The sequence below is a fragment of a genome, unplaced genomic scaffold, assembly GCF_019419815.1.
Source record: "Pyrus x bretschneideri cultivar Hongxiangsu unplaced genomic scaffold, Pyrus_bretschneideri_v1 Contig6, whole genome shotgun sequence".
In the NCBI taxonomy this organism is placed as follows: Eukaryota; Viridiplantae; Streptophyta; class Magnoliopsida; order Rosales; family Rosaceae; genus Pyrus; species Pyrus x bretschneideri.
In genome coordinates this window covers 4,660,286-4,712,429 of record NW_025999798.1, presented here as the reverse complement: position 1 = coordinate 4,712,429, position 52,144 = coordinate 4,660,286, and the positions used below count along the sequence as shown (strand labels likewise).

At 35.8% G+C, this 52,144-nt stretch overlaps 5 protein-coding genes and 1 long non-coding RNA gene across 9 annotated transcripts; 2 read left to right on the top strand and 4 right to left on the bottom strand.

Moving 5' to 3' along the window:
* The first annotated feature begins 19,188 nt into the window (after positions 1 to 19,188).
* Positions 19,189 to 20,990, top strand: LOC125471649 (F-box protein At1g67340-like). Its single transcript, XM_048572333.1, has 3 exons — positions 19,189 to 19,487; positions 19,633 to 19,795; positions 19,933 to 20,990. Exons 1-3 carry the CDS (start codon positions 19,204 to 19,206, stop codon positions 20,698 to 20,700), a joined length of 1,215 nt encoding a protein of 404 aa, XP_048428290.1. The 5' UTR covers positions 19,189 to 19,203; the 3' UTR covers positions 20,701 to 20,990.
* A 5,450-nt stretch (positions 20,991 to 26,440) lies between these two features.
* On the top strand, positions 26,441 to 27,597 carry LOC125471434. Its single transcript, XR_007253620.1, has 2 exons — positions 26,441 to 26,633; positions 26,713 to 27,597. It is a non-coding gene; the product is annotated as an uncharacterized LOC125471434 (long non-coding RNA).
* Positions 27,468 to 29,189, bottom strand: LOC125471433 (REF/SRPP-like protein At1g67360). 2 transcript variants are annotated; one of them, XM_048571779.1, is made up of 3 exons: positions 29,030 to 29,189; positions 28,688 to 28,921; positions 27,468 to 28,160 (listed from the first exon to the last, which is right to left on the bottom strand). In XM_048571779.1, exons 1-3 carry the CDS (start codon positions 29,042 to 29,044, stop codon positions 27,705 to 27,707), a joined length of 705 nt encoding a protein of 234 aa, XP_048427736.1. In that variant the 5' UTR covers positions 29,045 to 29,189; the 3' UTR covers positions 27,468 to 27,704. The 2 variants fall into 2 exon arrangements, with proteins under 2 accessions (XP_048427736.1, XP_048427737.1); XM_048571780.1 differs by having other exon boundaries at positions 28,688 to 28,918; positions 29,030 to 29,142.
* A 1,098-nt stretch (positions 29,190 to 30,287) lies between these two features.
* LOC103929940 (meiosis-specific protein ASY1) lies at positions 30,288 to 36,824 on the bottom strand. The gene is made up of 22 exons (XM_048571775.1): positions 35,191 to 36,824; positions 35,023 to 35,079; positions 34,420 to 34,516; positions 34,257 to 34,325; positions 34,029 to 34,121; positions 33,750 to 33,879; positions 33,597 to 33,666; positions 33,441 to 33,482; positions 33,227 to 33,355; positions 33,015 to 33,134; positions 32,847 to 32,889; positions 32,678 to 32,740; positions 32,376 to 32,500; positions 32,248 to 32,260; positions 32,075 to 32,151; positions 31,893 to 31,991; positions 31,648 to 31,798; positions 31,474 to 31,550; positions 31,327 to 31,384; positions 31,061 to 31,227; positions 30,814 to 30,954; positions 30,288 to 30,686 (listed from the first exon to the last, which is right to left on the bottom strand). The coding sequence occupies exons 1-22, from the start codon at positions 35,191 to 35,193 to the stop codon at positions 30,633 to 30,635; spliced, it is 1,878 nt and encodes a 625-aa protein (XP_048427732.1). The 5' UTR covers positions 35,194 to 36,824; the 3' UTR covers positions 30,288 to 30,632.
* A 155-nt stretch (positions 36,825 to 36,979) lies between these two features.
* Positions 36,980 to 41,420, bottom strand: LOC125471431 (CTD small phosphatase-like protein 2). 3 transcript variants are annotated; one of them, XM_048571777.1, is made up of 8 exons: positions 41,127 to 41,420; positions 40,353 to 40,559; positions 39,940 to 40,073; positions 39,711 to 39,807; positions 39,371 to 39,550; positions 38,995 to 39,270; positions 38,040 to 38,377; positions 36,980 to 37,426 (listed from the first exon to the last, which is right to left on the bottom strand). In XM_048571777.1, the coding sequence occupies exons 2-8, from the start codon at positions 40,507 to 40,509 to the stop codon at positions 37,211 to 37,213; spliced, it is 1,398 nt and encodes a 465-aa protein (XP_048427734.1). In that variant the 5' UTR covers positions 40,510 to 40,559; positions 41,127 to 41,420; the 3' UTR covers positions 36,980 to 37,210. The 3 variants fall into 3 exon arrangements, with proteins under 3 accessions (XP_048427734.1, XP_048427733.1, XP_048427735.1); XM_048571776.1 differs by having other exon boundaries at positions 40,353 to 40,564; positions 41,127 to 41,419; XM_048571778.1 differs by lacking the exon at positions 39,371 to 39,550 and having other exon boundaries at positions 40,353 to 40,564; positions 41,127 to 41,417.
* A 7,485-nt stretch (positions 41,421 to 48,905) lies between these two features.
* On the bottom strand, positions 48,906 to 51,854 carry LOC125471313 (cytochrome P450 78A5-like). Its single transcript, XM_048571595.1, has 2 exons — positions 50,798 to 51,854; positions 48,906 to 49,802 (listed from the first exon to the last, which is right to left on the bottom strand). Exons 1-2 carry the CDS (start codon positions 51,779 to 51,781, stop codon positions 49,200 to 49,202), a joined length of 1,587 nt encoding a protein of 528 aa, XP_048427552.1. The 5' UTR covers positions 51,782 to 51,854; the 3' UTR covers positions 48,906 to 49,199.
* Between the last annotated feature and the right edge of the window lie 290 nt (positions 51,855 to 52,144).

Sequence of the window (52,144 nt, the reverse complement as noted above, 5' to 3'; positions counted from 1 at the left end):
TTATTGTTCTGAAAGTACTAAATCATGCCCATCTGAAAGGCTAACTATATTATTATGTCGGATTTTCTTCTCATTTTTATGATGTTGCTTCTCAATTTATGCCCACACCAGTCATGATATGTTCACATGGTATCGATCAGTGGTGGATTTAAGTTCAAGAATGTGATTAAATGGTGGGGGCAAATCTGATGCCAATAATGCACAGAGTTTGTAGTTGGAGAGCATTTCGCCAAATTGCAAGGGAATTGGGATTTATGGATGGCAAGATGGTAATTAACATCATTCTCAAAATCCGACTCTAAGGTTAAATTTCTCATCACTTTTCGAAAATAAAACGTATTTACTGCCGGTGTTGGAATCCCATTATTCCGGATTTGGATCCTATTCGGATTCAAATTGTGGGGATTCTAGAGATCTTCACATCTTAACCATTCATCGTGTATCGTGCGGTCAGAAATCATTTGACTTTTTTTTATTTAAAATTAAACACAAACAGTACCTGACGAAAACTGACTGCATGATGTACGATGAACGGCTAGGATGTGAGGATCCCTAGGATCCCCACAAAGTGGATGCGGAGATGATTCTCTTCCATACATCGGCTAGGATGAAAGGAAAAAATCAATTTAAATAGGATTACTCCACTCTAACTAATACCGAGGCCTTTTGTGATAAAATCTCACACCTGACGGATTGGGCAGGTGGTAAAGTGAGGACAATATCGGTGTTGTTGGAGTGGACCCTCGGCCCGTCGACCTTAAAAATTCAACAGCCAGTGTAGACACGTAATTAAACACAACTGGCTATATTTAAGTTTTTATTTCTAAACAGAACTAAAACATATGGCTTCTACGTACAAATCTACCATTTCGAAAGCTCGGTACTGAGCTTATGCATGATGATAACATGCATAGTGCTTCATCAACTTAATGAGAATAAAAAAATCATGATGGTTAATAGGCTTTCTTGTAGATATGTCTACTTTAAAAATTGTTAAGTAGGTGGGTTGAGCCTGAAATTTAAACATGAACTAGTTATGTCAAACACTTATTTTACTAATTATCTATCTATATGTTTATTTTAATCCTTTGACATTGTAATTATATAATGAATGGGTGCTTGGCATGCCTTAAATCCTATAAATAAAATTTATTACGAAAAAAATTGTTTATATATTAGAAATTAACCTAGATACTTACTAATAATTTGGGATCCGTTGCCACAAAAAAAATAAAATAAATAATAACAATAATTAAAACAATTCTACAGTGTCTTGTCCATATCCTAAGAAGAAAGTTGAGGTTCCACCATAAAACTAATCAACAATATGAGAAGTGATCAAACTTATAGGCCCATGCAAGATATATTCTCCCATCAATTTGAGATTCATTTTCAACATCCTACTACTTAAGGCAATATCGACCCAGGAGCTTCCAGACCAACCAAATTAATAAGATTGTCCCCAGAGAAGCTTCAAGAAATAAAACCTACAAAGTTAGCTAGAAACTGTCCTATAAGGCAATGGATAGTTCTATTCACATCCCTATTTTTACCTCCAACACTCCCTTGTTAATTTTGTTATTGGTCTTCTTCAATTTATTCGACACAACAGCCAAAAATTGAGAGGATGTGTGAGAAGTGACTTGTTGATTCAAATATTGCAATGGATCGATTTATCAAAAATAAATGTGTACGTAAAGGCAGAGGAGGAAATGAAGTAAACCAAAAGGACTTGGTTTTGGGTCAGGTCATAATCTAGTCGTAATCCATTGGTGATGTAAACTTAAGATAATTAGATGCCGACCAAAACCAAATACCAGGGTTTTGTATGCATTATTTGTAATGATGCAACCATTGCTTCTTGTACACCACCTAATCTCTGCCTCTTTATATCTCTCAATGAGTTGATGACAATATACTATCACATTGTCGGCTCTTTCGACGGCCTGTTACTTTCATAATGTTACATATGTATGTTCCGTCATCGATGATCGATCGATGGCGCCGGTAGTCAGGAGTCAACCTTATATTATAACAAGTTAATCAGAATCATTAGTTAATAATTGGTGTGAGTTATATTTGTAATCAAGTCAGATTAAAAGAAAAATGAAGCAAACAAACTTGTTAGATAAAACGGAGCTCTCAACCGTGACGTGCAGCCGGAACTCCGTAAAGGTGCATGCATATCTTACAACCCGAAAGATCACCTTAGCAGTGTTATCGTGCTTTTCTTCTTATTTTTATACGGAAACTGTGTGTTTTAGGTGCTTGCCATATGTTAGAGCTTTGAGCTTAACCATTTTTCTAATCAATCTTTAAACTTTGCTTTGGAGTTTGGATTAGAAAGTCTGCGTTTTTAATTGATTTTATATAATGACGTACGGTTTTATGCTAACACACAAACAATTTTCAGATAGAGACACGCATATATATATATATATATGTTATTTATTTGTAACATGTCACAATTTCGGAATGTTGATGTTATATGCTAATTCACTTCTAGAAACTGTTATATCAGAATGATATTAAAATGTAATATAACCTCGGCCAGGGGAAGGATTAGGCTGCATAGTTAGACGCGGATTCAACCCTAATATGTAGTCTAGTTTGTCTAATCCCTCATGACACGGATCAAGTTTTTTTCCCTTCGGTTTTAACCATTGATATATTATCAATTTTCCGAAAAAAAAAACATTTAAAAAAAAATTAATTAGAGAACTCTACATACCTAAATCCTTCAAGAACTCAACGTTAATATTGTTGAGCTCTGGTTATGAGTTTGTCATGTCGTCCAAGACTTCTCATGTAAGCTCTTCCCCAAACTTAATGAGAAAACATCACTTAAAACCAAATTACGACATTTCTCTTGACATTTCTAATTGAGAAATCCCCACAAGCGAGTTTCGGTCCCGAAATTTGATTGTGGTGGAACTTCTTCCCCTCAAACTTTTTACTCAGATCTGTCCTCAATCCCCAATTTGGAGAGAGGGGAGAGAGGGGGGGGGGGTAAGAAAAAAAAAAGGTTCAAGCATGAGAGAACAAATATTGGTGAATAATGACCTACTTTTCGGGTTGAAATGTATCAATTCCTGTGGATATGATGATATGCTAACTAACTTCTTTTCTTATTTTCTTTCTCCGAGTTATTATTACAGATTTCCTGATTTTTCAGACCAATGCAGAGATCTTAATTAGCAAGGGAATACATGGGACGTATAATCATTGATAGATGACCGTAGAAAAAATAATACAAAAATATCGTGGCTTACATTTGCAACGTCAAAATGTGTTTAACTTGATAAAATAAAATAAAAAATTAAAAGAACATATATCGTCCTAAACCCTACATATGCAGAAACTGTATTGCTTTAAACCCTAATTCAACGAAGGAGTCTTTGAGCTGGATGACAAGAGTGGAGGCCAACTTCACTTAATTATCTGGGGCATTTTTAGGGTTTAGGGTCACAAAGGGTGTCGCACAAATAGCCAGTAAAAGGCAACGTTACCACTTCATCACCATTGTTCTTCACGTCGTATACTTATTCAAACTTTGAAATTTGAGTCCATTAATGTTGTTCGTATCAACGTTACTTATGCAATTGCGCATCATATCATGGAAAAGAAAAAAATGAGAAAAGTGGGGGCATGTATTTAGAAATTCTTCACGATCATCATTATACTATATAGTGTCACATCCTGAACGGTTTTGTTTCATTCTCCTTTAGTGAATCAAAGATGTCATCCTTATATTTTTTCCATAAAATAACATCAAGAAGCAAGATTTCGTGTCCTCTGATTGCATATTTGAGTGTTATGATATATATATATATATATATATATATATTGAAAAGTAATAAGGTTTAGAAAGAGATGTGTTACAAAACAAAGAAAGTAAGACATTTTTCCTATAATGCTAGTAACTACATGTAGGCGATAAAAATGGAATACCGAACACACAGTTTCGAGGCTTATTTTTAGCTATGCCCTCTGGAATGGAACTCGAATTTAATCTTATATTGCTCATTCTAACTCAAAAGTCGTCATTTTATTTCCTAAAACTCAAAGTTCACTTCTCCTTGCTCCCTGAAACTCGATTTTGATCTCATTTTGCCCCTTAAAACTTGAAAGTGCATGGGTTAATACTTTTAAGGTAATGATAGGGAGACCAAAATTTTAAACTAAATTTTGTAAACTATATGACATGGTTGATATGATTTGATTATTATTTAAGTATTGATTAACATACTTATTTTCTATTTGTGGCACATCATTTAATTTGCAAATTTGATCTAAAAAAACCTAACATTACCTATACTTTTAACCATTTAAGTTACAATTTGACAAAAAAAAAAACCATTTAAGTTACAAAGGCTTCAAAATTATTGGCCTTGTGGAGAATTATTGTATAAACTTAGTTTAGTGGGCGTTGTATAATTCTCAGTTTAGTGGGCGTTGTTGGCCAAAGATATTGGACTTTGTCTAGCTTTGTCTCCTTGAGTTTGACCAAACAAGAGTCATCCACAAAGGTAACAAAAGAATATATATTATAGTCTTAGTTTTTTACATACTTTAATTGAACTAACTTAGTTTTTTAAGAATAACTAATCAAATATATAATGGAACAGAGAATGTTACATGGCTTAAAAATGACTCCAACGTATATACACATACATATATCATATGTATATTAGAGCATGCAGCACGTGCAGTAGCTCACGACTGAGATCTTGCGCAGCGAACGAGGCAGGAGGGAGGGAGGGAGGGAGAGGGTGGATGGAATCATGGAAGGAAGAGATTTTTCAATGTAATTGGAACACGAGGTGATACAACACGTGTTACTAATATATGTGCTAAAAGGTTAATAACTTAAAAAATACAATTTTCCACCATTTATATAAAAACACATGATGTATCATCCATATTCCCGTCAAAATGAAAATTTTCCCGTCAAAATGAAAATTTTCTCCATGGAAGTAAAGGAATTAAGGGACCCCAAACCCAAAGCAGCTGTGAAGAAGAAGTTGGAGAGAGAGAGAGAGAGAGAGAGAGAGAGAGAGAGAGAGAGATGCCAAATGCTTCAAGCAACATCCTTAGTTTCCTCTCTCACTCTAATCCCATTTATAGTTCGTTACGCTAAATTTTCACAAATCTCTAAATATCTAAGATATATATTTCACAATATTAATTGTCTTAGGAATTAGAGAATGATGGAATTTTACTCCACCTTGAGCTGCCATCTTGTTTTTTAATTCAGGAAAAATCATTTTTTTAAACTTATTATCGTAAACTATAATGCATGCATGGGGTTTTGATTGCGGTCACATGCATACAGCTACTTATAATTTTATAAAAACCCCACGTTTTAATCCCCCTTCTTTGTTTTCAAAAGCTTATGATGGAAAAGGATAAATTCTGATTTTTTTTTTTTTTTTTGTACTGAAACAAGTTTCTTAGTTGGAAATCAACTTAGACCTCAAGAGAATAAAAACGTGAACAATCAGATATTACAGTGGTTAGGAGGGTGGCATGTCATTTTGGTTTATTATGGACATAAGTTATAGTACTTCCCTTATGTGGCTGGGACAACATATTTTTTTTCCTCTAAAAAAAACATTGAAGTAAGAGAAAAATCACGAGTACATCCAGTCACTACTGTCCGAGTTTAGAGGTTGGGCCGTAGAAGAAGGGATAGTACAATCTCAAATCAGAGCTTTGTAGTACTAAAATTTATATTATTAGTTGCATCAGCAACAAAATTAGCTTTTCTAAAAACATGCTTCCAAGAAATAATGTGAAAACGTGAGTGCATGAAAACCTTTTTTGGAGTACCAACTGACTAATAACAGCTCACAGAAAAAATTACTTCAAATTATTGTTGTTTTTATATAAATTGTAATAAGCTAAAAGTACTTTAGGTTTGTATTAGTTGAACATTTGGCAAGTATATAACTTGGATATATACAAACATGAAACTCCTTCTCTACCCTACGATGAGAAACAGATAAGATCAAAAGATTTGTGTTCCACCCACTCCACACATTCTCAATCTTATCTGATCTGTAAGCAAACCAAACAGGGAGTACATCACCAAATTCTTGAAGTGAAAGGGTGAAAAGCTTTGTATCTAATTAATTCTTATTTTTCATGCGTGGAGTGATTCGATTGGCTGATAAAGAATCAAAGATAACTTATATGTATAGCTAGGGTGAGCCCAGTCGACCCCATGAGAGACAGTAATTACTACACTTAACAAATAAGAATGGCCATAAGATTTGTGGGAACATTATGACCACTGTGCACCCTCTTTTCCTTTTCTTTTGGTTCGGTATTTTTTTTTCTTCTCCTTTTTCTTTTTTGGTTTTGAAGTTCACTTACCATGCACGTAAAGGCAAAATTGTACTTGTCTCAGAACTAGGAAGCATAAAGCAACCCAGTACTCCTTGCTTGCACGGCGAAGCAGCGAGCCGATGGATTTTGCAAGATTCTTGAATATTAATCCTTTTCTAAAATTCGAATACAACCCCTGCTCTTTATCGGTGAGAGAAGGCTGCACGACTGGGGATGGAATCAGCATGGGGTCATGCGGAATCGCAACATGTGTAGAATATCTCATGTTTTTATGTGAAATGCTATACAGATAACATAGTCGGATACTTAATTTTTTGTCTTTAACTGCAAAGATCGATATCCATTCAAAGATATTTTTATCATTTCACAAACTTAAATTTTTTGTCTTTAACTGCAAAGATCGATATCCATCCAAAGATATTTTTATCATTTCACAAACCATTCACACCAAGTGAAATCAACGTAAAATCTTATGAAACTGACATCTTTTGTAAGAAATGTTATACAACAGAAATGGTCAAACAGCGGTATATATATTAAAGTTCACCTCCTCAACTCCGGACGATCAAAACCCATCCAAGGTACCCATTTCTCATAAAAAGTTGTCAATTAAAACAGAGAGAGAGAGAGGGAGCTTAGTCATAGTAGTGTGATGATATGTCACACGAAGGGAGTAGGATTCTCTCCTCTCTTTTTTCCATCATCTTTCATTTCTTTCTCTCACATTCTCTATTTCTCTATTTTGCTTTTATCCTTCTATAAAAAATTAATATAAAATATTAACATGGTTTAATAATGATCGTTCAAATAAGAAAGTAGGAAAGAAGAGAAAGAAAAAGGGAAAAAGAATCATACTCCCCAACACGAAGTGGCATGAGGAGGAGGCAACGTAAAAAGAGTTGCACCTCAGGATAGGCGTGAGTGAGGTGGCGTGTGAATGCATATATACATGTTAATTTTAGCTTCCAACTTGTGTCACTTGTCGGGAAGAAGAAGAAAGAAGAAGAAAGAAGAAGAGAAAGCAAGACCACCACTCTACTCTACCCAGATAGTCTAAAAGCACGGTCAAAGCCTGTCAGTTTTGACTTTTGGGAAAATATCCATTGACGTGTTAGAATCAAGTGTACGTTACATGATTACATCTACGGCTCGCATTACACGTGCATGGCAAATCCACCGTAACTTCCAGCTAGGGTTTCGGCCAACATGCAAATCCACTCGAGCCACAGAGGGCGTTGTAGTCTTTTGGAACGTAAGAGAGAGGCTTATCCATTGTGGGTAATCATAAGCTTCGGATACAAAACTAGGATGCATGAGAATGCCCGACATAAACCACGATTGAAGGATTTGACTTGACTACAATGCGACTCTTGTACACAATCTTATTCTTCAATCACAGTCATCCGTAAAGAAAATATCAGTCGGCAATTTTCAAGGTCACCCCACGAATAATCTACAAATGTGTCACATGATGTTTCTGAATTATTCACCTCATAATACGTATTGACTATACTAAAATTTAATTGATTACGTGTCAATCTTGTCGACGGTTCATATGTAAAATACATGAACATATATATAGTAACTGTTGAGAGATGGTTATCCACATCTCTCTGAGTGTTATTCATTAGGCTATTTAGCTGATGATAGACATGTTAAAAGTATATATTTCAAATCTAAAAAATAAAGAATCTTGTATATATGTACATAAAATTGAGTTAATATCTGCATACAAATTAGTTTTACAGTAAAATCTTAAACTTTTTTAAATAACAACATCATCGTTACTTTAACAATTTATCCACAACCAGTACACATGTTAAACAAGGCAATACTAGCTTGGTCCATACTCAACCGTGGCAAAACTCAACCGTCACGTGCCCATGCCTTGCATTTCAATATTTCACTTCCTTTCATTTCTACTCACTCAACACCATTTACGATTACGAGGGTCCCTAACTTGTGGCAAATGCGTTAAGCAACATCCTCTGCATTGCCTCCTTCAAATTCCCCAGTTTAGTCAGTGGGTGCATATGCTTTGCATTCTTTTCTCTTTTTATTTTACACATAAATTAATTAGATTTCTTTCTTTTTAAGACTTCTTATTTAATTAACCAAGTTTGTTGATTTTTTAATATTCCCGATGTACGGAATGAAGAATAAGATAAGATTGACATTTCTCAACGTCAAACCCCATCTTCTCTAAAATATCTCCATATAACCCAAAGTTCATGAAATGACCTGGCTTGTGAGTCTAGATATTCTTATCTTATATATGAAAAGATTTTTTTTTTTTTTTTTTAAGAAATGCAAAGGAATTCTCTTAAAAATAAGATTTTCTGCCACCTCAAATTTGTAGCACAATGTTTTATATATAATGTTGATATGAGAATTGACATTCAACTGTGAGATCACAAAGAATCCGTAAAGAGTCAATTTTGGAGAGTATAATTAGCATTTCTCTTTTAAGGATACGCAACCATGTAATTTAATTTATTCAAATTGTAATGTGTATATTTTTATTTTCATAACTTAGAAGTAGAACGTATCAACTGTATGTCGCACACACAATATACTAAGTAAAATGATTTATTACATGACAAGTGTTTCATATATACATAAAAATTTGTTCGTTATCATATGATATATATAGTTTCATTTTAGATTTTTAGTTTGTCAATTAGCTATATTCTTTTCTTACAACCAAATTTAGAATTTGTTTTTCTTCTTTTTCATACTTATACCTACACGGCAAGTTGTGCCACAACCACTTCAGTTCCCTCTGCGTGTACTAAAGTATGCCACATCAACTCATGTTTTTGGTGGTACCAAAAGTGAGTCACAATTGGCAAAAGAAAATATCACAAGAAACGGATAACTTGGAAATCCTTGCATTTGATTTGCACCTAAAAGTTCATGTCTTTAACTCCATGTATACTAAGGGTTGCCATGAAAACAAAAATGTGTTTTTCTAGCCATAAATTGTTCCGTAAGAGTGTGTTTATGCAGGCCACCAAGTGTCCTTATTGGAATTAGAAGGGCTTTTTGTGGTCCCATATAATATTAAACCCTTATTTATAAGAATGGTTTATGAACTTCATCTGTAGTCTAATTTTAGTCATAAACTCTCATATTAGTTTCTTTAATTTTTAAACTTAACAATGTATTGTACAATTGGTCACTTTTACTAATGCTGTCTATTTTTTTGTTAGATTTACCAGTATATTAGGAACCTTATCCCACATCATTACAAATGAATTTAAAAATGAGAAATAAGAAAATAAAATACGTAAGAATTTTTTTTAATAGTTCAATATGTGATTAGTTAGTTGTTTAAGTCCAGCTATAGTTTTATCAACTACCAATTTTAAATTCACGTTGCCTAATATTTACAAGTTGCTAATGTCCAATCATTTTCATTTTGTATGTTTGTAGTTCAAATTTCATTTTATTTTATGCAACGCTAACGTTTTTCGGCCTATTGGGTGGGGGTAACCGAAGGGGGGGACAACACGGGGCAAAGGGCAGAGCTTGGAGTGACTTTATTTTTTGCTCTTCGACAAGCCATCACTCGAAGCTCCCTCTTTGGCGACCTCGCCGACTTTGTTTAGATATTAATTCAAAAATTTTCATTTGTTTTTAAGCTTCTTCTATTGTTGTTTTTAGTTTTAAGTTGATTTTTGTTAGTTTTAAGTTGAAGTTCCTATTATATCTCTAGATTTAGCGAGAAAAATGAGGTTAGTGAAAATGATAAATTATGCCACACATTGTTAAGTTCAAAGATTAAAGAAACTAATATGAGAATTCAACTATTCAAGCACTAAAATTAAGGGAACTTTAACGAAAAGTTTCTAGTACTGTTCACTTAAACAAAAAACCACATTTTTACACTAAAAAGTCAATCATGGTACTATTCACTTTACCCTTTATTTTGTCATTTTCGACAACCCATCACTCGAAGCTCCCTCTTTGGCGACCTCGCCGACTTTGTTTAGATATTAATTCAAAAAATTTCATTTGTTTTTTAGCTTCTTCTATTGTTGTTTTTAGTTTTAAGTTGATTTTTGTTAGTTTTAAGTTGAAGTTCCTATTATATCTCTAGATTTAGTGAGAAAAACGAGGTTAGTGAAAATGACAAATTGTGCCACACATTGGTAAGTTCAAAGATTAAAGAAACTAATATGAGAATTCAACTATTCAAGGACTAAAATTAAGGGAAATTTAACGAAAAACTTCTAGTACTGTTCACTTAAACAAAAAACCACATTTTTACACTAAAAAATCAATCATGGTACTATTCACTTTACATTTTATTTTGTCATTTTCGTTAAAACTCAAAAAACTCAAAGTTTTCAAGCCCTTTTAATTAGTTTTCCTTAAAATTAAATTATGGGTAAAATTCATGAACTATTTCTACAATTAAACCAATTAAAATTGCATTCATTTAATTAATTTAATCAGTATTTGTCCACAATACTTGAACCTTGTTGTTAGGGAATCAAAAAGTGATTAAATATCATTGTCGAATTAATTAAAATTCATATCATTTCATCTCTAACCGAAAATATAAAAGTTCAGAGTCATTCGGTTTTTATTTTTCGCTAAATATAAATAATGCAACAATTTGTTTGTTCTTCTTGCCGTTTCTTATAGAACCTGTCTTGGATGAGGTAAAAATTAAATTGAAAATTTTAACGAACGGAGCTACAAACTGTTATGTAAAACAATTTATTTTCAGTGAAAAGCTTCACGGGAGGCTTCTCTGCGGTGCCCTGACAAGAATTCAACCAGCACAGCCAAATACAAACGGCGTTACCTAACGTACGGTTAAATACGTTGACCAGTTGACTCCATCTTTTATTTTTATTTGTTAATTTAATTTCCACGAAAGCAGAACAAACTACTTTTATGATCGAATTGCGACACATATGCGTTGAGTTTCAAACTTTACTTGCGTGGCAACTGAACTACGTGCCAACACTTTGCCATCGATGACCAAAAGGACTCCCACGTGTCGAGGGGAGAGAAGAGCCGTGCATCAGCTGGAGGGAACAACTCAGTTGTTTTGTAACACCCGACAAAGGGGGTCCTACCGTAACAGCTCCGCCTTCAACAGATTCTGTCCGACTTTAACAGAAAGGTTACGATATTTACGCATCTTATTTTATTTCTCACATGTTTTTTAAATTTTTGATCGTCGAATCAGATAAATTGAAAAAGATTATCGGACAGAAATTATTAAGAGATGTATAAAAAGTAAAATAAGATACGTGGATAACATACCCCTTAACAGAAAGGTATGCTCTTGCAAACGATGGCTTCCCCATTCGTGTACCATCTCCTCCACGCCTTAGAACACTTCCACTCCTCTCAAATTCTTTGGAAGATGGTAGATTAAATTCCCTTCCACTCCTCTCAAAGGGAGTCGGTACAATATACTAAAAGTAACACTACATGAATGTTATTCTAGTGCATCGAAAATTACTCTGTAAGGAGTCAATACAATATACTTTTGGTATTGATGGGTTTGTTATTATGTGCATGTTCCATCGTAATACATTTATCATGTTCTTATTACATGAGTAAATAAATAACAGTACGTTCTCTCATTACTGCTATTAACCTACTATTAAACCAAATATGGGGATCGACACTGTGGTGCCACGTGGAATTACACTTGAAATGCACTCTAAGATAAAGTAACATGAAACCATTAACGTGAATTAGGAGTGAATGAAATCACCGTCTCTAGTGGAATGTGGGAGGAGGCTAATTTGTTTTGTGGTTTAATTTGCACGGCAGCTTGCGCTGGTTTACTTCATCATACTACGAGACAAGACTATCACGTGATGCGACTAGGATTCTTTCTCTTTCTCTTTCCATCCTCTTCTCTCGCATTCTCAATTTTGTCTTTCTCTTTCTATAAAAAATTAATAGAAGATGTTGACTTGACTTAACCGTGACTGTTCAAATATGAGAGGAGGGAAGGTGAGAGAATCCTACTCCCACATGATGCATGCTTGGAGAGTTTAGAGGAGGAGACATTTTTCACCGTACTCATAGCACGGGTGATACATTACGTGTCATTCTATAAATGGAGGAAAGTTTTATTTTTAAATTATTAATTTTTAACAAAAGTTTCTCACCATTTATATAGTAACACGTGGTGTACCACCGTGCTTTCTGGACAAGCTGAAAAAAACTCTCTTAGAGGAGAGCCTTTGCTTTTGCCTTTTGCATGTCTCGTCGCGTATACGTTTAGTAAATTTTATTTTACTACATCTTTTCCGTTTACTTGCTTCTCAAGCCACCTCAATGCATATCCCAAAACATATAAAAACATAAAAGGCGTTGGTAATTGACTAATTGCACATAAAATACAACATTTTAATTAGTAAAATAAAATTTTGGGGTTGGCTTTTTTGTTAATATTCTTGGAATAAAAGAGAATAATGCTATTTAAACGCAAAATTTGTTGCACAGGTTTTGGTAAAATTTAACGTATAATGGTATGGTTTCTTTTCTTTTTTCTTTCATTTTTCTTTTATGAAAATATACAGAAAATGTTTTTAATTTTATGTGTACAAATAAAATTATTGATAAAGAAATATACATATTAAATCACACTTTATCTCGTGTGGAACAGGTATCACAAACCAGGGAGGAGGGAAGGATAGAAGGAGGCCACCTCGCATAGCTCTGCACCTGCACCTGCACCTGCACCTTTGCTTTCAAATCCAAATTACTTCGTGTTATCTTAGCCAAAGCGGAGGAATTTCTGAAGGCTTCCCGCCACGTGTCGTTTGCCCAAATAGCCTAATCCAAATCCAGCGTATAGAATGAAATATCTGTCGTGCCATATGAAAAGGAGTCAACGTCGAACAACTTGCATGCAAGCAAAATATTGCAACTTATATTATCTTTTACATTCAAGTGGAAATATATTAAGATCCTAATAAGGGGATTGAGATCCTATTCGGAGCTCATACTTTAAAACTGACGGACTAAAAAATCCAGACCAATAGCAAAGACTTTAGACTAAATTCAATATTTTAAAATTTTTACCCTCACACTTGACAAGAAATTTATGAAATTCTATTTACAACGGACTGTCGATCAATTCACAATAAGTTAAAGTGAGCTACAAGTTTAATATTGACCTCATTACAAATATATTTATCATTCTCGTAATCATGTGATTTAAATTTATAATTTTTTTAAGATAAGTAGTTAAAAATCAAATGTCGCTTCACCAACTGATCAAGTCCTTTTTTAATTTTGTTAAGCTTATTAATTTAAGCAATGAGAGAAACCCCTTAACAAAAAGTATGATGCTCGTCCTGATCGGTTTTGGAATCTTCGTAGCTTTTCTTGCTCTAGCAACTTCTCTTTGTAACTTTTTTTCCTTTCGTATAAAAAAACAAAACATTGTTTTCAGATAGGACATTGTAATGCTTATATAAATCTTTGGTTCTGTGTAATCCGACTCACCGTTTCTCCAATTAAAAATCGATAAGTGGCTCAGTAAAAAAGTGCAAACAACAATTCTATAAAAAAAAAAAGGGAAGAATCCTAAATTCAAATTTTATAAATTATGAGTCTGCTTGATCGTGGTAATCTGTAAATTGCAATTATCAATTAACTTCCTTTGAGTTTGAAAGAGTGAATAACTATAATTCACCACCAGTTGTCCATCTTATAAAAAAAAACAAAAAGAATAAGAAACTCCAGAAACTCTAGGAGTCAAGCCGCTTTTCTATTTAAAACGAGTGATTAGCAATCGATCGAGATATAGAGAGGTAGCAAAGTAAGATACGACATCAACAATAATCAAGAATCATCGAACAAGGACCTTAGCCATCCCATCCGAGACAAAGAAACTAGAACAAAATCCGCAGATAAATCTTCTTAAAGAACTCAAAGCGAAGAAAAAGACTCGAGGATGAAAATACTAACACAAATGGTGAAAATATCGAGGATGAAAATAGTAACATAAATGGTGAAAAAGACTCAAGAATGAAAATATAAGTGAAAATATCGATATGTAAATTTATAAAAATATTAATGCATACATCGATATCGTTGCATGTGATAGAAATTATGGATATTTGCTACAGATTGGTATATCAACCTATTCACATTTAGTCAAAATTAGGGAAAAAAAATTTAAAAGAAATTCAAAAGTTTGAAATCTACAATAAGTTCAATACAAAATTTTTGTAGCGAATTGGTAGATATCGATATTCATTCATTTTTCTATATCTTGTTGATATAGGGTGAGATTTGCATTTCAATCTTTTTTACATTGATCTTGAATTTTTTGAATATTTCGATAGATACAATTTCGTGAATTTTTTAAACATGGCTTGTCTTTGACCACTTCAAGTTGAAGACATTGAATTTTTACGGAAATAATTCATTTACGTACGCACAACTCCCCTCCTTGTAAGTTAAGTAACCAACTAGCTAATCCCATTCCCAACATTAATTTGGAGATCATGCTTATCACCTAGAACTATAAGCTTTGTCAACCACTTTGATAATATTTGTGGCTACAAAACTATTTAACTAAAGTACAATAATTAACGTCAAATCATTTTGCTAATCCGGTCCAGCCGGCCAAATATAAACTAATTAGCTTCCTCAAATTAATATTTTGTACCTACGTACATTGAAGACTAAAACTTAAAAAAGACCCGGCCAACTCCACTACTTGGAAACATTAAGGTTTACATTTCTATTTTGTGTTTGAAGAAATAATATTATCTATATTAAGAAGTTGAGGAAGTGAGTTAATCCTAGCATTGGGCTGACCATAATAATGGGATTCAAATTATTCTTTAGCGAAAATCGAATTTTAAAACCCTTCACTTACAAATAAAAAATAATAATACTAAACCGTAATACTAAGTGACAATTAAGATTTGTTTTATATCTTGATTATGAACAACATTAAAATGTAAAGACCAAACTCTGGAATGCTATCGGCTTCGTTGATCGCGGGTGCCGCTGCCACCCATAACCCTAACTCCACAATCACCTTTTGGCTCTTTGGCAACAACACAGCCCATCCTTCGTCCCTACCGTGTACTCACCCCAACACCTATGATAAAATTAGGATCCCACGTTCAGAGAGATTTGTTTAGTGTGTTAAGAATATTGATACATCAAGTATTATAACATTAATATTTAAATATTAAAAAAAATAACCACGAATTAGTGGTCCAGTAATAGATAGTAGATTGCGAGATTTCATTCAAACTAAAAACTGAATGTTTTAAGTTCGAAACTCGTTTTTTATGTAAAAGCCAAACTTATAACCTTTGTGAGTCTTTTAAAAAAACTATTTAAAAAAATTCAACCACCTACATAGTACACTGAATCGTATTGCTGGCAGCCTAAAAACTTTTCCCACGTCCCCACACCACTTATGTAAGTTTTGCTGTTGTTTTCTACTTTCTACTTTCAGAAGGAGCCCAAGCAGGAGGAGGAGACACGTAGGTCCTACCATGGTGAAGGTAATGGAGGCAGATTGTCTGTCCTTCTATTTAGATGCCATTCTTATCCTTTTTTATTTTGTGCAGTTATAATTAAGCTAAATAATAAGACAAAAAATAATAAGAATATGAAATGTTGACGTGATTTAACCGTAACAGCAAAAATAAAAGAAGATGGGAAGAACATCCAAACAAAAGGGTAGATAATCTATCTCCGAAAGTAATAGGAAATGAATCCTCTCTGGATCGTTTCCACCAAGTGATCCGAAGAGGATCCCTTTCCGAAAGTAATGGACACGAGTGGTCGACATCACTCCTTGAGATCCACGTCACTTCCCAACTTAATCCACCCTTTTAAAACTGCCTTTTGTATTAATTTAGATTAGGAGGGCGGCCGGGGCCTCTCGGGTTTAGGGTTTAAGAAGATTACTGGTACCACCCCACTCCGCCACATGCAATACAAGTCCACAACTACAAATACAGGTACAACTATATATTTTCAATTGATTGATACTGTTATTGCCTCTTTGAACAGTCGACTTCAAAAAAATGTCACGCCTGCCAGGACTTTCACAAATTTAATTTTAATTTTTCCGGTTCGTTTCTTTTTCTCCTTATATATGTCAAATATAGATTCATTACGTTATCGAGGTGTGAATTAAAAAATTTATTTAGTGAGATCATGCTAGAATGCGTCATTAAATTCGTAACTTATCTAAATAACATGTCAGATATTTAATGAGAAATCGTGACATATAATTTACGCATTCAATATATATATATATATATATATGTATATATAATAGATTAGAAAGAATGCAAATTTCATTCTTGGATGCGAAATATTCTCCTACATGAGAAGGTCAAGAACGTTACAATGATTTTTATGGAGCTGAGTCATTTTTTTCGTTCAAATTGAGTTCAGATTTGGAACCTCAACTTTCATCAACAAGAAGTTAGATGACAAAGAAAAATGAAAAAAAAATATTTAGGCACGGTGATTAATTAGTTTTTACATATCATCAACAAAACCCAATCGCTTTGTAGTTTACGTTTTTGAGATTACAATAATTAATTGCAGGAAACTTTTGGTTTTTACGTTTTTGGGTTCTGTTTTCTTTTGGTTTGATCTGGACGTTTCTACGTTCCTTATGCGACCACAAATCTCCGTTTCTCTAGATTCTTTCCCTGGTATTTTTCCAAAAGAGTTATGATTAAGTTCTGCTTATCAATTTAATCACTTTAATTAGGGGCGTCTAATGATTCAGTCAATACATAAATGTCCAAATACGAGTGCCAAATATTTGACTTCGGAATTGAGATTCTGAGACCTACACCACGCACCAGAATGCTGCATTAATTTATTATGTGCCACGTGATTATTGCTGGGTGTCTTGTTACTAGAAAGCCTCCAACTAAAACCACAATTCTATTCCCACCACTTGCTTAGTGTAGAAATATCGTTTGTTTAATAAATAAATAAACCGCTATTTCAGTTTCAAATTTCATTTTCTTTCTAACTTTCTTTTTTGGTGGGGTGAAAACAGGAGAAAATTGTTCAATGCCATATGACGTCTTGGTCTAAGTTACATCGATAAAAATTAAAACATAACATTATATTATTAGATCGAATAATAACATTCACGATGAATTCATTACATATATGTAAGTTCTTAATTCACGAGTGAAAATAAATGTGAAATTGTTGTACATGCAGTGTGAAAGTGTGAAAACATGGGCATTGACTTGACATGAGAATAGCAGCAGCCGTAAGGTGTAATCATGTAAATGGCCGTGCACGGAGGAATGGGGATTGTGTCTCCGATTTTTGCCGTAGGCATTTAGTTTTGTTGCAGTTTTACGGCGCTGTTGCTGTTTACGTAGGGTGGTGGGAGAGACTGTTGGGCTTAGCTTGTGATTGAAGTTTCCTGTTCACAGCTTGACCTAAGAAATTTTATACGAAAGGAGTTGCATTACTTCGAATATATAGATAAAGCTGTTAAACTACTGAAATTATATTTAAAAAATTAAAATTAAAAAAATTATTGAAAGTTATTTTGATGAAAATGTTTTTAGAACCAATCATTCGTAAAAACGCAAGTAAATTCTAATAAAAGCACTTCAAGTTCTTTTAGAACCCAAAAAAATGTTTTTTAAAAGCGGTTTCAGTCATTTCAATATCACTTATGTAGTTATAATTTGTCTATATTCAATTCCTCACGTAGTTTGTTTGTATTTTTTTTCTCAGCACTTGAAACCATCTCAAGATAAAGCAAATGCATTCACAAACATTTTCGAAAAAGCACTTTTAATAAAAAAATTATTAAATTCTAAAAGAATTTAAAATGCTTCATACAAAACATTAAGTATATCTTTTCATCTTTAGTGAATAAGTTTTGGGTAAGTCGGATAAATACCATTGCCAAAAATATCACCACAGGTACAATTTTGCACCATGTCAGCAACTGTGTCTCATTGTCTTGGAAGAACAATATCTAAAATGGAAGATATTCGTAACGCAAGCAAAACAAAAAAACGCACGTCAACCAAAAAAAAAAAAAAAAAGAGATAATTCCCCGAAGCAAAAAAGACAAGTAAAACAAAAGAAGAGTAACTGAACCTGTGCGAATGCTGATTCATAAGTTTGACCTTCGTTTGGCCGGGTCTTCTACGGGTGCGCAAATTTTGCTACCTGAGTTTGTTGAAACGACCACGTTCACCCCCCCTACACGCACACCCAATGCGTCCCCCTGACGCTTCTAAAAACAAAAAAAAATATAGTTGTGTGGGGGGGGGGGGGTAAAAACTTACAACCGACGCGTGAGTTTAGTATTATAACATCGGGTGAAATTTGAAAATAACAGAAGATTAACCAAGTTTAGGTGTTTTTACAGATAACAAGATTAACTGTCGCTGTAACGATTCGGAAGATAAATATGTATTTTTAGGAGTGAAAAAAAAAATACGAACAAACAGTTAGAAAAGAGGGAGAGGGAAGAAGGCTCTCTCTCTCTCTCTTCTCCCAGCGGGTTCGGGTCGGGTTTCGAATACTTTTAATGTTGTGCGTTTTACTACGGAGAGGGACTGAAAAGCCAAAACGAACCGAGTCCCGACGGGGGACAGACGAACGGATCTGGGTCAACCCTGTTTGACCGTAAATACAGTAAAGTCCAGGGGCGAGAAGTTGTAAAAAGGACGTTATGTTTATTAAATGTGTGATTTAGTGGTCGCTTGAGAAATATATATTAATTTGTTGGAGAGCATTTGGCTGTGTGTTTCTTCCTCTTCGCTTTTCCCTCTCTCTTCGGATATAAGACCCCTCACTCGGCTTTTTATTCATTTCTGTGAGAAAATTATGAGGACCAGGGGCGGCGTTTGTTATCCGACAGTAGGCGGAGGAGTCGTAGGCGGAGGTGATGTGGGTTGTCAGAGGAAGAGGAAGAAGGAATTCGCCGGAGGAGAGCGGACGATCTGCCGGAAAAGGAATAGATTCTCGCCGGGCACGACGAGGACGACGACGACGACCTCGTCGGCTCCCGATTCGTTCGACGCTTTGCCGGACGACCTCCTCATTCTTATCCTCTCGAAACTCAGCGCCACCGCCAACTCGCCGGCCGATTTCATCAACGTCTTGATAACGTGCGCTCTAATTTCCATTAGTTTTTATTTAAATTTGATTAATTTGTGTAAGTTTGGAGGTTAATCGGTTAGTTAGAGAAACGTGGTGGGAGTATGTTTTAAAATCGAACGGAACTGACGCTTTGATTGGATGGACAATTAACAGATGCAAGCGGTTGAACGGCTTAGCTCTCCATTCTCCAGTGCTCTCCAAGGCTAATCCGAAAACGTTTATCCTGAAAGCCAAGAACTGGTCCGAGTCGGCTCACCGATTCCTCAAGCTCTGCGCCGACGCCGGCAATACCGAGGCCTGCTACACTCTTGGCATGGTCAGTTCACTCCGAAACCCCCATAATTCTCATTCAATTTTTTTTTAATTTCATTTGGTTACTTGTTTAATCGCGTTTTTATGAACGTTTCGCGGCATTATTATTTATTAACTGTTCTTATTCGTTTGTCTCTGCAGATTCGCTTCTATTGTTTGCAAAACAGAGGAAGCGGAGCCTCGCTCATGGCCAAGGCGGCGATTGGCTCGCACGCGCCGGCGCTCTACTCTCTCGCCGTGATTCAGTTCAACGGCAGCGGAGGCTCCAAAAACGATAAGGACCTCCGGGCCGGAGTGGCGCTATGCGCGCGTGCCGCCTTTCTCGGCCACATCGACGCGCTGAGAGAGCTTGGGCACTGCCTCCAGGACGGTTACGGAGTTCGTCAGAACATAACGGAAGGGCGACGGTTTCTAGTGCAGGCCAACGCACGTGAACTCGCGGCGGTTCTATCCTCTGCGGCGGTTTCGGGAGTCCCCATGCGCCAGTTACTGACGTGGACTCCACTCCCTCACCCGCACCCTCATCCTCATCCGCAGCTGCGGCACCTGATCGGGTCGGGCTGCCCGCTGCTCAGCGACTTTGGGTGCAACGTTCCCGCCCCAGAGGTGCATCCGGCGAACCGATTTTTGGGAGAGTGGTTCGCTGCTCGGGACGGTTCGCCTGGACCGGGTTTGAGGCTTTGCTCGCACGTGGGATGTGGGAGGCCTGAGACGAGGAGACACGAGTTTCGTCGGTGTTCGGTATGTGGGGCCGTCAATTACTGTTCACGCGCGTGCCAGGCGCTTGATTGGAAGCTAAGCCACAAGGCTGAGTGTACTGCCGTTGAGCGGTGGGTGGATGAGGAGGGTGAGGGTGCGGACGATGACGGAGCTGCCAATGGGGGTGATGACGTTATGGCCGAGAGTTAAGAATTAGACGGTGACGGTGACGGTAACGGCACGAAAACGTGAATCAAGACCAAACGGAAAAAGGAAAAGGGGAAACAGGGCCGTTTTGTGAAAATATATGTTAAGATAATCATGGCCGTTGGAAATTTTGTTCACCTTTTTTAACACAGAGGGGGGTCTTCTGAAGGGAGCATTTTCTTTTTTCTGTGTTTTTTGGGTTCTTTTTTTGTACTATAGAGCAACTTTAGCCTTAATTTCGGTAAAAAAAAATTTCCAAATTTATGAAAATTCAAATGATCTTTCCTCTCTTATTCTTTTTCTGTACATTTTTTTTCCCTATTTCCACACAAAATTCAAATGTTCCGGTTTCGGATCCAAGTTGGTGGCCACAATCGAGACCAACTGACTTAATCTACGTATGCAAGACACATTTGGCTTAATTTACGTATGCAAGCACTGATTTTTTTTTCTTCTGATTTTCACGTTTGTAAAATACATAGTTGGTTTTCTAAATGATATTACACAATTGTCTTCTGGGTAGGTGCCAAATAGGTCATTTATCTTTGGGAATGTTAAATTTTCAAATTCTTTAATTTACGAAGATGTAAATTAAATTTTTATGCATACTATTTTAGTCAATTTAATTAAGTTTATATGTACAGAATTTCCAGTCTTTGAGTAACTGGTCATGTGACATACACCATTTCTAAGTTTTGATATGAACACACAACAAATCTCATTTATGCTTTAGGAAACTATTTCAACTTTTTCTCGTTTGAAAATTCTATTACTTGGGCATAGATTGGTAGAAAATGTGATTTTATGGGGTGAGGAATTGGCTTTACTTTAAGGTAAAGTTATAGATGTTCCTTATCTTGATGTCAAATAAAGAAAAGAGGAATGCTAGTTTTTTTTTTTATTTTTTATAAATATCTGTTCTTTCTGCTTTTTTTAACTATTTTTTTGCATGTAAAATACACTTACACATTAAGCTAAAAATTAAGAAAAACTAATGAAAAGAGCTTGAAAATTTTGAGTTTTAATTATAAGGACAAAATAAAGGGTAAAGTGAATAGTACCAGGATTGACTTTTTAGTGTAAAAATGTGGTTTTTCGTTAAAGTGAACAGTACCGGGAGCTTTTCGTTAAAGTTCCCAAAAAATTAATGTTCTTAAAAAATTAAAAACTTGAAATTTTTTTTGAACAAAAGATACTATCTACATTAAGAGGAAAGAGCGCGGACTTAGTCTCATAATAGGCTACAAATAATGTTATTTAAAATCACTTTTGACGAGAAATGAACTTAAGATCTCTCTTTTACAATTGAAGAGGAATATTACTAGACCGTAAAACTAAATAACAAAACATAATAATATATTAAAACCCAAACAAAATCCAAATTCGACATGGGTACTGCATGTAAAGATCGTATAGATAGCCCAATTGACGACATGAGCATGCATGCATGTTTAAAGTCGTGATTGTTTTGAGGTGAAAACTTGGGGTTTATAGATTAGGATTTGGAAGTGCATGATAGGCTAAGTCCAGGAGGCGGAGGGATTGGCAGGCGGCGATGAAGGGGAGTCGAAGGTGGTGTCTGAGTGGAGGTTGAGGGTTTGGATTTGGAGAATGGAAGATAGGAAGAGCACAAGCAATGAGCAATTTATGCCAAAGGATGTGTTGATCATCGCACTTGCTTTTAGGTGGTAAAAAAGGGTCAGAACACACATTTAAGTGATTGGCAAAGAACAATAGGAAGGGAAGGTAAAACTAACAAACAGCTATTAGAATTACAATGTTGTTATATTGTTTTTTAATAATATTTGCCTACTCAAAAATGAATAAAAGTTCTCGCTAAAAGATTTTCATTGTTGATTTTTATAACCTCGTGTTTGAGATTAGAATTGTTCATATTATAAATCATTCTATAAAGATCATCTCTGAAAAAAAAAATTCAATTAAAATTAAGGTCGTTTGGTTATCGAACTGTATAAAAACATATGAACGGAATTGGTAAAAGCATTATGAACCGTCTATATATTTGCTACAATAGATTGACTAAAAGGCTTATTTTTAATTTATTTTTTGCATATATGATATTTACAGAGTGATTCATAATATGAACAGTTGTAATCATATGCACAAAATTATGTGGTTCAAACACGAAGAATTTTGAGTACGAGTTCCTATTCATTCTTGAGTAGTCAAGTGTTGGTTTTTTTTTTTTGGGTACTATAATTAAGTAGATCTTAGATTTGACTTCAGTATATGACTACAAGTTAATAAGACTAACATATTGTGTGACCTAATTTAATCCATTTTTAGGTTGTTTTAGTGGGAAAAAAATGAGAAGAAGAAAAGGGGAATAGAAATAGTGGGAGTGGGGAAAAAAGATGTCCAATTTGGGAAGTGGTGGGCATTGTTGTTTTTCGGGATGAGTCAATTATGTTCACAACACCAAATCAAGTGGAGAAAATAACAACACAAAATTAAAACAGCATCTCTCCTGGTGGGAGCGCACTTGTTTTTCTCTTTAACACTTTTTATTTTATTTTTCTTTTTTCTTTTAGTAAAGAGAAAATAAAATCATTGTTGTTGATATTATTAATTGGAGAATGATGAGGAAACTCTCTTATAGTGAGATTTTTTATCGACTCTTTGTCACCTCACAGTTTAACGTCAATTTCTATACCAACATTATAAAATATTATGTTAAAAACATAACATGATAGAGAGTCTACAAAGAATTTCATTTTTAAAAGAATCGCTTTTAAAATTTCTTTTATTCACTTGATGTTGAGTTACGGTGGTCCAAGCCCAAATCATTAAACACATTAGTTGAGATCAGATGGGCGTGACAGTATAGCTCAGCAGCTCCATTTACTCTTTACAAACCCAACTGCAACTGTAGCCCAAATATTTTGACTATTTTTCATTTTTACATTCACCCAAACAGAATGTTGCCAATAGAGTGACCACAACTATTGTCTAGGTAGTGATATTTATTTTTGATAGGTAAATGAGAAATTTTAAGTTCGATTCACATTAAACTAACAATTTACACGTTAGATCGAAGTGTGGAACGATTAATCTTAAACTGGGTGGGCTACCTAATTTTCATAATGTGGCTAGTTGAATGCTAACATTAATATTGACGCCAAAGCAAGAAAAATTGGAAAGTCGGCGTTAAAACTAAAAATTAGAGCAGCAAATGTTTTACTCAAAGATTGTGTTCATTAATTGAGTGACCAAATATCTCAAGGATGCCCAGTGACATACAAACTTGAGTTGATAAAGAGTTATCGAGCTTAATTTGGGTGGGATATTAGGCTTAATGAGGATGCAGTTCGGCCATGGGTCAGATTGTCGACACAAAACTTGTAGCTAAAGTGGTTAAGAGTACTTACGCTTATACTTAAAAGTTTTGTTTCTTTAGTTGTAAGTCAATAGTCACATGTGTGGTTGAAGTCCTAGCTAAATGTTTGCTAGGCATTTAGGAATAGCCGGTGAAAACCCAGAGAGCATAGAGCTGATCCAGTTTCTTGCTTTCCAAAGTGTTAAGCAAAGCCCACAGAGCATTGCTTCCACCTCTGAATTTTGGTCTAGAAAACAAGTACAAAATGATGATGATGCGTCGCTGCACAAAAGCCGGATCTTAAATTTGTAGTTCATCTTATTATTATTATTACTACTACCTTTGCATTGGAATTTGGAAATCCAAAAAAAAACCAAAAAAATTAAGAAAAAAGACAATGTTTAGTAAATGGTTGTCAGCTTTTGAAAATGTTTGTCTCAAATGGTTCATGCATAAAAACGTCACCATGTTTTTTTGTTTGAAGGAGGATTTTTTTTTTTTGGATTTTCTTTATAAGAATCTTGGAGATCATTAAATCACATTCGTTTATCGTATATCGTGTGATCATAAATTATTGTAAATTTTTTATTTAAAATTAAATATAAATAATACCTAATAAAAATTAATCGCACGATTTACGATAAAAATATCTGTAAAGGATCCTCATTGTTTTTGTTTGCAATTTTTGCTTTGTCTTTCGTTTATGCTTAATGAATTAAACTGGTTGGAGTTAAATTTGTATTGCTTTTTTTAGTAAATTGAAATAAAAGTTAGTAAAGCAGAGGGAGGGGGCAACCAGTTTCTACAAAAAATGGCGCTCATTCAATGCCCTTCTGCCTACTCCAACTCCTGTTTTTGAGTTTTGACTGCCCAAATAAGCAGTTTTTGAAGGGGACCCGACCCGGCTTCTCTGCCCTTTCACTTTCCATACATTCTCATCCCTTTCTATTTTATGCGATCACGGTTAAGCCACGTTAATATTTTGTATTGACTTTTTTATAGAGATAATAAGACAAAAAACAATAATAATATAAAATATTAACGTGGCTTAACCGTGACCGCATAAATAGGAAGGAATGAGAGTGTATGAGAAGTGGAATGGCAGAGAAGCCAGGTCCTTTTGAAGGCTGTGTTGTTGGTTAAATAAGTGCTTTTGTGTTGTACAACAGAAAGGTAGCTAGTAGATTAGATAATAGCTTCTGGGTATTATATGCACTTGAGAAGCTCAGCTCAAATTCTTCAAGTGCAAATTTGCTGACTTATATGGAGCTTCTAGTTCAGTTGATGAACAATGTTCACCTTGCACTCGAAATTCTAAATTCGATTTCTCTTCTTTCAATATTTGTATGTATTAAAAAAAAAATTTATTATTAGCACTTAAAAAAATCTCATTCTGCTCTTCAAACTTTCTATATTAGGAAAGAAAAATACGCTTAGGATGAGTGTAAAATAAGATTTTTGGAATGCTAATAACACTTCTCTAAAAAAAAACATATTACATAACATATGTGTTTATCATATTTGTCTACGAGCGTGTGATTAACAGCTTCAATTGTAGATCACTTTACCACTAGTAGAGAGAATTCGACTATCATTCTCCTTCCTTTGTACTAGTAAAAAAGTATTTTGAGATCGATCAACACTTTTAATAAACAATTGAAATTGGTTTGTGAAATTATAACCTTTGTTCGTTTTGTCCGCTCTAACTCTAAATTCGGTTTGGACACTTATAGCGTTTTAAGATCTGTTGATTAGAGAATTTGTGCTCACCATTTCTTAGTCGTGCTGATGTTTTCCACCTTATCAATTATTGTTAGATGAATTTAAATCTCGAAATTCTTATAGCAGATACATTAAATGATAGCCACTCAACAGTAATTAATGAGATGGTGAGCAAAAATATTTCTTATGTTGATTTTCCACTTTTGACAAATTAGAGAAGACATTCCTAAGTTTTTTTGCTAAAAAATCATAAATTACGAATAACGTATTCTGACCGAATAAAATCAAGGATCAGAATCGCTAAATTTATTAATCTTTATTTGAAAATCAATCCTGCAAAAATCATTTGAATTGTAGACCGTTTAATCATCCAAACATATCAAATAAATGGACAACTCATGATGAATATTTATTTGATACCTACATCATCAATTTATTCTATACATTTGAAATATTAGATGATCTCCGATTGAAATGAATTTTTGTAGAGTATGGGTGATCTTCAAATAAAGATTAAGAAATTCAACAGTGTTGATCGTAAATTTTTTTACACAATCAAGATACGTTATTCGCAAGAAATAATGAGCTCGTCCCAAAGAGGGAAAGCAAGTATTATCCTTTTAAGTTTTAGGCTTCAAATCCGGTGCAAGTCCAAAATCATCAAAATTGGGCCTTTACTAAAAAAATGCAAAGAAAAAGGAAGTTGATAAGGCCTTGGTCCCAAATAAAAGCGAAGGAAAAGCGGGTAAATCTTGGCAGGCCCAAATTAAAGAGTTCCAAAGAAAAAGAAACTACTTTGCTGCTTTTGACAGTTTGACCCCAAATACCGTTTGCCATACACAGTGATCTGCGCAGGAAAGCTCTAATCAACGAACAGGTAAGTTTCACAGTAGATTCTCCTTTTCAATTCTGTTGATAATTTTGTTTTAATTTTTTTTTTTTTTTTTATAATTCAGATTGATCGCAGCTTAGATTTGTTATTGAATCAATTTCTTTCCACATCGCGATTTTCCGATCAGTTTGGTTGCCGAGAAAATGATAGAAAGGAAACGAAAATCTGCAGATTCTCAGTGCATCTGGAATTATATTTTCCCTATTGAATCCCAATAGAATAATCTAATAGCTGAATCGATTTTCCTATGAATATTTTGAATTTGTATAAACTAGGGTTTGTGGAACTCTGAGCAGAGCTAAGATTTTTAGGTTAACGTTGTTAAGGCGTGAGAGATGGCGTTTATAATGGAGTTTGCTGAGAATCTGGTACTGATGCTTATGGAGGACCCTAAAGAGAGGGATAGGAAGTTCAGGGAGCACGTGTATGCGGTGAAAGACCAAGGAGATGTGGGCGCTACCTCTCCGTCCCTACGGATTTTGGACCCTTGAACGCCACAACTCGCAGCTCCGTTGGGATGCCCAGATTAGCCAGGTTGCAGGCCGGAGGGACCCCTATGATGATCTCCTCCAACACAGCTATGATCCCGTCACCCCCCAAAACTAATTGAGTGCGTATAAAGTTTGTTTTTTTTACTGTTTTGAAGCCATTCTGTGTTTCTAATGCATCGTTCGAACTGTGTGGAAGTTGTTGTATTGTTGTCAGTCGCTTCCGAGATAATGTAGGTTGAATATGTCTTCATGCTAATTGCTCCAAGGCACGTCCTTAGGAGAGTTGATATTGGCGTTTGCGGTAGCTTTGTGCTATATGTTTGGGTCATTGCTGCAAGTTTCATGTTTTTTATTCTAAATTTAGCCGGTGAAGGTCTTTAACAAACTGAGACAAAAGTAGATGTAAATTTACATAGACGCTAGCGAAGCTAAGTAGCTATCCACATTTCTTCAGTTCATCCACACCCGCCAACCTACCATATTAGGCTTTTCTTTAAAACAGGACAGCTAGTATAATTAAAGGGCCAAACTTAAAACCACCAAAGGCAGGCAGGCGGACATTCCTTCAATCAGAATCAGAAGAATCCGATTTGTGCTCGACATGTGCAGCCGCATCTTCCTTCTTCTCCGCCTCTCCCTTTTCGACTGCCTTGGATATCTCATCGATCGGAACCAGGGGTAGATAGCCGAAGATGGCATAGCCCTTACGGGTCAAGTCCTTTACGGTGTGGTTGTATTTGCCAGACCAGTGCGCAGCGGTTGGTGCAGCCTTCTGTGCCACTGTGTGGATGGAAGGGTACTTGTTGAGTCCGACCCACAACTTAACAGATTGTTTCAAGACAAAGTTCTTGTACTCAGTAGCTGTATAGTGAATAGCTGCGCGTGGACCGCCAGTTTCAACCTCCTTTAAAATTCTGTGTCCCTTTTCCGCTGCCTTCTGGATCAAGCAGTGCGCTTGGCTCGCGACCTGCTTAGCCACTGGAGGAGCATGCTTATCGAACTTGTCTTTGCCTTCATCCACCTGTGAACAATGAATATATCAAGCCTCGATCACCTCGATCATTCATGCACGAAGGGCATTCACAAGGGGCATAACAGAACAAACGGGCATCATAAAGCTGTTGAACACGTACACTATAACCTCATTAAACAAGTAGCTCACAAACCCAGTTAGCAAAAACACAAAGAAATCTAGTTGGATAAGAAGCATCAATTATCCATCGAGATGTAGAAATCGCGGTCTTTTTATCCGGCACCAGCCAAAAAACTAAGGAGGAGTTCATGAATGATGTCTCAAGTCTCTTATTAAAATGGATTCCGACGGGCCTTTTCGGCGTCAGGGTACAAAACCAGGCAGAACACAACTAAAAACCACCTTCATAGATCATAAGCAAAAGAAAAATCATGCATAACCACCACACAGCTTTCAAATTTCACAAATTATTAACTGTTAATTCACCAAATTAATTCGAGAAATTTCCCAATCTGAACAATTTCAGTTTCTTTCTTTCTAATCAGGAAAAACACAAATAGAAGAGAAGAGAATACCTTGGCGTCGAGGAAAGCGAGGACGTCGTCAGGTACGCCCTTAAACTTCCGGTAAACGGGACCAACGACGGCGGTGACTGCGCCCTCCACAGTCCCGACCGTCGATCTGAGCGGCCCGGAGTTCTGCTTGGCGTAATCGTACAGATTCGAAACGCACACCAGCGTCTGAATCGCCGCCACCCTCAGAAACCCTAGGTGCTTCAGTTCCCTCTCCTTGCTGATCTCCACTCCCTTCTGCAACAACACATCAGAAAGTTGCTAAAGATCCAGGCAAATATAACATAAAAACAAATCGAGAAAGATAAACAAAACGACAATTGAGATGATTGGAAATTTAATTACATCGACGGTGGCCATCGTTTGTAGATTCTTTTCTCTTCGCGGCGGTTTTTGAGATTCCGGGAAGTCGCGACTGAAAGACGAAATGGCTTTGGAAAATACGGATGGCTTTTGGTTCGAGGGTAAATTTATAGTGGCAGCGGTTACGAAAGGAATCTTGTGCGTTCGGGCGATGGACGGTGGATGTCGGATCTGTTTTGTTTTGAGTGGGCCCAGAGGGTCAGTCGACTCCGGATCCAATAGCAGGGAAGGGATGTTTGTGGAACTTTCAGGAAAGGAGCTTGACGTATGGATTCTCGTGGCGAGTAGCCTAGCAGCTTTGCCCCCACCAAGTCCGAGTTTGAGGCTGAAATGCTTTGTGTGGGCCTAGTCATTATTACGTGGGGCCCACTACGAAACCACCGGAGCTAAGTCTAGCGTACGCATTTTATGGGAGAGATCCACGTTAAATTAGTAGGTCCTAAATTTATTACACAAAAAAATGATTTTTTTAGCAGTACGATTTAGATGTATTTTTTTTCATTTATAAATGATTGGTTGTTAAAAACGAATTTTAATCATGTTATTTTTAATATATTGTGAGGATAAGTCTATCTTCATCTTTATGTAGATAATATCGTTTGTTTAAAAAAAAAAAATCTCTTTGAATGATTTTTTTTTCCTTGGCATATTCTTATTTAATCTCAAACTTTGAAGAGAAAAAAGAAAACAAAAAGAAAATGTCATGTGTATAAATTATTTTCTTATCCGATAGAAAATAAATAAATTATTCCTTTAAAAAATTTATTCGGGGTTATTATATTATATATACTTGTGTTAATGATAATCCACTACGTACGTACTGTTATGATTGATTTTGATGTGTTATCGTCCTTATTATAACAGGGAAGCTAAGCATATTCTATGGGACAATGCAAGGACAAATCTTAAAAACAACCAAAGGAGACGATAGAGCAAAATGCACAGCAGCGTTATATATGCTAATGAAAAAGATTTAGCTACTTAAAGACGAATAGAAACTTCTACCCAAAATTTTAAGTGTTCAACTCATAAAGTTTTGTGCTTATAACAGAACCGTTCATATTGTAAATCACATTGTAAAGATCATCTCTGTAAAAAAATGAATTAAAATTAAGATCGTTTAGTTAATCTATTCTAACAAATATATAGAAAATATATAGACAGGTCGTAATACTTTTACCAATTTCATTCATTTGTTTTTATATAGTTCGATGATTAAACGACCTGAGTTTTAATTGATTTTTTACATAGAGGATCTTTATAGAGTGATTTATAATATGAATGGTTTTGATTATAAAAACGAAGTTTTATCAATTGACAACGAATAATTTTGAGTAGGAACTCCTGATCCTTCTTTGAGTATGCAAGTATTGTTCTATACTAATTACCATGACGCCATCCGATTCCACTCAATCATCGTCATATCCTTAAAGACCTTGGTTTAGGAAAATGCAAGTGTGGATGGGCAAAACCAATCCCCAGTTTACCACATCATACTCCTAATCACCGTAAAAATTTACACCTTAACTTTCCGCGAGTATCAGAAAATCAAGTCCGGCGGACAGACAGCAAATGCTGGAAATTTTCAGACGGCTTGAGACTTCTGGCGCTTCAAGTACTGAAGAATTGGCTCCTTCACCTGTACAACAGGAAAAATGCCCAAACTGCAATATATAAGAATCGTACCATTTTTTTTCACTAGCATTTTCCTGGTGACAAAAACTACAGCAGGCAATTTTATAGCGAGGATTTCGAGTCATACGCACCGTGCTTGTTTTCCTCGACCGCTTGTCTTGGCTACACCTCCCGCTGCAGATCACTCTGTCCCCATCATCACAGTAATCAGTGTTGCCATTTACCCTGCCGTTATCATTTCCCGGCACGAAGCTCTCCCTTGAAGTCACCGGCTGCAGAATATCCAAACAAAATTTAAACTTGGTATAAACAGTCAAGTTGGAGGAAGAGAAGAATGACATGAAGTGGAAGGGTGGAGGATTAAATTAATAGACTCGCCTCAGCCCTGCTTGTGGGAGTGTTTGGATGCTCCCTTGTCTTTGAAGCAGTCTGCTCACTCCTCATTGGACTGTATTGAGGCCCGTTCGATCTTAGTTTCATGCGTGTGAGATCTGATCCAATGGAGTGGAGGGCACCGCATGTGGATGTGTCCCTGATGCTGCTTCCTGATAACGAAAGCAGATTTTAGGCCTTAAGTGCTTTTTTAAAAAGTAGCCAGGGACTTGAGTTCGTTATTATGTACTGAAAGTACTTAAGTCTTCTACCCATTGTACGGAGATCTAGATGACTGGACTTGTTATTTGGTTCAGTGTTGTCGACATCCTGTTCATTGTAAGAAATCCAAGTAAATATGTAAGGGAAAACAAATGGAAATAAATTTGAGAAAGATGCAGACATGTTTGCAGATATACCATTGCATCATTGTTCAGAGCTTTCTTCACTTCATTCAGCTTTTTCTCGGTGATCTTAGAATGGATCACACGCTTTCCTGGTTTAGAAAACAAATGAAAATGGTAAGTTAGATATAATTTGATCCCATGTAAGCGCCAAATACAAGGATTTTAGACTGGATTAACTGCACACACCTAGCCTTCGGTTGCCTTTGGCTTCAAGAAAACCCTCTCGTGCCATTTTATCGATGAACTTACGCACAGTAGTCTGATTCACTTCTCCACCAAGCTTGTTCTGAAGCTTTGTAACTGTCACATACTGCATTGGGAGGGCATGATACAGCGCCTGAGATGGACAAATAGAGTCAGGTACTTGGGGAGACAAGATATTTGAGGAGACTGCAGAGAACAGAAAATTTCGAGACAGGAAATGCAATCACCTTTATGTACATGAGATCATTAACCTTTAAAGTTTTGTCAGCAACTGGTACTTGAGCATCCATTTCTTCTTTCACCATAGTGAACTCATAATCTGACTTCTGCATCGAGGAAAAAGAGTTTGACTCAAAAGCAATAAAATATGGCCTCAGAATTGAAACAAAAAGGAGAACATAAAGCAAACCTTCGGCCTGTTGATGGTGTAAGTGTCCCCTGCAGGTTTTGATAGAACACCTTCTATGACAAGCTTGTCCATAATTTCTGTGATCCAGCCAAATAGGGTTGAAAAGTGGGAAATCTTGTTACACGAAATAAGTTAAAACAAACCAGCAGCTCTAAGTGCATTCCTCAGCTTACCTTCAGTCAGAACCTGCAGCATATAAGAATGGTGAGATGGAGTCCATGAGCATACTACAATATACCAACAGAGCAAGGTTTTTTGACACAATTTTTCCGGTAGAGACTTGATAAGTTGAAATACTTACCACTGAGATGTCCGGGAAATTTGAGAGAACATCAGTAAGTTCAACAGTGTCAAGGTGGAGGCCACTGATCCAGTCCTTTATCCGAGCCAATTGATGTTCATCTTGCACTGAATCCTGAGTGTTATCTACACATCATATAAAAAACCCGTTGGGTTAGTACTGCAGGAAAATTAGTTTAGGAATTAAAGCCAAGAAATAACCCATCATTCAGCACAGTTTTCAAGTTCAAACTTGTTTGTGTCACTCTCACTGTGATATCAAAATTGGTCTGCTAACTTAGAAAAGTGTAATTCTTTTATTACCTTCATCAACCATTCTGTCATCTTCCTGCGGTGCGCTGTTATCTTTCTGTGGTTGTTGCTTATCTGTCAAGAAAGCCATTGTTACTTCCACTAACAACTCAGACCAACAGATAAGCAGGTGCGAATTACAGTGCAAAGCCAAACCATACAATAGACTCAGAACCCTCACCTACTGGAGCAACTATATAATGATCGTCTTGTGATTGGTTAACCTGAAAGTAGTGCCAAACCATATCATGTTTCAAGTGTAAACTATTTTGTAAAGAAAATAATGACATCAATTAGCACCATTAAGCTCATTGGAAACTCTAAACCCAAACAAGATATAAAATATTACCTCACTGTCAGAATCAGATCCCGAATAATCATCCCTTTGCATAGAATCAGCTCCTAAGCTCACTTCATCATCTTGAATATCATCATTTTCGTCCTCACAAGGATCAAGGATGCTTTTTACCTGTACACGTAACGAGTAAAACAAAGTGAAATCTGGACCACAAATCATGAATTTGAATATCAGACATTCCAAAAACATTCTCAATTCCCTACCTTCAGCGCTAATACAAGATGCTTGCTGTTTACATTCCCAACCTCCATTCTCAAAGGATTCTTGGTCCATGCATTACGAGCTTCTTCCTCAGAGCAGCCCCTGAAGAATGGAGGCTCATACTCCGCTGGCTGCAATGTCAAAAATATAACTGTCATCTTTTGGCAAACAAAGCATATTTTTGACAAAACGAGAAAGAAATTAAAAATGGTGTACCGTCACATCATCGTAGTATAGGAGCTTCATCAATATGGTCCGCTGAAACAAAAAGAGTTTCAAACATCTTTAAATACCAGACCAACACAGAAACACTCTTCCAGGAATTGCAGAATGAATTAAAATTTGCAGGTAGCAAATTATAGGTTTACCTACCTCTTCAGGAATTTTATCAAGAGTTCTCATCAATTGAACCAATGTGCGGACCATTTTACAAGCAGAGCTCCTGGAAAAACATAGTTACAAAAATTCTCAAATTTGCCAAACAGGATGGGAATAAAATCTGGAACGAATTTCGATCAAAGTTACCTCATCTGGTTGGGAGTTATTTCTGCTGTTGAGTTGCACTTGAATGTTCCACCCTCTTTTTTCTTGTTTCCAGAGCGACTTATATTCATCGAAACCTCCTGGCTTTCAGAATTTGAGTAACTGAAAGAAACTGCAGGTGAAGATCGATTAGAACAAGTCAATTCTCCAAAACTGAGGCAAACAAATGTAGACTAAAATTCACACTCCAAAATCAACTAGCATTGAACCTAAACAAATTTTGCAAAGTGATTTGGATGATTAATTTCGTGAATAGCTTACAAGTGTATTCCTCAATCATTGGTCCTTCAACTGTCTCGCACACACAGAACAATAGCGTCTTCAGGTACTTCTTCTGCAATGCATCGTATACACCTACAAATGTTTGAAAACAACATAAAAACTAATAGCCAAACAAGAAATCGAAACCGAAACCACATTCAAAATTTCAAATCAACGAGATGAGATCAAATTAAAAAATTAATGACCAGTGAGTTCAACAATCTATACCTTTCTCCATCCAATCAATAAGCCTGCGAGATTCCGCATCCATTGGCATTAGCTTTTTGATCTTCATCTCTATCGAAGATTTCAAAATTCCAAAGAAAAATCACAAACCAACATTTGAAATTAAAACAAAAACTACAACAAATTGAGATTATTAAACAATTACCTAAAGCAGGAACAGACTTATCATTGAAGTACTTCTCCGGAAACAGGCCTCTGATGTAACTGATATTGAATATAGCAATACGAAGCAAGTTCCTCGTCTGAGCTCAGATCAAACGAAATTGAATGCTCAGAATCAGTTCATACAAGTATCGAAGAATTCATCATCAAAATCGTATAAACATTGCGATTTAGATTTTATGAAATCTAACGCGTTTCTTCAATCAAATTTACTCATGCTAAGACATAATCCTACGTATATTTAATTTTTCTGAAAAATGAATAACAAGCTTCAGATCTTCATACTGATCGTTAATTACTTGTCAAAAACTCGTATCATCATCCTCGGTGTCCAGATATGGTCTATATTTGAAAATCCGTCAACGATCCTAACAGAACTTTCAGAGTTATGCAATATTTCACAACAAATTTCATCAAGAGAGAGAGGAAGAGAGAAATTCAATCACATATGAGAAAAAATTTAATGAAACAAAAACCGATCAGATTTAGAAAACGAAATACTATCTACTGAGAAATTCAGAAGAATCACTAACAACTTCAAATTACCGCTACGATTATTCTTAGTAGATGAGCGATCGAGGATTACCAGAAGAAGCGAGTCCTGCTCGGTGATTTCTGCTTCCTTCACTTTCTGTGCGACGACCTGAAACGAAGAAGTTGCAGTGAGATTCAGATAGATTTCAACAATTGGTACTAGCAGATTGACAAAGATCGTCGAGTATAAAGGAATTGTTCAGAGAGCTGAGAAGCTCACCATTGTTGCACTTTTCTCGGAGAGAAAAATGAAAATCGGAAGTTAGAGAGAGAGAGAGAGAGAGAGAGAGTAGAGAGAGAGTGAATGAACGAATGAGAGCTTTGAGTTTGCTTATGAAGAAACTTGCTAGCTGGACGAAAATTTGAATTATTACAAACGAGGAAAGTGGCGGGAGGCGGTGAAATTTGTAAGTTACTTGCGACGGTTCACGAATTGCAGATCATGCAAAACGCGTCGAGCTGGGATAGAGAATCGGTTTCCGTACACGTGTCCCAAAACGGAAATCGGAGTTTGTTACGGCCTCGGTTTCACGGAGGCCGTGCCTGTATTAGTCCCTAATCACTAGTCGTTAATGATTAATTAGTTGCGATTTGATAACGAGCGCGCCAATTCCAACGGTAACACCTGATTAGCTGGCACTTAATTACGCATCAGTTCCCACTTAACAAAGGCCTCAATTCCCCTACCAAGTCAAAGAGGTCTCAATTTTTTTTATTTTTTTATTTTTTATTTTTGGTAAACAGATGTCTCAATTTTTATTCACGTATAACTTTTAAAAGGACCGACTCTGAACGTATAATAGAAGTTTGTTTGCCTAGATTACTCTCATATAAATCACTTTCGAAGTTGCTCGAGAATGCCTTCGTTTTCTTTTTGTTTCTCAACTACTTTTGAATTGTATGTGTGAAATTAAGAACATGTGTGAACCAAAATGAAAGTAGCACCGTAGCTACTTTTGAAGTTTATCTTTAAATTAATTTTCTCACACAACAATTTTTCCACACCACAGTTTTACCAAATAGCGTAGTAATAAAAAACTTTTTGATAAAGCAGAAGCTGTACCAAATCAACCCCAAACGGACAGGTTTAATTTCTTTCTTATATCATTTCAAGTGAAAAATGGTACACAATTCTACCATATTCAAAAGAAAACCCAACTTCTTAGTGTCAAATAAACTTATATGGTAATTACTAATTAATTACTAGAGTTTTTTCTTCTTTTGCTACAACCTCTTTCAAATAAAGCAGAAAAGATGTTTGACCGGGCGAGTGTAGCAAATGGAAGTTCTTCCTTCACTCATTGTGGTTTTTTGGCAAATAGAGATCACTTTCTTTGTGTGTGTGAATCGCACAATCGGAGGTCAGGTATGAGACACAGGTGACCACATATCCTTGCTCCATCTGCGTCTCATCCAAGATCACCGCCTCCGATTGATCCACCAACCCTGAAACCAACAGCCCAGTACAAGTAGAGCAGGCACCGGACCTGCATAGTAAGGCAACTTCAGCCCTGCGCTTTCAGCTGACTCAAGGATGTGAACCTCATCTGGAACTTCAAACTCATTCTCCTCACCATTTGGTCCCACCAGTTTCACTTTGCAAACTGCCATTGCAGATACAGAGACCGAAGATTTCAACCCAAATGCTTTAGAATTGTTCTTCACAGAACCAAGAGACAAACGGCGACTCTTAAGTCTTAACAACGGCTGAGCCTCTGTCTGATGTTGCACTTCTCATTGAGCATAATGTCGAAAGCCAGGAAGTCTATATTCTAACACTCGCCATCAGAACTCAGGTATCCGGTGGATTATCCGAGCAAAGTTCGAGCAAGGTCACGAGATGTTCATGTTATAAACTGAAGAACACTTTTCACAAATTCTCTCTTCTTTTTTAATTAATCTCTCAACAAAGACTTTTCGAGCTAAAATACGAAGCCAAAGCTTCATAAATAAAAATTTAACAATCAATACAACGAGCAAACAATATTCCACTTCCAACACTTCAAACATGTATAAGACCTTTAAATTAGTAGGAAACTTATTTGTAAGCAAATTTTCTATCAAAAGTTTATGTGTCTTCCTTGCATTTGACCCATGTTACACCCCAATTGCATCTCCGTCTTTCTCAATGAAAGCACATAACTTCACAACAAACAGAACAGCGTTTCTGGTTCTAAAAGTACAGAAAATACACCCAGAAGAGATTTCAAACTGTGAAACTGATCATTCACATTGAAGGCTTACCTTTCGAAAGGATCGCCTCTGTTTGAGTTAAGAGGATAAACAGCTGCAGCTATTTTCTCCCTAAGGCTGAATTTGCTTGCAATTAGTGGCCGAACATCTTCTACTCCAACCAAGCTCTCCAAAAAAGGAAGTAAGAAGAGTAATTCTTTATCAGAACGATCATCAAACCAGCTCTCAATTGGAATTCCATTGTCTACTTGGAACCCGAATGCCTGAAATAAAGCCAACACGCCAAAATGTTACACCTAGAAAAAACAAAGTTAATAGTATTGAAGAAAGGACAAACTTAATCCTACGGGTTTCCTCCTGAGATTAGCATAATTTAAAGTTGTATTCGTGTTTCATATTTCACATTTCACTTGTCCCTGACAAAGTGATCCAGTGTCGTAAATGTTCATAAATGAAATCTGAGATCCGTGTCGTAAATGTTCATTAAATGCAATCTGATATATCCCGTTGAAACTGCTCCAAACATGGCTTCACCAAAAGCTTAGAAAGGACTGACTACATTTGATTCCACAAGCAGGCAAGGGAACCCACTAACGATGTACATTACAAGCAAAAAACTGAAGATCGACCATTGACTCGAAACATATAATGCTGATAAATTTCACCAGAAGGCTAGATGGAGCTTCTTCCAACTCACTTTTATTCATCACCATATTAGGCTTATCCAGAAACTCACTGATCCAAGGAAAAACAAAGACACTCCAAAAAGTATGCCAAAATATGCTCCTAGACACATTAAATTCAATAAATCACCTTCAAGAGCTTAGTGCACAGATAACTGCTAATGGCAGAGCGGGGAAGGTTGGAATAGCATACCTGTGGAGAGTTGTCGATTATGATTGTGTGTGCCAAATCACGACCAAGAACTGACAAATCTTTGAGGTAATTCCCCTCCACAAAAACACAGGAATCCCGAAAAACACGATGGCGAAATATCTTCCTTTTTGGGTCCAGCACATTTAGAAGTTGCTCTGCATAAATACTTTGACTAGCTGTAAATATTATGATCTCAAAAAGATTGGAAACTTTGTCCAGAAAATCTCTGAGATGAGGACGGCATCGGACATATACTGTATGCTTTTGGAGGTTAAAATTTACGGCAAAAGTGAAGTCTGCATCAGCACAAGGTTCTAGTGTGGAGTGTACCAAGGTTTCTGCCAGATCAAAATCAGTCTTAGCATGCAAATCTAACCAATAGTTCAAACAAAACATCAACAAGCGAGGAATGATAGAAATCAAGGACTAAATGTTGCATCATATAAAAAATATAGTGAGATAAAAATGCATGCCTGTGTCCTAGAAAAAGACACATTTGGCACCCCTTATAAGGAAAAACGAATGCAGAAAAGTGGACTACAATTTAATCAGATCTTCCATCAGAATACAAACAGCTATGAGAAAATGCTCATGCACCGATCCCCCGTCCTACCATACAGCTACAATAATCAAGCAATAACAATTGAAATGAAGATAAATGTTATCAACAAATGTTCTTTTTGACTCTCATCATAAAGATGACAAAAGCAAAACATGCTATAAGGAAGTTACAGTCTTCAGACACATCCAGATTATTTTGGCAGAAGAAACAGGGAAAAGATCAAACTCAATGCAACACCCTATCACATATCAACACTTAGTTTCATGAACCATGAACAGTCCATAAACAATGAGATGTATAGTTACAAATCGTTCCTAAGTTGAGACTTGAGAGTCATTTGAATTAATGAATAAGGATATAAAAAATGATACAACGGTTTGCCATTATTCTCACCATCCAAGTCCAAAACAAGACTAGTAGGAGGACAACGCCGTGTCTGTTTAGGTAAAAGCATCGGCCGAAAAGTTGGAACAACTGCTGATAAGTCAGGTAAGTTCTTGATAAAGAAGTAAGGATCAAAGTCATCAACTTCCTCATACTCGTCATCATCTGTGTATAAATCAGTTGACATGGGCTCGTGACCATGTTCATCCACACATTCCAACTTGGAATTTTTCATGGCAAGATATATGGCTGAGACTTCAGAAGAAATAGTGGCTGGATCCACAACTGCATTAAAATGAGGATACACATTAGTTGTGCCACATATCACATAGTTTTTGTGCATTCTATTTTGCTCATACATTTTGTTTCATTTCATTTGTATTACCAGGACATGTTATATTTACTGAAGAAAATGTGTTCTCACGGTAACTCCTCTCATCTCTAACCATGGATTCGGAAGTCTCTTGAACAAAATGACCATTCAGCACATCAACCCTTGAGTACATTATTTCACAATCTTGATGATAACTGTGGTCTCCATTTCCAAAGAATTTAACAAAATCAACTAGGAAAACAAAAACCGTAAGGTCACAACAGTCTCAAGAAAACCACAAAACTTTTCAGTAAGATCTTTTTAACCATTAATACAGAAGGAAAGAGACACGATTACACAATCATAAATGTGAAATACATATATAAAATATAAAAAATGTTTGTTCATCTACCTCCATTATCAGATTCCCCTTCGGCATGTTTAGATATGTGAAAGGCAGGAGAAAATATAGTTTCTGCTTCGCAATCAGTAGTTCCCTCTTTACAATCCTGCAGTATGATATGATATGGTCAATTTGAGAAATTTTTCAATACTGAATGCTCTGTTTCGTTTCTTCTTCTTTTTGTTTTTGCTTTATAGGCAACGTAACTCAGCTGGGCATGGCATAGCTAGTTAATTACCTTAATATCTATGCAATCATCACGCATAGCATCATGCCCCAAACAAGTGTCAGCAGTCCCATCACGCGTTGAGTCATAATTCAAATTTGAATTGGTTGCAGTAACAGGCCCCCCATTCTTTTTATGAGTGCCATCTGAAAGTTGTGGTATAAAGATGACAATTAACAACAGTAACTGGATAGAATCTTGACGACAAAAAAAAACAAAGAGAAATTGGAAGCCATTCTTCTGCCTCTATGGGTTAGAAAAAGTTTCAAAATTGCCACTATGGATACAAGTATGCTACCAAAAGAAATTTGTCAGGGGATGTCACCATTTAACACTTAGAAGTAAAATGTGCACTAAATATATTCCATACAAGTATGGGGAACATTTCCCGAGGTTATTGCGTAACGAATAAGAAGTTAACCTACCTATTCTCTGCTTCCTTGCTGAAGATGTAATTAGGTCAGCAACTTTCTTTTCCACAACTTGCACACTTTCATATGCTTTCTTCTGAGCTCTTGTAACCTTGGGACAAGCATGCTCTCTCACAGCAGTTCTTCCGGAACTTCTTTTCTTCGTTTGCATTTTGACTTGAATTAAACAGCTTAATTTTGAGAAGGCTGCAGGTGTGCCTACTTGACTTTGGAAGAAAGAATTCAAATTTCAGAAATCGGCTAATAAGTCAAGCATCCTACATTCATAATAACTTCCAATCCGAGGCTTAATCACTCTATACCGGCGAATCAACTATGTCTAATTCAAACAGCTCAAGGTTTCAAAACTTGGGGTGAATGAAAAATGCAACCTTTTTTCAGCATTTGGTTCAAGAAAAATTTACCGCAAATCGAAAAACTCAACGAGAACCAAGAAATCAATCAGCAGCTAGAGTGCCCCCGAAACTAAGCTCAATTAGTAGAAAATTATGTAATTAATCATCAGTTCGAAGTAAAGCTTAAACCCTAAAACCCATGTTACCAAAATCACAAAGCTAAATCATAAAACACAACCACATCAAATCAAATTAACTCACTCCATTCCACTTCTCACTAGCAAATAACACAAATTTCCCCACAAACCCAACATGCAAAACATCAAAACCAAACAAACCCTAAAATTCAGCTCAAGAAATGCACCTTACAAAAACCAGAGCTACAAACTCAAACTTAACCAAGAACCAAACACTCTCACTCCACATTACGTACCTGAGCTAAAATCAAATCGGAACACCAAACGCCGGAAGCCGCCGCCGCTATTCCGGTAACCAAACAGTGAATCAGCAGAGAGAAAGATCGCCGTCAGTGAAGCTTAAGCATTTATGAAACCCCTAATTTACTCTGCTAGTTGAAGCAGGGGATTTTGGATTTCTAAGGTTTCCCTCCAAGGGAAAAGAGAGGGAAAAGTCGGAGGGATCGAAATTTTTATTTTGTCTGAACAGAGGGATGTGGTGATAAATAATTCTCCCAGAAATTTTCTCTGAATTTTTGAAATTTTTTGATCGGTCGAGGACTTTCTTATGGGGTGCACAGGGGAAGGTACGGTACTCGTCGGTGCGGGTGTGGAACGTACTCTCTGTTGGATGATTGACGCGTGGCGGGTTTGTGGGTTTGAACGGTGAAGATGTAGGTTGTTTGTTCGTTTTGGTGTGTAGTGAGGGACGTGCACGTGGGGAAGATTTATATTTTTTTATTTTATGCTTTTCTTGCTGAAATTTCGAAGATGGAGACATATAGTATTATCGTTTTCCAGGTATTTGTCTTAATTTCATTTACAGAGGGACGTCAGTTTTCGGAATTTGTAAACTTTACCCTTGACTTTTGGATATTCCACCATGGCCCCTGTCTTTTTGTGGGCTTTTAATTGGCATTTGGTCACTTTCTAACATTCATTTTGCATTATCGCTCAGTTGCTTAAGAATATCTATCTTTGCATTGGAGATTTTATATTCATTTTTCCATTCTTCGTCTTCGCTTGTTAAAACAAGTTTAATATGAATTAGGAGTAATGAGTTTTAATACTAATCATTATTAATAAGTAAAGTCTTGTATGAAACAAGATAAAAGAAATATGTTTTCGTGTCAAGTGATGTAATATTTAGAAAGATATTTTTATAACGGCTTGTCAACAACTAAAAAGTAACAATATGATACAATCTTAATATCGAACTCATTATAAATTTTGACCAATTCAAGTTGAAAAATGGAGTTGCTCCTTCAGCAAAACTGGAATTAAGTTGAGCCAAAAGATCCCGATTCAAGACAAATTCATGAGGGAGCTGAACTGTAGTATCGTCAAAGCCCTGTGTTCTATAACGTTGAGCCAAGGACACTTTGCCTTATCTATAGAAGCAGTCAACTGAGTTCTAAATGAATTAGCTCCTTGGTAATTGGGATTTTTCAGCCGGTTCCTGATCAGCCACCCCCAATCTTTCCATGTATTGCGGACAGGTGGAGCTGCTAGATCTAGCTTACTGGAAACGTTAAGAGATCAAATTAGGCACTTCACCGAACCTCTACTTTCCTCTCCCTTTCAACCTTCATCAGCTTCATCAGAATGTTTTTTTACTCCATTTCAATCTATTTTGCCCTCTCACTCTTGTGTTCCTAACAAACGAATAGAAAATACATATTGTCTTCATTGGTGCGAATCAAACATCAAACCTCTTATAATTAATTGGAAATTAGGCGTTCCTGGACCAATTAGTCATGAACTGTAGATGAATACTCTAACCAACTGATCTATAAACTCATGCCTATATCATTAGTTTAAAATATTATTTTAGTGCACTTAAAAAGGAAATCAAACAAAACATGATAATGAAGCAAAACATGAGAGACGAAATCAACCTTAAAAATCACATGAAAAAATCTAGGTAGGCATCAAATTTTCAAGTCCTCAAATTTTATTTTTCACTGCGAGTATTAATATCTTAACTTTATCTTATCTTATGAGATCCAAATTATATTTTCATACTCTTTATTAAACAATGATTTTGAATAAAATATTGCATGACCCAATCTGTTAACTTGCGAAAGTAGCAACTAACCATGTAATATCCAAGGTCAGTTGCTAATTGGGTTGTTACTTCTTTTGCAGATGTATTTTTCATACGTGGCATAGCACACAATTAAACCATCCAATATTAGTTTGATTTATCTGCTCATTTTAGCTCAAACCGAGGGTGGAGCCAACTAGAGTCTAGACTATATAGTACACCCTAAGTTTAAAACGACCAAAACTTTTGGTGTTAAAGTAAGAATGTTACGGAAAATTAAGTCTAATACCCCAACAATGGTCACTAAATTAGTCCAGCCCTATATAAATTTCTAGCTCCATCCTTGACTCAAACTAAGTCAAACCACACCATTTAACATTATTAATTTAGTTGTAAAAAAAATAATTATTAATTTAGTCGTAGTTTATAAACACGAAAAAAATTGAATGGATCTATATTCCAAAAAAATAAACTTAAATTGATATTGCCAATAAAGTTCTTATCCATTGTGTAAATATATCCTTGTATAAAATAAAGAACATATTATATAGTTCGCTCAACTGAGCAAGGATTGTATGTTTGTGACCAATTGGCCAAAAAGAGAAGAAGGAAAAATATCCAAAGCTTTAATACAATTCAGCTGCATTTTGTTTGGGCGACTTGTTGAGAATTCAAAAGTTGGAGGACTGTTGCGTAAAATATTGTTTTATAAAGTACCTCGTTGAGAGAATCTCTTTAAAATTTTGAAAGTTGAACCTCATCTTTTGGGAGGACTACGGAAGCTCCACCTACCCTCATATTAAATTGATGTTTTCCACGTGTTTGCCACGACATGCAACTGAAGGGGCCCATCAAACGGCGGCCCCACTTCGTATTTGGGCTCAACTTTAGAGTTAAGGCCCAAAATGATATTGGATTTGGGTTTTGTATTTTTCTTTTTTTGTATTAATTTTGTGGATTTTTAAACATGTCAAAATTTTAGACATGTAAATTTAAAAGGAAAACTAATAAAAATGGTTTGAAAACTTTAAGTTTTAACGATAAAGACAAATTAAATGGTAAAGTGAATAGTACCATAATTGACTTTTTAGTATAAAAATATGGTTTTTCGTTAAAGTGAACAGTACCGAGAGCTTTTCGTTAAAGTTCTCAAATTTAAATTTAAGACCTCATTTGAGAAAAGTGAGCTTTATATTGGTCGTGGGTTGAGAGGGAATCCAACTCTATGAAATCTCATATCCTGTTAAACCTCATTTGTTCAATATTAAATCGAACAGTTGTTAACTGATTGGTATTTTGAAGAGATATGATTCGTTTTGATTTTAAAAATTATGAATGAAAGAGTTAGAGTTCGTTCAATACACAGGATGGCAAGTCCAATTAAATTGGTCGAGTGGCAAGGCCGCTATTTAGTCGGCCTAAATATATTTCGAATTAGGGCACGAACCTTGGGTCGAAATCCAACTGGGGTCTAATTCAATATATATTGTACTCAAAGTCTCATCCAACTATGTACTGTACTCAAAGTCTAATTCATATAATCTAGGCCACCAAACAAGGCACTAACACACTAAGGTGACTAACATGTGTAGAATTTAGTAGTGTTATTTGAAGTATTTTTACTGTATGTATACAGTATATATGTGGGGTAGATTTGTGACACTTTGTTACACAACTTTTGACACGTTTTTGTGAGGCTCACTATATGTATTTCAAGTATTCGAAATCATAGATCCTCCTTGCATAAAAATTAGACAAATTCAAAATTATTAAGACATACATTTGTAATGAAGAAAATAATGAATACAATTCTATAAAGAAACCCTAAACCCTTAGTCCAACGGTCATATGATTTTAGATTTGGGTATTTTTTATAGACATAATCTTTGAAAGGAAGACCTAAAAGATAAATGGTTCGGATCGTTAAATACATTACGAAGCAAGCCCCACAAAAATATGTGCCAAAACTTGTATAAAACAATGGTGTCACGGATCCATTTCATGTATATAAATTACAATGTTATATGGTATTTTGGGGACTGTGAAAGCACTACCCTGAGATATAAACCATTATCCCTCATTTGCATGCAGAGAATTAATGAATTTTTTGTTCAATTATTGTTGTCTTTCTGTTCTGTTAATGGAAGAAAAACAACCCCACGTACGCACCCAAATGCTACAATTGCAAGTGATCATCATCTAATTTAGAAACGAATTAAGTACTCCTCGCTTAATCACAACTTAGAAAAACCTCTCAATTAATGTCCAAATTATTAATTAGTTCCTTTTATGGAATGAATCAATATAGCCAAGCAAGTTATTGTATACGTAAGTAGCTTGTAGTTCACTTGCGGAAAAAAAAAAAAAAAAAATCATTGCACGAAAACATGTGTCAAAAATTGTGTGAAAAAAATAATGACGTAAATCCGCTCCATCATATATGTGTGTGTGTATATATATATATATATATTAAGAGCATATTGCTCCTTTACACTAAACTTTACTGGAATGCGCGCATGCATGGTTGCCTACCCCTTAGATATACATATCCTTAGTTAGTTCCTTACACATTGGAAATCAACTTGATGAATATAACTATGTTAAGTAAACTTCTGAGTTCAGTATTCTTCTATAGTTTATTTACATTTATGAATGGATCAATAAGAGAGTATTTTAAGCATACGCGTACACATCTCAAATATTGCTAGATAATGGTTGTCGCATATGGCAACTCACTGGCAGGGTTGAAACCTATGACGTTTGAGTCTCATCTTCTTGTGAGTTGCCATACTCAAAATTTTACTGACGTTCTCACTGTCAATAAATCACATAGAAGATAAGTTGTTGTGCTTAAAATTGCTGACGAGTACTTCAAGTTACAACCCTAAAAGGATATGAAAAAGTAAGAAATATGTTACTCTACTACATGTAGAGACACCTTCAAACATTGAACCAATTTAGCAATATCAACGTGTCGAAGAAGCTTAATGAAAAATGAAAAACATAAGAACTTGAACAAACATGACATGTATGGGGGGTCCCAATTGAATTTGTGGAGCATCAACATATGGCAATTTTAAGTTATATGCAATGTGTGGGAAAGCAAACGTGGGCTAAAGCGATTCGGCTTTAAACAAAAGCTAAAGATTTGGATCTTAAAAAGCCAAAACTTTGGGACATGCCTTGAAATATCTTTACCATTATGTACAAGTTTAAGGAATATGGGTTGGTCCACAAGACATATTCTCTGCATGATCCATCTATATCCATCAACAAAATGCATCCCACTTGAAAACCCTAATGACTAATTACAGCAAGTTTTCGTGGGACTTCGAATCTCTCTCTCTCTCTCTCTCTCTCTCTCTCTCTCTCTCTCATCACAGAAAGAAGAGACATTTTTGTTTTGATCAGCTAGTGGTTTACAATCTTTAGTCATCAATCCGTACGAAACAAAGCAGATTAATTAAGGGTTGATTAATTAGCAAAAATAGAATGCCTTTGGGGCTAAGATTTGAGATGGTGACACAAACCTATATATTTTCTTTATAATCATGTAAATTCCACTAAATTATTTCCATAATTAAAATCATAGGCATGATTTTAACTAATAATTCTCAAGATTTCATAGAAGAGGGCCAACGACCAACTACTAATTGGTCACACATCAAATATTGTTCCTTAATCCCATGCTAACCAAACACATGCATGATGCTTTTATAACAAAAAATAATCTCAGTTCAAATAGAAGTTGAAACACTCAATTTAAGTTGTACTTTATTCTGTCATGTTTACGATGTGAGACTTTTTACATTATTCGAAGTAGTTTTATGTTATATAAAAGTAGTTTTATGCGTGATTAATTAACAAAATATGTTTAACAATATTATTGACAACCTCACAATCACAGCATGTCCTAAATTCGATTTCTAACTCTAGTTAATCACACAATAGTGGCCAGAGGAAAGCTGAAATGCCTCTGTGAGTCTTCTCGGCTCACAGAATGATGGATGCCAACCACCAACTGGTCTCCTTTTTCGGGAAAAAAAAACCCCACGATCAAAATATATATAAAAGTGAGAATTCCAACAATGTCACCAGGTGGACTGTTGTTTCCAATTGCTATTGATAAGGACAAGCAAAACGAGCATGTTCGGTATTTTTGTCTATACAACAATATAATGAGTCACACTAAATTAAGTTTGCATTGATGCAGATGTTGGTGGATAATAATTTGCTACGAGGACAACTCAAAAACTCATCACTAGCTGTTCCTTCCTTTTTAGGTTGATGGATTTTAAAGACTCTTTCTCGACTCCACTATAAGCTGTTTTGAAAACGATTTTGATGTAATCTGTTTTTGAAAACAATTTACACCAAAAGAGAATTTGCAAGGTGGCTCGATTAGAAGGTAAATTAATTAATTAAGGAGGAGGTTCAATTAAGTGGAAACTATAACTAGTTATTCGACTTTAAGTTTTGGTGAGATATAATTAGGTGAAAGTAAAGATTCGTGATCTTTCACATAAAGTTTAATTATAATTAATTAGAATCGAAATGACAAGACTACTGAACCAAAGCCATGCATGGATTTACAGTTTAGATCGTATCATCTACATATGGATTACGCACGTACCTACCCGGACTTAATTAATTTAACAATGGTTAGTGGACATGGTGGTCAATGTCATGTGTGATTGTTAATCATGTAACTAATCTTTAAAAACCAAGATTCGGTTTCTTTCCTTAACTTGCTTAACCTGCTGATTAATTCGTTAAATTTATAAGATAATATATTATAACAAATTTATATAGGTCTCATGTCACATCCCGGCCTAGGCGGATCACTCTCCTGGCTCGCTCCACCACCGTAGTACAATATTGTCCGCTTTGGGTTTACCATTCCCTCACGGTTTTGTTTTTGGGAACTCACGAGCAACTTCCCAGTGGGTCACCCATCATGGGATTGCTCTAGCCCCCCTCTTGCTTAACGTCGGAGTTCCTACGAAATCCGAAGCCAGTGAGCTCCCAAAAGACCTCGTGCTAGGTAGGGATGAGAATATACATTTAAGGATCACTCCCCTAGGCGATGTGGGATGTTACATCTCATGTAATATATAAATTAATAATTTTTTTATTTATTTACACTTTTGATATGAGAAGTCAATCGCTACTGTTGTATGTATGATATGTTGTGTTACTATGACTTTTGTTTATTTAAATAGAGTTTTTGTTTGGTTAAATTTTCATAAAATGAAAGGGTAATGCTAAATTTCTAAACCAAATTTTGTAAATCAAATGATGTGGATGTATACATTAAACAATGTACATTTATTTTTGGAACAATTAAGTAGATTCATGAATTTTACTTGGTTAAATGAATATCTAGAATTGTTAGTTCGTAAAACATGAAACAAATACAACGTACAAATATTTTAAAAAATAAGGAAAATCTCGATAAATAAATAAGTTATTAATTATTCGATAAATTAATAGTTCGATTCTAAATTACTAGATTTTTTATCACAGTGCTATTAATTTATAGAAGTTTAACGGTAGTGTCTTTAATACTTGGTTGGAGAAAGTATTCTCATATTCAATTTACGGTTTGTAGTAAAATTGATACTTAATTACAATTGACTGTTGTGGTGACATAAAATATTTGTGAACTTATGTCAAATTAAAGTTGTTTATTGACATAGACTAAAATTCTAAAGTAAAAACCAACGATACTGACGTGTGGATATGTTCCAATTACCATGTTTTTCAGTCTTTCAGAAAAGAAAATTTTATAAAGCGCTATGAATATATAGGCGGCTAGCACGTCTTGATTTGAGTCTTGGTGCAGATGAATCACATGATGTTAAACAGGAAGAGGCAAAAATGTATTTCTTAATCTTTTTAATCCTAAAAAAATGGAATGTCACGAAAAAGTCACAAACTAATCTTCTTTTTATAAAGAAAAAGAGAACATAAAAGAGAACATATAGTCTGTAATAAAGTAACATGTTGAACATTTATGCAAAAGTTCAATCCACAAGCTTTTATAAATAGTCAAAACATTATTTTACAGTGTTCATGAGCCAAGATTTACTTACTTACTTTTTTATGTTGGGTTTGAGAGTCCTTTCCTAATACCCCATTTTACTGGCCCCAGATACACTATGCAAACCACGCACTACCTACTTCCAACACTACTCACACCATTCTACAATTGTTAATCAGTGCAATGCATATATATTTTCCCTAATTATTCATCACCACTAGCTTAGCTAGCTACTTAAGTTCATAATGCACTGCGTTGGACAACGTGGCATGTGAGTGGTTTTTTCATTTCGAGAGAGAGCTTCAAACACTCCGAAAGGTCAACAGACTCCGCCGGTAACCATCTGAATTGGTGCAAAAACCTAGCAAGCCACAAGTGCACTGTAGCTAAACCCAACGCTTTACCCGGGCATACTCTCCGGCCCGACCCAAATGGTGCAAGCCTGAGATCCGAGCCCATTATTGACACGTCCTCCTCAATAAACCTTTCAGGCCTAAACACCATTGGGTCCTTCCAGATGGATGGGTCATGGGTTATGGCCCACATGTTGACCATCGCAGTTGTGCCAGCTGGGATAAAAACTTTGTCCACGTGGACATCATGGACCGCGAGACGGGCCCATGATAGCAATGGGCCCGGAGGGTGCATTCGGAGAACTTCCTTGACAATGGCTTGTAGATATGGCAGGTTCGGAAGGTCGGAGTCTCGCACGTGCCTCTTGTTCCCCACGTGTGTGTCAAGTTCTTGTTGTGCTTTGGCTTGGATGTCTTGGTGTAAGACTATCCTTGCCATAATCCATTCAAGAAGTATTGCAACCGTGTCTGTCCCTCGAAATATCATTTCCTGGACAATGTCACAAAACCAAAAGACAATAGGCTTCGTTAATTTATGCACATAAAATCTTATGGTTGTACTAGGAGCTAGCAGATCAAAACTATTAGGGAAACAAATCTTAGGTCTATTAATTTAACCTAATATTAGTACTATGCACGTGTATGTTCCACCAAGAATATAGAAAGGAGATCAACGTGTATAGCATAAAAGAGAGATAGGTCATATTGTTAGATAAAACTCGTACGGAATATGATTTAATCATAGTAAATAATTTGTGAAAGGTTACCCATCATATTATCGGGTTCATTTTTTATTTGAACTTGATGGTAACGGAATCTAAATCAATCTTCTTGATTATTTACAAACATTTAATGTTGACATATATATATTTGATTCAATAATTAAAAATAAGTGATAAAAGACTATTGAATCAAATTTAATGGTGAAATATGTGTTAATGTTGAGACAAACATATTCAAGAAAAACCGACTCTAAATAGAACAATAATATAATTTGGAATCTTGCCAAGTTATCTAGCTAGGGTATGGTGTAATTATGTCACCAATCATGACTAAATAGCTTTTGCTGCTAAAATTAGACTCGATTAAGTCAGCAGGATTTTGGATTCTCACTTTTCATAAAGTTGTCCGATCTATAGGGAAAATTATCCCCCATAATCATTGATCTGTCACTTAACAACAATTTTTCACATTTTGAAAGAAAAAAAATCCAACAATTATTCACATGCATATAGATAATCGTTAATTTGAAAGTTAATAAGTTTTAGCGTATGCGTATCAACAGTTGATAGTTATTCACGTATATAAATGTCATATACATTTTTTATATATCTAATTGTGTTTATTGAAGATGTCATCAGTATTATATGATGCACACAACATTATATAAAGTGTATATATATAAATAGTTGCATATCTATTGAGAAAATATAGTGAATTATATTAGGAACAATTTAAAATTAAGACAGTTTTTTGATTGCTCACCCATAAAACAGCCACCGTGTCTGAATCACTTAGTTTATCTTCTTCCGGCAAAGCTAGCAAAGCACTGAGAAAGTCACTGCCGCCACCGAAATCTCCTGTTCGTTTTCTTTCCCTCACAATTAGCCCCACCACAGACTTCACCTCAGCCGCCAATTTGTGACACTTCCTCTTCACACCATAAAAGTCCAAAAACCTCAAGGGAAAATAATCCTCCAAATTAAACCTATAAATCAAGTCGTACCCTTCTTGAACTAGCAACATTAGTGTTCGATTGGTGGTAACCTCCTTCTCTGAACCTAAATAATTAGTGCCAAATACACTCTGGATTATGTTATCCAAAGAACCCTTCTGCAATATTGCTTTCAATCCCACAACCCTATTTTCCTTCATCTCATCCCAAATTTTCACCACCATTTCATCAGCCACCTGTTGCCTTAGCGTTTCAAGGCCTCCGATTCTCCTTGGTGAAAACATATGCACAGCTGCTATCCTGCGCAGGTGGCGCCAATATGTTCCTGAAGGAGCAAACCCTATGGCGCGTTCAAACATTAGCAACTTAGCTGAGTGCTTGATCGGGCGGTCGGAAAACGACGAGCCTCCGAGGATTTGCCTAGCAGTGTCCGGATGGCTGCTGATGACGACACGCGTAGTGCCTAAGCTGAATGCCATGAGTCTGGTTGCCTTGAGGGATGTTGCCATACTGGAGAGTTTTTGATGGGCAAGAGAACCCATTTGATGGGGTAGGAACCCTATTATAGGCCACCCAGCTGGTCCTCGGAGGCTAGACTCGTTTTGAGAGTTTTGGTCATGACTGTAACATGACCATGCAAAGCCTCCGGGAACGAGCCAGTGGCCTAGGGAGATGAGGAAAAGGTTGAGGAATGAGAGGAGGAAGAGAGTGAGAGTGAGAGAGTTTGAGTACGACGTCGTAGCTCCAAACCAAAAGACTATGATTGAAAGGGTGGCTAGCATGAAGAGTTTCATAACTATTTGAAGTTAAGTGGGGGAATTCTAAAAGCCAGTAGAGTTACCTAGAAATGGACATTTGTCATGAAGATGGAATGTGGGTTGATTTGAATATATAGTATGTGGAAAGTTCACTGGGTTAAGGGTCTAGGTCAGTTTGTTAACCATGGTTAAGCATACCCAAACTAAGGACCATTTCTGTCCTTGTAAAGATTTCAAATGGAATATTTTTTTTTATATATTATTCATCTTGAAAAATGTTACTCGACCTTATTGAATTCTTTCAATTGTTATTTATTATGTTATTCATAATTGGTTGTTGGTGTACCATAAATGTGAAAACATATCAATAATATTGCCCACTCATGTATATAACACGTA

Bases quoted from the DNA above. Each gene is read 5' to 3' on its own strand.
- LOC125471649 (XM_048572333.1), top strand. From the start codon at position 19,204: ATGAGGACCAGGGGCGGCGTTTGTTATCCGACAGTAGGCGGAGGAGTC. The intron at 19,488-19,632 runs GTGCGCTCTAAT...GACAATTAACAG, and splicing joins TTCATCAACGTCTTGATAAC to ATGCAAGCGGTTGAACGGCT. The intron at 19,796-19,932 runs GTCAGTTCACTC...TTGTCTCTGCAG, and splicing joins CCTGCTACACTCTTGGCATG to ATTCGCTTCTATTGTTTGCA.
- LOC125471433 (XM_048571779.1), bottom strand. The intron at 28,161-28,687 runs GTATTCTCTTCT...CATTGTTCACAG, and splicing joins TCGCTTTCCTCGACGCCAAG to GTGGATGAAGGCAAAGACAA.
- LOC103929940 (XM_048571775.1), bottom strand. The intron at 32,741-32,846 runs GTGAGGGTTCTG...CTTTCTTGACAG, and splicing joins TTATATAGTTGCTCCAGTAG to ATAAGCAACAACCACAGAAA. The intron at 31,228-31,326 runs GTAGAAGACTTA...TTTCGTTATCAG, and splicing joins TCTAGATCTCCGTACAATGG to GAAGCAGCATCAGGGACACA.
- LOC125471431 (XM_048571777.1), bottom strand. From the start codon at position 40,509: ATGCAAACGAAGAAAAGAAGTTCCGGAAGAACTGCTGTGAGAGAGCAT. The intron at 40,074-40,352 runs GTAGGTTAACTT...CACAACTTTCAG, and splicing joins AGCAAGGAAGCAGAGAATAG to ATGGCACTCATAAAAAGAAT. The intron at 39,551-39,710 runs GTAGATGAACAA...TTGTTTTCCTAG, and splicing joins AGGGGAATCTGATAATGGAG to TTGATTTTGTTAAATTCTTT.
- LOC125471313 (XM_048571595.1), bottom strand. From the start codon at position 51,781: ATGAAACTCTTCATGCTAGCCACCCTTTCAATCATAGTCTTTTGGTTT. The intron at 49,803-50,797 runs GTGAGCAATCAA...GACATTGTCCAG, and splicing joins ACACGGTGGCTGTTTTATGG to GAAATGATATTTCGAGGGAC.